Source organism: Procambarus clarkii, chromosome 16 (assembly GCF_040958095.1).
Source record: "Procambarus clarkii isolate CNS0578487 chromosome 16, FALCON_Pclarkii_2.0, whole genome shotgun sequence".
Classification (NCBI taxonomy): domain Eukaryota; kingdom Metazoa; phylum Arthropoda; class Malacostraca; order Decapoda; family Cambaridae; genus Procambarus; species Procambarus clarkii.
Window position 1 is genome coordinate 35563990 of NC_091165.1, and position 72089 is coordinate 35636078.

General features: G+C 43.8%; 3 protein-coding genes and 1 pseudogene across 4 annotated transcripts in view; 2 read left to right on the forward strand and 2 right to left on the reverse strand.

Annotated features, from left to right (window-relative positions):
• LOC138365330 (peptide transporter family 1-like) overlaps positions 1–10294 on the reverse strand; it is an 11512-nt gene extending 1218 nt beyond the window's left edge. The window contains exons 1-4 of the mRNA XM_069325625.1: positions 10082–10294; positions 4498–4718; positions 3835–4001; positions 225–1027 (exon numbers count right to left, since the gene is read on the reverse strand). Coding sequence (XP_069181726.1) covers positions 225–1027; positions 3835–4001; positions 4498–4718; positions 10082–10294 — 1404 coding nt within the window. The remainder of the gene's footprint in view (positions 1–224; positions 1028–3834; positions 4002–4497; positions 4719–10081) is intronic.
• Positions 10295–18694: 8400 nt separating this feature from the next.
• Positions 18695–30046, reverse strand: LOC138365206 (peptide transporter family 1-like). Of its 2 annotated transcripts, none has more exons than XM_069325439.1 (6): positions 30014–30046; positions 28673–28943; positions 25047–25267; positions 24397–24563; positions 20792–21594; positions 18695–19996 (listed from the first exon to the last, which is right to left on the reverse strand). In XM_069325439.1, the coding sequence occupies exons 2-6, from the start codon at positions 28922–28924 to the stop codon at positions 19391–19393; spliced, it is 2049 nt and encodes a 682-aa protein (XP_069181540.1). In that variant the 5' UTR covers positions 28925–28943; positions 30014–30046; the 3' UTR covers positions 18695–19390. The 2 variants fall into 2 exon arrangements, with proteins under 2 accessions (XP_069181540.1, XP_069181541.1); XM_069325440.1 differs by having other exon boundaries at positions 20792–21590; positions 24393–24563.
• A 1812-nt stretch (positions 30047–31858) lies between these two features.
• On the forward strand, positions 31859–43581 carry LOC138365207 (peptide transporter family 1-like). Its single transcript, XM_069325441.1, has 6 exons — positions 31859–31944; positions 33016–33286; positions 36691–36911; positions 37395–37561; positions 40384–41186; positions 41982–43581. The coding sequence occupies exons 2-6, from the start codon at positions 33035–33037 to the stop codon at positions 42585–42587; spliced, it is 2049 nt and encodes a 682-aa protein (XP_069181542.1). The 5' UTR covers positions 31859–31944; positions 33016–33034; the 3' UTR covers positions 42588–43581.
• A 17029-nt stretch (positions 43582–60610) lies between these two features.
• On the forward strand, positions 60611–66952 carry LOC138365425 (peptide transporter family 1-like; annotated as a pseudogene).
• Positions 66953–72089: the final 5137 nt, after the last annotated feature.

Below are 72089 nucleotides of genomic sequence, written 5' to 3' on the forward strand. Positions count from 1 at the left end.
GCATGGAACTGTGTTGTGAAGCATTATACTCGCCCGTTGTTGTGTTTTATTAATGTATTTTACAGTTGACTTGACATCATGGTGACACTTTATGATACACTTTCCAGTTGCTAGTTACTTGAAATGATTAGTGCTGAATCTTTAGTAAAGTCTGCTCTCATTGTTAGCATTTAACTTTTTAAAGCTATGAAACTGAGAGGAAATGATTGGGTGGGGAGACTCACTTTGGTGTCGGCATCTTCGTCTTTGATGTACTCGAGTGTGGGAGGGAGAGCCAGCACGCCAGTGGAGGTGACAAGGAGTGTTGTCTCATGGGCACCCAGCACCCTCACTCTCACCTGCCTCATGTCTGGGGCGAGGCAGGAGGCTGTCACCTTGGCCTCCACCTCATCACTATATGTGACAGTCAAGCTAGGCAGAACCACCTGGCCTCCGCTCTCCACACTCAGCTGACCGGTCTTGACGAAGGGCACCTCCACCACCATCTGGCAAGGCAGTGCGTTGTAAACGTGGATTCTCGCCTGCTCTGGAGGAATGAAAGTCTGTTCCACGCTCATGTTCACCAGTGCGTAGACCAGGAAGGCGGTGATGGTGAAGCACATCCCCGCGATCATCCGGGATGTGGTCTTGGTGAGGACGCCAACGCGGGCCAACAAGGGGTAGACCACAAAATCAAAGAACGGAATGAGAGCTAAAACGAGCAGTGAGTTGGCAGTGGAAGACATATCTGGCGGGATCCTATAGCTGCCCACCATACCGTCGAGACGTTTAGCCAGGAATATCATACTAGTGAAGGTCTGGTAGAAGAGAGCCCAGAAGAGCGGGAAGGTGCAGAACAGCAGAAGAACACGCAAGGTCACCTTCACGTCCAGCAGCAACTGAGCATCAAATTTGTCCTGAGCACGGTCAAGCCAGTGCTGCACAGGCTTTCGGTTCTTATCCCAGATCTTGCGAACCGCGTATGCAACGCAGCGAACTGTTTTTAAGATCATTGTGTCTGGGGGCCCCTCCTTGTACTGCGACCTACCTGTAATATTACAAATACATAACAGATAATAGAGATGATGTGAGAGAATTAAAACACACAGAAATAACATTAAAGTGATGTATATCAATGAGAAAATCCACTAGGGTCACGAACCTACGACCTTGGCATTACCGCGAATACTCCACCACTAGACCATCGCTGATTTGTAAAAGTCATACAACCGGATTTCTACTGAATTCACAGAAAGTCTGGAGGCCCCTACTGAAGTCAGTCCAAATTTTACGTATAACCCACAATTTAATTTATTTTAAATATTAGGGGGAAAGCGCCAAGCCATTACGACTATATAGCACTGGGAAAGGGTCAGGATAAGGATTTGGTGATTGAACGCCGACCTGCATGAAGCAAGACCGTCGCTCTTCCGTCCAGCTCAGGTGGTCGGACAGGGGGGGGGGGGGGAGAGGAATGGTGCCCAACGACTTGGACGGTCGGGGCTTGAACGCCGACCTGCATGAAGCGAGACCGTCGCCCTACCTTAGATTTAGATTTAGATTTTTTATTCAGGTAAATCTACATACATTGAAGATAAGTTACAAACATTTAAAGATAGAGCTAGTACATACAATACCTAAAGCCACTAATACGCATAGCGTTTCGGACAAGGTGTGTGTGAGGGGGGGGGGGGGGAACACTTAGACTAAAACTTAATAATAATTGAGCTTAAAGTATAAATTGTGTTGAAAAAAGGAGTAAAAATAACTGGGGGGGGGGGGGGAAATAATGCAGAAAATAGCAATTAATCAAGTTGGTCAACAAACAGCATTGTTTAAAATAGGAAAGATGGGTTGACATTTAGGAGTAAGGTAAGTTACATGGCGTTTATTATGTAAGTTTTAAACTGGTTGAGAGAGGTACAGACTTTGACATGATTGGGCCATGACCCTTGACCTTCCAGTCAAAGTGGCTGGGGTATAACCCACAAGCACTCAGGTGGAATGGCAGAGTGGTGCCACACCTTACGCCTCAACTTCAGAAACACACAACGTGTTCCTGTGTTTTTTACGTAAAACTTGGACTGGCTTCAATAGGGGCCTCCAGACTTCCTGTGATTTCAGTAGAAATCCGGTTGTATGACTTTTACAAGTTACGGTGGTCAATTGTAGTGTATGCGGCTTGGCCATGATAAGGTCGTAAGTTCGTGTCCTCCTCGTTGCCCTAGTGGAATTTCCCATTTTCTGAGAGAATTAATGCCACAGCTGATTTAATGGTGTACATTGTGTGAACTACAGTAGGGAAATCAGCTTGTGAATGCAAGAGTATACGCATTACTGTTGTATACAATACGCATGCAGAACCACATATGCATGGATCTAAAATCATTATGTATGGACTTGAGTCTATCATTTTGGGTCTCTGATGAGCCTACATTACCATCAGGCCATTGCTATCACGAGGGTCGTTGTGCATTAAAACTGTAACTTGCTTAGCTAAATGAATTGTGGGGTTCAGTCCCTGAACCCATTATGTGCCTCTGTAACCCTTTCCACTACTGCCCACAAGATGGGTATAGGGTGCATAACAAATGAAATAAAGTAACTAACTGTCCAGTTACGATAATTAGGCCTAATTAAACACCCTTGTCTTAGAAGCAATCAATAGTCAAGGAGTTGGCCATTGTATTTGGTGTTCAGTATGACTTTTCTGTCTACGCACGGTGAGAGCGAAGGTAAGGAGACCCATCTTGAATTTCCCAACGACCGCCATGTCTCAAGCCTACAAGCTAGGGGGGACATGGATAAGGATAAGGCTACAGGCTAGGGACAAGCCTACGAAAGGGCAAGTGGGACAATCACGTAGGCGCAAATCTACGTGATTGTGGGAGGCATCAGTGCCTCTTCCTCAATGGTCAAATTCATAGATCTGACAGCTGGTTCCCCATGAATGCTTGTGGGGTCCCATAAAAGCCCCGCAAAGCATCCCTTCTGCCCCTAAAGTTTGTCTAAGCCAGACGTGTGAGGTCTTACTAGATGAGCCAACTAATGGTGCACTACCTGAGCTGTCAAGTGGAGACACTGGGGAGAGTATTGCACAATTATATATCAAGAGACAGTCTACAAGTCTCGTTGATGAAATAAAGATTATCATATGTATACGAATTATCTTCAAGAATATATATACCCGTCTTAAGTTTTTAAGAAGAATGTTCTAAACTCTGTTTTCCTAATGAAGAAACATGAGTGAGTACTGTTGTATGGGACAAAACATAAATTGATTGATTGATGAAGATTAAGCCACCCAAGAGGTTGCATGGGTATGAATAGCCCGTAACAAAACATAGGAAAAGGAAGGAGATTAAAGGCATAGTGGGACACACCGTTGGACTAATTACCTGCTCGCTCGCCTTCTACACTTTACAGGCTTCTCTGACTGCCTCTAATATGCTACGGTGTCATCTGGGACTAATATGCTACGGTGTCATCTGGGACTAATATGCTACAGTGTCATCTGGGACTAATATGCTACGGTGTCATCCGGGACTAATATGCTACGGTGTCATCTGGGACTAATATGCTACGGTGTCATCTGGGACTAATATGCTACGGTGTCATCTGGGACTAATATGCTATGGTGACATCTGGGACTAATATGCTACGGTGTCATCTGGGACTAATATGCTACGGTGTCATCTGGAACTAATTTGCAGCATTACACACATATGTTTGTGGCTTTACAGAAACGTTTTATTTAGTCACAAAATTTGTAATAAAATAGTCCATGGTGCCATCTTGAAAATACATCAATAAATAATAAAAATTGTTTAAAGATTATTATCCTAGTGGACTGACCAGCAGCGAAGATGACGGTGGAGACAACCATGAGGCCGGCCATTATAATGTAGGAGAGGAAGTAGCAGTCATCACCGAAGCACTGGACAGAGTCTCGTATTTGAGCTGTTATGAATAGCCCGACGAAGGCGCCAGCGTTGATCATCCAGTAGAAGGCGTAAAAGAACCTGCAACAGAAATGACAAGTTGAGAGAATACTAAGATGACAACTTACCAGTTTTCTGGTTTATGTGCAAAAAAACGAATTAATAACTCCATCTAACACGTCATCAAGAGCAGGATTGTTTTTTCTTTCATAACTACTTGACCATTTCAACAAAATTACAAAGTATTATTGAAGCAAACTAAAATGTACACGTCTTATACACAGATTTCGCTAAATATGACCATGGAATAGGAGCCATGATCCTTCTTCCATAGTTTTCCATCATAAAGCATTAAGTCCTTGTGAACGCTTTCCTCTGCGAGTCTGTTCGGGAACTTGGCTGCAACTTTTTAATTGCACTTCCTACCGTGTATAGCAAGGACAAATATCAGCCACACCACAAACCCATCTAACTCCTTTACAAAACCCACCAACCTGTGAACTCCCTCTTCCCAGCCTTCCACACCCATCAATATCCCCAATTCACCTCCTGATGAACCTCTCCCACTTTAACATACCTCTTCTGTTGATCCCGTTGTTCTGGGACTTTGAACTGGTCGGCCCCGAGGGAGGAATACACAGCTTTCATGAGCCCTGTGCAGATGCCCAGCGCCAGCATGCCCAAGACTCCTGTAAATTTGGCGGCGCTGAAGGAGGCCATGATGGGAGTGACCGAAGAAAGGGTAAAGATGACGGCGCCCACTGTGTACCCGCAGCACATCAGGAACACTGTGCGAGCCTGTATGAGGAAGGTGACAGAGACTAAGAGGTGTTGAAGAGGTACGGGGAGTATTATAGTGTGAGGTTGCTTGAGTGAGAGTGAAGTTCAGCTTAGAAGATATATACAGATAACAGGACCTTCACTAAGTCAACTTAGTGAAACAGAAGTTAACTTTTGCTTTTATCTCAAGACCGGATAAGACGCGTTCCGCGAGCGCTTTGTCCTGGATTCGTATCTTGTCCGGGGAAGATTTACTTGGCGTCAATCCTTATTAACTGTAGCCTCTCTTTACCCACCAATAAAATGGGAACCTGGTTATTAAACGATTTGGCGGGTCGTATTCCGGGGAACACAGGATTATGGACTTGTACGAAACGCTACGCGTGATAGTGGCTCTACAATAAATAATGTAAGAACTCTTGTATAAATAAATAATAATAATAAAAAACTAATGTTTGATGTTCATTACACATGATACATACAATCAACACGCATACACACCTGGGTGAATGTTTTCACTGTGCGTACCTTCACTAGTGGCAGGTCCTAGTTATGCTTGTCTGCAGTGACAATCTTCACTATACACACATAGTTCTCCCGAGCTGTGGCCCTCACAGCTCACGACCATCACTATACAACATTCACAATTCTCATTATACACAATCCTCACTACATGCAAACAGGCGAAGATCATCAGTATATATACTGAATACAATGAATCATATGTACACGATCTTCACGCAAAGTATATTATGGTAAGGATCCACAATACACACGATCTTCACCTGGGGTCTCTGACCAGGAGACCTGGTCAGAGACCGGACCGCGGGGACCTTAACTCCCGGAATCATCGCAAGGAAAGGTAGTAGTAGTAGTAGTAGGCATCTATCAGTCTCAAGAGACTATGGCGTTACGTTCTGGTTGTCGGTCTGGAGTGGCCTCTCCAGGGCGCAAAGGCAGAGTAGGTTGATACAGGGGAGAAGCTGTCACCCATGCAGCAGGTCCCCCTCTCCGCGGCACCGAAAGTCTCCAATGGAAAGGCAAACGCTAATACGATTGATTCCAGCGTCGTCGCAGGAACTGTCAGAATGAAGTTGAAGGCAACAACGAACTGCTCCAGAGGCTCCAGCTCCGGAGTTTAAGGTAAGGTAGTAGGCATCCATCAGTCTCAGTACACTATGGACTTGCGCACTGGCGTCGGCCTGGTCTGGAGTGGCCTCACCAGGGCACATAGCCAGGGTAAGTTGATTAGGGGGAGAAGCTGTTACCCAGGCAGCAGGTCTCTCCACGGCGCTGAAAGTCTCCAATGGAAAGGCATACACCAATACGATTGGTTCCAGCGCCGTCAATCCTACGTCAGACCTACCCCCAGATAGGTCTGGGATAAACATACGAGGCTATACACACAATCCTCATTATACATGACCTTCCCCTTGGCTACGCCTGGCCAACTTCGTCAGTATACACGCCGACCACGAAAACAGGTTCGTATTGATATATAAGATGCAATTTGCTACCTTAATTCTACCTTGATTAAAGACCAAACACGTACACTTGTTTTTCTTGCCTGCCTTTCTCCTTATAATTCTGAGCGCGCTCCCTGATGCCGTCATTCCTTACCCCTACCTGATGTATACCTTGATAATCCCGGCTGTTGTTTATTGACAGTTACCCCGACTGCTCTTTACGGCAATCTTTTGGTGCTCTCACAACCATGGCTGGCAATGTTTATTGGTATGCCCAGATCCTGGTTCCCCATATCATGGTAACCCGGGTCCTGACATTCCTGCTCATGCACCCCTTACACAAACACTCACAGAAACCTCCTTCCATCGCAGTAGCACCAATTTCCCTCTCCCATCAATTGCAACCCACCAACCACCAATTGCCACCCATTTAGCATCAACTACCACCTATACCGCTTCCTACATTTCTCCTTGGAACTCAGTCACTCTCGTCTGCCATCTTCCCTTCACCAGCCCCCAAGCCAAACAATTTCCTCTCCACCAAAGTGAAACCCCCAGCTCAATGCCACACAGACATCCAACACCCTGTTCCCTTTCACATCCCAAATGTACCTTCCTATGATACCTACCCTACCTACGAACTCAACTGAACATAACCAAACCTACCCTAACCTAACCTAAGCCCCATACTCAGACTGGAAACTAACTGCCCAGAGGACAGGACACCAGTGCAAACTCTGAAGATCTGGTAGACCAATGTTGATGGACTATCAAATAAAGCAGATGAACTCAAAGAAAGGACTGAGGATGGAAACTCTGATGGAGACCAAACTAACTGCTATGATTAGTACTGAAATGCAATATTCCCAATGAAACACTAGGTAATGAGAGAGGAAAGACTTCAGAGAGAAGACAGGTGTGGCACTGTTGGTAAAAATAAACCGGATCTCTGAAGGGGTTTGTTTAGAGGTGGCAAACAACTACAAGAACTGCATCATGCGAATAATTTAATTGGATATTGAGAAAGAGGTTGTGGCTGTAATCTACAACCCTTCAAAGAACAACAGAAGACTGAGGTAAGAATACCAAAGGGTGGTAGCCCATACACTGAAAGTGAAACTTATATATAATAATAATAATAATAATCTTTATTTAGGTAAGGTACATACATAAAGAGATTTACAAAGTTTGTTGGCTTTATAGATAGAGCTAGTACATACAATGCCTAAAGCCACTATTACGCAAAGCGTTTCGGGCAGGAAAAACATTAATGACTACAGCTTAAAACTAATGGGTAAAAAGAAAAGATGTGATGAGTACATATAAAAAATAGAGGTAAAAGAGGGGGGAACATTGTTGAAAAAGCAGCACAAATACAATTACAAATTATTACAGAAAATTACATTCAAACAGCGTTGATTTGAAAAACAAAAAAACAAAAAATATACATGGGTTGACAACAGGGTGGTAAGGTGGGTTACATGGAATTTATTAGGTATAGCTTCGTTTTTAACTTAAACTGGTTGAGAGAGGTACAGTCTTTAACATGGTTGGGAAGGTCATTCCACATTCTGGGCCCCTTGATTTGTAGAGCATTTCTGGTTTGATTTAGTCGTACTCTAGGAATATCAAAACTGTATTTATTTCTGGTGTGGTGCTCATGGGTTCTGTTACAACCTTCTATGAAGCTTTTGAGATCAGGATTGGCATTATAGTTTAGCGTTTCATATATGTATAATACACATGAGAGAATGTGCAGTGACTTAATGTCTAACATATTCAGAGATTTGAGTAGGGGTACCGAGTGATGTCTGGGGCCAGAATTGGATATTGTCCTAATAGCAGCTTTGTGTTGAGTAATTAGAGGACGTAAGTGATTTTGGGTAGTAGAGCCCCAAGCACAAATACCATAGTTGAGATATGGATAGATAAGGGAGTAATAGAGAGTCACCAGGGCAGGGCGTGGTACATAATATCTGATCTTAGAAAGAATGCCCACAGTTTTTGAAACTTTTTTTGATATGTTTAGAATGTGTAGTATAGAATATAGTAACAGGAGACTTCATAGAGACTATATAGAATATAGTAACAGGAGACTTCAGTCATGGCCAAACTGACTGAGAAACAATGGGCCCAAAAGTAGGAGATAAGACAGAGTGCAAAGCTTGTAGAAGTGGTTGAGATAAAATTCTTAGTGTAATATGTCAGGAAGTAAACAAGAAGAGGTGGTGACAAACCAGCTACATTAGACCTGGTCTTCACACAGAGTGAGATGACATTAAAAACATTGGCCATAAAACGCCAATAAGCGACCACTATGTCTTAGTCTTTGAATACATAAGATCAGAGAATTCCTGGAGGGAATAAATGAGGAGACCTCAGAGGAAAATCAACACGACATGATGGACTACGTAACGAACAAACTCAAAGAAGCTGAAGAAAGATTTATACCACCACTAAGGGTTAAAGGAAGCACGACGAACATTACCCGATGGTTAAAGTGGCAGTGTTTGGGAAGTAAAGAAAAGGTAAGGTAATTACCAGGAGAAAGTGATAAGACAATATAACCTATATAGCACTTGGAAGGGGTCAGGATAAGGATTTGAGATGGGACGGGGGAGGGAATTGTGCCCAACCACTTAGACGGTCGGGGATTGACGCCGACCTGCATGAAGCGAGTCCGTCGCTCTACCGTCCACCACAAATGGTTGGGCTGGAAGTTGAGAAAATAAGCAAAAGAACGTGGAAGAAATATAGAGAACACAGAGCAGAAGGAAATCACAATGTATACACAGAGTCCAGAAATGATTACACAGAAACCAGAGAGAGGCAGAGAAACAGTATAAGAATGACTATGAATTCAGTGCTAAGTCCCAGCCAAAACTGTTGTGTAGCAACATCAAGAGGAAGATGACTGCGAACAACCAGGTTATCAGACTTGTAAAACATAAGGAAGTAATGCTACGAATGATGAGAAACTTAACATCAGTTTTTAAGAAGTATTCAAGCTGGAACCTGATTTTGCCACTACAGTTAAGAGTCCAAACCGAATGGGGACTTCCAGAGGAAAGCCTCACTGAAATTATAATGACGACCAGATGAAGTAAGGACGCAATTACAGTTTCTGAACGTGACGAAAGCTGTAAGACCAGACGAAATATTCCCATTGACTCTAAAAAGAGGCAACTGAAGCAATTGTGCAACACCCCCCCCCCTTGCTATAATATTAATTCTTTGTCAAAAACAGGAAAACATCCTGATTGCTGGAAGATACCTAATGTGGTACGACTCTGCATTCTATACTATAAAGGCAGAAACCGTTATACTATAGAACCTTATCACTGACGAGTATCCCCAGCCACTTACTAGAGAGACTGATCGGAAGCAGGTTAATCGAACATTTAAAACAGATAAATTTTGTCTCAAACCACCAGCACGGATTTTGTAAAGCTAAATCCTGCTTGACAAATTTGCTGCAGTTCTGCAGTAAGGAGACAGAAATGAAATAAGAGAGAGAAGGTTGGGTATACTGTATATTCTTTGATTATCAGAAAACATTTGATAATGTCCCATACAAGAGACGCCTTCATATCAATGTTTGCAGATGATGCAAAGTGAATGAGGAGAATCATTAGAGGGCGCGCAGAGGGACACAGGTGGAAACTTATTAACTAATTGAGTCACAAACACTAGAAAGAATTTTTTCAGTGTCCGGGTAGTTAGAAAATGGAATGCACTAGGCAGCAGTGTGGTGGAGGATGACTCCACACACAGTTTCAAATGTAGATATGATAAGAGCCCAACAGGCTCAGCAATCTTTACACCAGTTGATTGACGGTTGAGAGACGGACCAAAGAGCCAAAGCTCAATCCACGCAAGCACAACACGGGGAGTATACACACACACCCGACCCACCTTGCCCAGATAGACATCGGCCAGGATGGCGCTGGCAATGGGCGCGAGATAGACGAGGCCTTCCATGATGGCCGTGACCGTCGTGGCCGAGGAGGAGGTGAAACCCAACATCCGCTGCATGTAGAACACAGCACCGCCGAAGAGCCCGTAGTAGACGAGGCGCTCGAGCAGGTAGGACACCAGGATGACTATGGCCCCTCGAGGGTAGGCCATCATGACCGCCCTGCCAGACCTCCTTCCATACGCCATGACGCCTCTCTTACTTCACCTGTTTCAGTATAAACACAATTAAAAACCATAATGAAGGATGCCTGGATTTTTTCTTATTTTAAACATTGTGAGAGAAGCCTATGCTAAACTTGCATAATTTCAAAATAACTTTTAAATACATGGATGAAAGGGGATACTTTGCAAAAATTCACGAGATTTGTGAAACTGACATCGGAGTTCGCAGTAGTTGTATGGTGGCCATATCTAAAAAGATACATACACAAAATATAAAGGGTAAAAAGACAAGCCACCAAACGGCTTCCAGACCAAAAGCCCACAAGAGCTATGAGCTTGAGGCGCAAAACAGGCACAAGCCAGGAATGAGAAGGTAAAGAGATATAATCACAACATAAAATCCCCTCACAGGAATCGAAAAATTTACCAAAGTGGGATTATTAAAACTTGAGACTTCTGGAATAAGAGGCCACAGACTAAAGCTTAGAAAGCAACAGTGTCGAAAAGGTATGCAAAAGTTCTGCTTTGCGAACAGAGTTGTAGAAGGTTGCAACAATTTAAGGGATGCCTATACAACCTCAAGCTCATATGCAAAAATATCGACATGATAACAACGACCTCTGCACATTCAGAGATGACATGTTACTGTATAAAATACGAACAGTAATGGTGAGCTTACCAGAGTGAACAACTGTGGTGGGGAGGAGCTGCGGTACCCACCGTGTTCAGGTCCACACTGACCCCAGTAGCATCAGTAACAGCCAGCCGCCCAACAGTTGTGGTGGGGAGGCTGGCTGTTACTTTAACATAGATATTAATATCATCTACAGATTTGATGAAGTTTGTAATATCCTATTCTCTGTCATTCACGTATGTGACAGAAAACTATTCCAATCACCACATTTCTCCCGTCAGCTTAATAATAATAATCATAAAAATAATTTATATTGATAGAAAAACACATAAATTTTATACATGATACAGTTGAGAACTCGTTGGTAAACACTGTACATTATAAAAGTCACTAATACACAGTTTTGGGCACAATGTAAACCTGCCCATCCTCCTGTTTAGATAGTACCTCTCGTAATTATATGGACTGTCGTACATATATTGACGTAAAGGACAATTAGAGAGAATTTGGTACTAATACCTTTATTGAGCCTGGAAAAAATCAAGCTAAAACCAAACTTAAATATTCTTAGGACTAATATAGCACTTTGTTACTTGGTTGAAACAGGGGGAGGCCTTAAAGGCCTTGTTAGGCTTTAAATAGCGTGTATTAGGCCTAGGGTGGTTAGGTTTTATTAGCAAAATATATACAAAACCTTTCCCGATTTGTCCAAATTCAATAGTACCAAATTCTACTTTATAATTGTCCATTACGTCAATATATGTATGATGGTCCACATCGTTACTATTAGTATTATTAAAACAGTGGGTTTCGAGCGAGAAGGAGCACCATGTACTGTCTTCTCAGCATGGAACATTGAATATGGGGCAATAATCGCCGGAGGAGGCTGCTTCTTGCAGCTTTCTTTGACATCCAGAGTGCGTCTGACTCTGCATCACACACTGCTGTCCTTCAGGGCTTGGCTCGACTAGGACTCTCAGGTTCCGCAATAAGATGATTTCAAAACTATCTAGAGTGTCGTCTTTTGGAGTGGCGATGGGTGGTGTCGTCCCTTCGTCCTGCCCGGTCACCCATAGTGTTCCCCACGGAGCGATACTCACCCCACTCCCATTCTCCATCATTCTCTCTGATCTTCCAGTTTTCTGTAGTGCACAGGTTTTAGGTTAGGCAGATGACTTACAGGCTTGTGGAGATGGTGCCATTCTTCTGGAGGCGCAGTTTCCTGCGGCAGGCGGAGTATGCGCTCTCTGCAAATGTGATGGGGAAGAGGCTCTCAATCAGTCTGAAGAAGACTTGCAGGTGGACCTGGACCTGGACCTGCTTACAGGCTCAACTGGTGGTGACTATCGGGGGTCGTCGTCTCCCGGTCGCCACGGATCACAGGTGGCTAGGAGTGGTTGTTGATGGCCCTCGGCTATCGTAAAAGCGTCACGTAGCTTCCTTGGGGGAGGGGGGGGGCGGGCTCCTATCTGCACCACATCACCATCATGAAGCGGCGTTCCGGGATGGCATGGGGGGTTTCGCGGGTGTCCCTCTCTCTTAGTTCTCTATAAGGCCTTCCTATGTAGTAGGATCATGTATGAGATTAAAGGTTATGGTTCGGCGGCTCCATCGGTCATAGCGCAGCTTTATTCTTTCCAAAATGGTGCCCTTCGCTCTGCGCTTGGGGTTATGCCCTCCTTGCCTATGCCTCTCCATGCAAAGTCGGGAGTTTGGCCACTGCGATTTGGACGCCTTCTAGTCCTTTGTCGACGACTCCAACGGATAGTGCGTCTCCCAGCTGCACTTTTGCTTACTCGCTTGCAGTCCGATGAACACTTGTGGGATGTGCCGGCGGGACGTTTCAGGCGCCGTCATCTGGCTTTCGTAGTCTGAGCCTTTGACGCTTATTCAGAGTTTTCCGTTCCAGTCCCAGAACCCGTCCCTGGTTTGGTTATCAGTGTTTCGGTGAACGTTTTCATGCCTCCTTGCCGGAAGAAGGATTTAGAGGGTCTAGACCCTTCGATATTCCCTGACCTGCGTGCTTTATACCAAGGATACCTGAAGGTTTACACAGATGGGTCCCATGTTAATCAGTTGCCGACAACCTCGGCGGCTGCTTTCTACGCTCCTTTTTCCTTGTATCAGACATGGAAGTTTTCTCCTGATCATTCGTGCCTGGCTGGGGAACTTCGCAATTTTGCTCGTATTAAGACGCCTCCATCACGTTTCCGGGCCCTCATTGGTTGTCTTCTACGTGGACTGTCTTCCAGCCCTGTGTCTGATATCATTTCAGCGTGCGCCGGTCCACCATCATACGGTGGCACAGATCCGTGGGAAATTGCTGTCTTACTCAGGTTTCCCGGGTTGGTCAGTCTCTGCACTGGTTTCCATCTTATGCCGGGTTTCATGGCAATGAGAAGGTAGATGAAGTAGGGGATTGGTGTATGCTTACCATGCATGAAGTTACACAGGTACTTCTGGATCTAAAAAAGACTGTAACATCTTCAAGCAGCCTGCCTCACGGCTTGGGTGGAGGAGATGTTGACTGTCCTTATGTTTTCTCTGGGTTGCCTCCGATAGAGTGCCTCTCCCCGTCCTCAGGCCCGTCAACAGACGCATCTTCTTGACATGACCCTTACTCGCCTTCGGATAAGGTAAACCTCTCTGGGTGCGCATCTCCATCGTCTTTAAGTTGGTGGATTCCCCCTACTGTCAGTGATGTTCGAACCAGGAGGATACTGTGGAACATCTATTTCTCCATTGCCCACGGTTTCACAGTGCACGTCAGACTACAGTGCTGTCTGTAGGCTGCATATTCCTTGCCTCACGGTTCCCATTCTCCTTGATAGAGCGGCTGCAGAAGATGAGGACGTCCATTATGGCAACCTTCTCTATACCTTTCACTTTATTGGACACGTCTGTCAACAGTAGAGACTTTAGGGTTACCATCCCTCTCCGCACTTTTCTGGTATCGTGCAGCTGGGGCGCATCCGAGTCCTCGATCGTCATCGCCCCTATATCAACAACAACAGTACTATCAAAACAGGAGGATGGGCTGATGTAAACATAATTTGGATATTTATTTACATGTATAATTGGGTAATACTTAAAACTAAACAGAAAGTTAGTTTACCTATAGGAGTTGTTAAAGATATTTAGCAAATGATTTACAATTTGAAAGTGATATTTAGAAACTGTAGTATTTTATGACAAAATAACGGCAAAACACAGCACACAAATGCGCCTGTGCACGTGCACACGCAAATGATGCTCATGCAGCACTAAAAATGTGATTTGATTAAATATCTTTGACCTAAATAGTCACGAGCGTTTAGTTTTGTTCATTTATTATTGTTACGGCCCTATTGGGTCGCAACTGGGGTTCTTCTCTGATGTTATTAGAGTTTGGGTATCCGGCCCCAATTTAGTAGTGGCTTTCAAGGGGTGTGTTCCGTATCGCAAGTAAATTAAAGGGGAAGGGATACAAACGCACTAAATTAAATATATATTCACAACCACCAATAAATAAATATATAAACACTCGCTGGGGCTATAACTACACTTTCATGTACATTAACTGGTCTTCCTCTGAAGACGCAGGATGCTCTACGGTGCTCAAGACGAGTAGCCCTGGTTCTCTTCTTGTGGCCTCATGATGAATCCTTCGATTCCCTAGGCGAATCTACCCAGGCCACAGGCCAGCCAAATCACAGTCCCACTGGGTGCACCGTCGTGGAGGCCTTCAATCCAAATCCAACCACAAATCCGGGGGGGGGGGGGGGTGACTCACAGCTTCTGCAGCAAACACGTGAAGATACTATGGCTGCCTTGGGTAGACTGCCCATCGTCCAATCCAGCAGTCCCAGGTCGACTCTGTAATCAGACACGTCATCAGTACTAGGGACACCCTAGGGCACCTCATTTACAGGCTTAGACACAAACGCCCACCTATCCACTCCATAGATGGCGTTGCTGTCTAAGCGTCACCTCACCAGAGGTCAGCAACGGCTACGTTACGAGCTGATTAAGACGGGAAACCAGCCCCTGTGGCCGGTATATCCCGCCCTCGCTAGATGGCGTTGTCCATTTGGAGGGGGTTTCGGGAGCTGACTCACAGATGGCATGGACGTCACTGCTCCGTGCTACGACACTCGGCTCGGGTCCGTAACAATTATGCACCCCATACTCATCTTGTGGAAGGTATTGGAAAGGGTTACAGAGACACATAATGGGCTCAGGGACTGAACCCCACAATTCATTTAGCTAAGCAAGTTACAATCTTGATGAGCTAGTTACAAAATTCAGTATAAATCGTCACATCATAAATGGGTTTCAGATCGACCACAAATACAATTTATAAATTAAGCAACTGACATATGTGGAGAGCTAGTGTCACAATTGATATGTTTGACCTACACACCGCCCCCATCCAGTGGGTAGCGGTGGAGAGGTTACAATCACTTAGATACTACCTACTGTTTGCATACTGGGGATATTTGGCTAAAATTTCTGGTAGCAGATCATTTTAAATGAAATATTTACACATTGTTGGAACATTGGTTATAGAATTGTCCCTGAATTTATGTATCTTTTTGCACTCCATCACATAGTGACGGAGAGTGTCCGAATAATTTTGTTGACAGTTTACGTTTGGTCAGGTCTAAATCAGCCGACAATGAGAATTCCCAGAGATACTTGTAACAAAGTCAAAGCCGAGCAGTAGAAACATCTAGAAGTCTTCTGATTTTATTGGATGAACCAGAGATGTGTGGCTCCTCTTGCATGATAGTGTGATGATAGATGGAATAACTGGTGTCGGATTCACTTTGCCTCAGATCTACAAGATCTTGTTGAAGTTCTTGGTGTACTATTGCTCTCAGATTGCTCATTGACAATCCAAGGTTACACTCAACGTCTCCTTTAATCCTTTTGTACCAAGCTCTCTCTCTATCTATACTGTTTTTCAGATCCTTAAAAAGACAGCCGCATTTTTCTTGTTGCTGACTTGGCTAGTTGGGTTCATCCTTATTCATCATTAGACTGATGATTATTCATTGGCGTTGTTGTTTTAGATTCAGCTACTGGGAACAAAAAGTTCCAAGTACCACGGGCTATGGTGAGCCCGTAGTGGACTTGCCTGGCACAGGAGCGGGGCTGTATGTTCGGTGAAAGATTACTGTCATATCATTCACTATGCCCAAGACATAGCGAAAGATACGACAGTAATCACACGCACCGACGATCGTAGGAGGCTTCGTATACATAAGGAGGTGTTCATTCGGTAGCTGACACCAGTAATCAACATCCAGATGAATTCTATTTCGAGCATACAACTGTTCGATGGTCCTCCACTGATCCGGAGGGAACATGTAAGACCTAGCGGACAGCTAAAAGCCGGAGTCAGGCAACAATCACCTCACCCTACCCTTCGCCACTCCCTACGATTAAGGGGCTTAATTTTGGTGAATCGTAGAGTGGGGTGTATCCACATTAATAAATGTCTAGATTTCTTCTTGTACGTCACAGAGCAGGGCACCGCTCCAGTGCCAGGTAAGTCCGCTACGGGCTGACCATAGCCCGTGCTACTTGCCCCACTCCAGTGCCAGGTAAGTCCGCTACGGGCTCACCATAGCCCGTGCTACTTGCCCCACTCCAGTGCCAAGTAAGTCCACTACGGGCTCCCCATAGCTCGTGCTTCTTGGAACTAGTTCTGAGTAGCTGAATCTATAACAACAACAACAAACATCTTGTAAGGCTGTCTGTTACAAATTTGCTTACTGTTATGGGGGGTATAGAGTATTAAGGAGAAGGGCCAACAGCTAGAATCAGGATGTATCAAAATTAGTGGAGATCAGATAGGCCCGGCCGGCCCCCAATAAGAACATAAACAATATTAATTTAGTGGCTTCACGAAAATGTCAGCCTAGAAATTGATCATTGATCCCATACACAGGAAGAATGGATACTCATTTAAAAACTAACTTATTTATTAAACCCTCTTAACAACCCCCATATACATTAACAACAATAACAATAACTACTTTACCACACTATCTTATGTCCACATAAGCAGGATACAAGGTTTTACAATTAGGACAAGCTAGGGTAAAGTCTACTTGTAAAGAACTCTAAAGCTTAAAGCAGCTTGGGGTAGTGAGCCCCACGTGGTACCCTATCACAACACAAACACTTAGGGATGCCCAAAACACTGGCTTATACTACACAATCACTATACAAGTCACATAAGCCTATCTAGTAGCACGGTTACATAGGAGGATACTTATTTTAGCTGTTGTGGGAGCTTAAGGTAAGGTAAAGGAGGAAGGAGGAGGAGAATGAAGGCAGAGCCCCACAGGAAGATGTTGTCACACCACAGCCAGACCAGAGAAGAGCGCACCCCAGGCGTTCCGTCTCCGAGCTCCCCAGTTGTTGTTGTTGTTGTTGCCGGGAAGATAACCTAACTGATCGTGCAGCTACAAACAATACAAGTCTTCACCGGCCTTCGTTACTTTACTAGTTCTAAGAATAGTTGATAATTAGTTCAATGATATAATTAATCCACAACAAGCTCAAGAGTCTGAATGCTCTGTGAGAAACAAGATTCGTCTTACGTCTGGCAAGGAAGATAGGAACAAACGCGCATCAGCAATTCTGTCAAATAATGAAACGTAAATTATTTAGAGCTCAATTTGACCTCTGGTTTCAAACTAAGGAACCCAGGGTCGTAACAGTGTCACAGTAACAAGGTTATCGCAAATAACCAAACTCGATTACGCGTTCACCATAGCCTGTGCTACATGGACATTTCGTTCTAAGTAGCTAAATGTAAAACAACAACAATCTTGTAAGCTCAGTATAGCTCAAAAATAACGCTCAAGAGTCATATTTCCGATAGGCATCGTATTTTGAAAACTGGGAGTAGATTTGTGAAAAATCTGACCAATCGCCGTTTGAACTAATTTCCATATTTTCGGTATAAAAAGTAGCAATATAAAACTCCAAATTCGTGTAATCAATCTGAATTCTGCTCAGAAATAATGCTCAATAGTAATATTTCCGTATTTAAAAAAAAACTGCAAGGGGATTTGGGCAAAACCTAACCAATAGCAATTTTTACTAATTTGCATATTTTCGGTGTAAAAAGTCGTAATCTAAAACTCCAAATACTTGCAATCACCTTGAATTCCTATCAGAAATAGCGCTCAATGGTCATATTTCTTATGAATATAGGTAGTATGTAGGCCGGGCTACATGTGCAGAGCCCGGCCTTCCATCACAGTCCGACACGGGGGGCCAGGTCGCTCACCCCACGAGTCTGGGATGTTAAAAGAGGGTCAGATGTCGTCATATAAATGAACGGGTAATAATTTTATCCACGAATAAGCCCCCATACCCACCATGGAGCCACAGTTAGAGCATAGGACACCCGAAAAGTCTTTTTGGCACCCCCCCCCCCCCAAGACGATAAGACACCCGAAAAGACGATCTGCATCCTCCATGGGTGCATGAAACATAAAACATAAGTAAGAGGAAAAAGCATCTAGCACAATTTGTGAAGACGGCAGTAGGAGCATAAGGCTTCAACATGACAGAGGACTGTCCCATGGAGCATCACACTCCGACAGCCGCCCACGAAGGCCCCCTCACGACGGCAACGGGCTGTAAAGGGACAGGGACAGAAAGGACGAGATCCATGATTCTATCCCGAATCGTCTCTACTTGTCTCATATTTTTTTACTTTAGAAGAAAGTTGAAAAATTAACTCTCCAAAATTCCTTTTACAATTTAATCAAAACACTAAGAGGTGAGTTTCGTTGATGCTTGTCAACATTATCAAAAACAAAAGCAGGTTACAAGTTACATGTGATTGATTGATTGATGAAGATTAAGCCGTCCAAGAGGTGGAACAGGTATGAGTAAGTTATAAGCGTTATTGTTTTAGATTCAGCTACTCACAACAAAAAGTTCCAAGCAGCCAGGTTATGGTGAGCCCGTTGTACTCACCTGGTACAGGAGACGTGCAAGTTACAAGTGTTATTTGTTGCTGTTTTAGATTCAGCTACTTACGTGCCCAATAAATACGAATTTTGCAAATTAACTGAGAATTCGACGTTCATAAGTGACAATTAGACAATCCTGCCGGGGACGCCATACCTGCGAGCGTCGTCACAGGAAATACGACTACACAGACCGTTCATTTTTTTATATACAAGATATTTTACATTTTTGTAAAGCCACTAGCACGCATAGCGTTTCGGGCAAGTCCTTAATCCTAAATTTTTTCCCCGGAATACAACCCGCCAAATCCTTTAACAATCAGGTACCCATTCACTGCTGGTTAAAGAAGCTACAGATAAGGATTGGCGCCCAGTCAATCCTCTCCAGCCAGAATACGAAACAGGCCAAAGCGTTCGCGAAGCACTCGCCGAGTGCGGAGACGGCTATGAAAACAAGATTGTCGTGAGAGGCTAATTGTTGATGGGCTCACAGACAGGATTCACTTGTGTATGTCTCCATACCGGGGTCCTCAGGCGAGATTTCTTGTTTCTCCTAATCAGCACGATGAAGATTATTGTGTTGACGGACATGAGACAAGCATAGAAGAAGGCTTCGTGAGAGGGTCGGTGCTTGAAGGCCCCCGTGGCAGAGCTCAGGCTCGTTAGTCCTGCAAAGAGCCACAAGCCGACAGTAATTGTGAAGAGATTGGCTGCCTGCAGTGAAGACTTCATGGCCATCGGGGCCTGCGAGTAAGCAAAGTCCATGCCAGAGACTGAGAAGAGGACCTCGCCGATGGTGATGAGGACGTACTGGGGAAGGAGCCACAACATGTGGACGTTTGCAGGGGCCGTCATGGGAAAGAGGAAGACGTCGGTGGTGGTGATGACGATGTCGTACACACCGTCCTGGTACACAGCAGCCTCTCCAACTTCCACCTCTTCCACCATCACCTTGTACTCCTGGGGACTGATGCGCTGGAACTCCGTCTTTCCCTCCAAGAGCTGGAAGTTGTGGAGGATGGTGTCGTACGTGAGCGTCACGTTGAGCTCGTTGTGCGCAGGCGCCAACACTCGCACCTGTCAGGGCGAACCAACACAACTGAACAACACCAGGAAATCAGGCCCTAAATTTTACGGATTATTTATTTCTAAGGCACCATCAAATAATATTAACAATAACAATGATAATATCAGTAATGAGAAAATCACTTCAGCAGTGGGGATCGAAGCAACATCTTGGTGAATGTCAAACACGCGCTAGGCCCCCCATAACATGCTACAAAAGATATTCATCCAGACACTACTTTGTTCTCTAAGGATTTTGTTGCTAATGAAATTGTCTTAAGATGAAGTGGCATCTTTAGACGATGTAGCATCTTAAGATAAACCAGCATCTTAAGATGCTGGACCAATCCCTGCTCGGCTCCAGTGATTTTATCATTGATAAATCACGCTGTTGTGATTGCCTTGTGACTATCAACAATAATAGTAACAAAACTAATTAAAAACTCTTATTTATTAGTCAAAAGCATTCAAAAACTTATTTAATAAATTTTTGAGGATGGAGAAAGTTGTCAAATATCTCAGATTATGAAAATGTTTCAATATTTGTAAAAGTAAAAATAATTGCTAGGATATTATCATTCTCTGCCTGAACTGTGTTGTGAAGCATTATACTCGCCCGTTGTTGTGTTTTATTAATGTATTTTACAGTTGACTTGACGTTATGGTGACACTTTATGAGACACTTTCCAGTTGCTAGTTACTTGAATTGATTAGTGCTGAATTTTTAGTAAAGTCTGCTCTCATTGTTAGCATTTAACTTTTTAAAGCTATGAAACTGAGAGGAAATGATTGGGGGCGGGGACTCACTTTGGTGTCGGCATCTTCGTCCTTGATGTACTCGAGTGTGGGAGGGAGAGCCAGCACGCCAGTGGAGGTGACAAGGAGTGTTGTCTCATGGGCATCCAGCACCCTCACTCTCACCTGCCTCATGTCTGGGGAGAGGCAGGAGGCTGTCACCTTGGCCTCCACCTCATCACCATGTGTGACAGTCAAGCTAGGCAGAACCACCTGGCCTCCGCTCTCCACACTCAGCTGACCGGTCTTGACGAAGGGCACCTCCACCACCATCTGGCAAGGCAGTGCGTTGTAAACGTGGATTCTCGCCTGCTCTGGAGGAATGAAAGTCTGTTCCACGCTCATGTTCACCAGTGCGTAGACCAGGAAGGCGATGATGGTGAAGCACATCCCCGCGATCATCCGGGATGTGGTCTTGGTGAGGACGCCAACGCGGGCCAACAAGGGGTAGACCACAAAATCAAAGAGCGGAATGAGAGCTAAAACGAGCAGTGAGTTGGCAGTGGAAGACATATCTGGCGGGATCCTATAGCTGCCCACCATACCGTCGAGACGTTTAGCCAGGAATATCATACTAGTGAAGGTCTGGTAGAAGAGAACCCAAAAGAGCGGGAAGGTGCAGAACAGCAGAAGGACACGCAAGGTCACCTTCACGTCCAGCAGCAACTGAACATCATATTTGTCCTGAGCACGGTCAAGCCAGTGCTGCACAGGCTTTCGGTTCTTATCCCAGGTCTTGCGAACCGCGTATGCAACGCAGCGAACTGTTTTTAGCATCATTGTGTCTGGGGGCCCCTCCTTGTACTGCGACCTACCTGTAATATAACAAATACATAACAGATAATAGAGATGATGTGAGAGAATTAAAACACACAGAAATCACATTGAAGTGATGTATATCAATGAGAAAATCCACTAGGGTCACGAACCTACGACCTTGGCATTACCAAGCCGAATACTCCACCACTAGACCATCGCTGATTTGTAAAAGTCATACAACCGGATTTCTACTGAATTCACAGAAAGTCTGGAGGCCCCTACTGAAGCCAGTCCAAATTTTACGTATAACCCACAATTTAATTTATTTTAATTATTAGGGGGAAAGCGCCAAGCCATTACGACTATATAGCACTGGGAAAGGGTCAGGATAAGGATTTGGGATGGGACGGGTAAAAGGAATGGTGCCCAACCACTTGGACGGTTGGTGATTGAACGCCGACCTGCATGAAGCGAGACCGTCGCCCTACCTTAGATTTAGATTTAGATTTTTTATTCAAGTAAATCTACATACATTGAAGATAAGTTACAAACATTTAAAGATAGAGCTAGTACATACAATACCTAAAGCCACTAATAAGCATAGCGTTTCGGACAAGGTGGGTGTGTGAGGGGGGCGGGAAACACTTAGACTAAAACTTAATAATAATTGAGCTTAAAGTATAAATTGTGTTGAAAAAAGGAGTAAAAATAAGTGGGGGGGGGGGGGGGGGGGACATGGCAGAAAATAGCAATTATACAAGTTGGTCAACAAACAGCATTGTTTAAAATAGTAGACATGGGTTGACATTTAGGAGTAAGGTAGGTTACATGGCGTTTATTATGTAAGTTTTAAACTGGTTGAGAGAAGTACAGACTTTGACATGATTGGGCCATGACCCTTGACCTTCCAGTCAAAGTGGCTGGGTATAACCCACAAGCACTCAGGTGGAATGGCAGAGTGGTGCCACACCTTGCGCCTCAACTTCAGAAACACAGTGTGTTCCAGTGTTTTTTACGTAAAACTTGGACTGGCTTCAGTAGGGGCCTCCAGACTTCCTGTGATTTCAGCAGAAATCTGGTTGAATGACTTTTACAAGTTACGGTGGTCTATTGGTAGTGTATGCGGCTTGGCCATGATAAGGTCGTAAGTCGTGTCCTCTTCATTGCCCTAGCGGAATTTCCCATTTTCTGAGAGAATTAATGCCACAGCTGATTTAATGGTGTACATTGTGTGAACTACAGTAGGGAAATCAGCTTGTGAATGCAAGAGTATACGCATTACGGTTGTATACAATACGCATGCAGAACCACATATGCATGGATCTAAAATCATTATGTATGGACTTGGGTCTATCATGTTGGTCTCTGATGAGCCTACATTACCATCAGGCCATTGCTATCACGAGGGTCGTTGTGCATTAAAACTGTAAATTGCTTAGCTAATGAATTGTGGGGTTCAGTCCCTGAACCCATTATGTGCCTCTGTAACCCTTTCCACTACTGCCCACAAGATGGGTATAGGGTGCATAATAAATGAAATAAACTAACTAACTGTCCAGTTATGATTAAATAGACCGAATTAAACATCCTTGCCTTAGAAGCAAACAATAGCCAAGGAGTTGGCCATTGTATTTGGTGTGCAGTATGACTTTTCTGTCTACGCACGGTGAGAGCGAAGGTAAGGAGACCCATCTTGAATTTCCCAACGACCGCCATGTCCATAGCCTACAAGCTAGGGGAGACATGGATAAGGATAAGTCTACAGGCTAGGGACAAGCCTACGAAAAGGCAAGTGTGACAATCACGTAGGCACGTAGGCGCAAATCTATGTGATTGTGGGAGGCATCAGTGCCTCTTCCTCAATGGTCAAATTCATAGATCTGACAGCTGGTTCCCCATGAATGCTTGTGAGGTCCCAAAGAAGCCCGCCAAAGCATCCCATCTGCCCCTAAAGTTTGCCTAAGCCAGACGTGTGAGGTCTTACTAGATGAGCCAACTAATAGTGCACTACCTGAGCTGTCAAGTGGAGACACTGGGGAGAGTATTGCACAATTATATATTAAGAGACAGTCTACAAATCTCATTGATGAAATAAAGATTATCATATGTATGCGAATTATTTTCAAGAATATTTATACCCGTCTTAAATTTTTAAGAAGAATGTTCTAAACTCTGTTTTCCTAATGAACAAACATGAGTGAGTACTGTTGTATGGGACAAAACATAAATTGATTGATTGATGAATATTAAGCCACCCAAGAGGTTGCATAGGTATGAATAGCCCGTAACAAAACATAGGAAAAGGAAGGAGATTAAAGGCATAGTGGGACACACCGTTGGACTAATTACCTGCTCGTTCGCCTCCTACACTTTACAGCCTTCTCTGACTGCGTCTAATATGCTACGGTGACATCTGGGACTAATATGCTACGGTGTCATCTGGGACTATTATGCTACGGTGTCATCTGGGACTATTATGCTACGGTGTCATCTGGGACTAATATGCTATGGTGTCATCTGGGACTAATATGCTACGGTGACATCTGGGACTAATATGCTACGGTGTCATCTGGGACTAATATGCTACGGTGTCATCTGGGACTAATATGCTACGGTGTCATCTGGGACTAATATGCTACGGTGTCATCTGGGACTAATATGCTACGGTGTCATCTGGGACTAATATGCTACGGTGTCATCTGGGACTAATTTGCAGCATTACACACATATGTTTGTGGCTTTACAAAAACGTTTTATTAAGTCACAAAATTTGTATTAAAATAGTCCATGGTGCCATCTTGAAAATACATCAACAAATAATAAAAATTGTTTAAATATTATTATCCTAGAGGACTGACCAGCAGCGAAGATGACGGTGGAGACAACCATGAGGCCGGCCATTATAATGTAGGAGAGGAAGTAGCAGTCATCACCGAAGCACTGGACAGAGTCTCGTATTTGAGCTGTTATGAATAGCCCGACGAAGGCGCCAGCGTTGATCATCCAGTAGAAGGCGTAAAAGAACCTGCAACAGAAATGACAAGTTGAGAGAATGCTAAGATGACAACTTACCAGTTTTCTGGTTTATGTGCAAAAAACGAATTAATAACTCCATCTAGCACGTCATCGAGAGCAGGAATGTTTTGTCTTTCCTAACTACTTGACCATTTCAAAGTATTATTGAAGCAAACTAAAATGCACACGTCTTATACACAGTTTTCGCTAAATATGACCATGGAATAGGAGCCATGATCACTTCTTCTATAGTTTTCCATCATCAAGCATTAAGTCCTTGTTAACGCTTTCCTCTGCGAGTCTGTTCGGGAACTTGGCTGCAACTTTTTAATTGCACCTCCTACCGTGTATAGCAAAGACAAATATCAGCCACACCACAGACCCCTTTAACTCCTTTACAAAACCCACCAACCTGTGAACTCCCTCTTCCCAGCCTTCCACACCCATCAATATCCCCAATTCACCCTGATGAACCTCCCTGACTTTAACATACCTCTTCTGTTGCTCCCGTTGTTCTGGGACTTTGAACTGGTCGGCCCCGAGGGAGGAGTACACAGCTTTCATGAGCCCTGTGCAGATGCCCAGCGCCAGCATGCCCAAGACTCCTGTGAACTTGGCAGCGCTGAAGGAGGCCATGATGGGAGTGACCGAAGAAAGGGTAAAGATGACGGCGCCCACTGTGTACCCGCAGCACATCAGGAACACTGTGCGAGCCTGTATGAGGAAGGTGACAGAGACTAAGAGGTGTTGAAGAGGTACGGGGAGTATTATAGTGTGAGGTTGCTTGAGCGAGAGTGAAGTTCAGCTTAGAAGATATATACAGATAACAGGACCTTCACTAAGTCAACTTAGTGAAACAGAAGTTAACTTTTGCTTTTATCTCAAGACCGGATAAGACGCGTTCCGTGAGCGCTTTGTCCTGGATTCGTATCTTGTCCGGGGAAGATTTACTTGGCGTCAATCCTTATTAACTGTAGCCTCTCTTTACCCACCAATAAAATGGGAACCTGGTTGTTAAACGATTTGGCGGGTCGTATTCCGGGGAACATAGGATTATGGACTTGTCCGAAACGCTACGCGTGATAGTGGCTGTACAATAAATAATGTAAGAACTCTTGTATAAATAAATAATAATAATAAAAAAACTAATGTTTGATGTTCATTACACATGATACATACAATCAACACGCATACACACCTGGGTGAATGTTTTCACTGTGCGTACCTACCTGTGCGTAGTAGGCCTGGTCGACGACCGGGTCGCGGGGACGCTAAGCCCCGGAAGCACCTCAAGGTAATCTTCATTAGTGGCAGGTCCTAGTTATGCTTTTCTGCAGTGACAATCTTCACTACACCCACATAGTTCTCCCGAGCTGTGACCCTCACAACTCACGACCATCACTATACAACATTCACAATTCTCATTATACACAATCCTCACTACATGCAAACAGGCGAAGATCATTAGTATATATACTGAATACAATGAATCACGATCTTCACGCAAAGTATATTATGGTAAGGACCCACAATACACACGATCTTCACCTGGGGTCTCTGACCAGGAGACCTGGTCAGAGACCGGACCGCGGGGACCTTAACTCCCGGAATCATCGCAAGGAAAGGTAGTAGTAGTAGGCATCTATCAGTCTCAAGAGACTATGGCGTTGCGCTCTGGTTGTCGGTCTGGAGTGGCCTCTCCAGGGCGCAAAGGCAGAGTAGGTTGATACAGGGGAGAAGCTGTCACCCATGCAGCAGGTCCCCCTCTCCGCGGCACCGAAAGTCTCCAATGGAAAGGCAAACGCTAATACGATTGATTCCAGCGTCGTCCCAGGAACTGTCAGAAAGAAGTTGAAGGCAACAACGAACTGCTCCAGAGGCTCCAGCTCCGGAGTTTAAGGTAAGGTAGTAGGCATCCATCAGTCTCAGTACATATGGACTTGCGCACTGGCGTTGGCCTGGTCTGGAGTGGCCTCACCAGGGCGCAAAGCCAGGGTAAGTTGATTAGGGGGAGAAGCTGTTACCCAGGCAGCAGGTCTCTCCACGGCGCTGAAAGTCTCCAATGGAAAGGCATACACCAATACGACTGGTTCCAGCGCCGTCAATCCTACGTCAGACCTACCCCAGATAGGTCTGGGGTAAACATACGAGGCTATACACACAATCCTCATTATACATGACCTTCCCCTTGGCTATTCCTGGCCAACTTCGTCAGTATACACGCCGACCACGAAAACAGGTTCGTATTGATATATAAGAAGCAATTTGCTACCTTAATTCTACCTTGATTAAAGACCAAACACGTACACTTGTTTGTCTTGCCTGCCTTTCTCCTTATAATTCTGAGCGCGCTCCCTGATGCCGTCATTCCTTACCCCTACCTGATGTATACCTTGATAATCCCGGCTGTTGTTTATTGACAGTTACCCCGACTGCTCTTTACGGCAATCTTTTGGTGCTCTCACAACCATGGCTGGCAATGTTTATTGGTATGCTCAGATCCTGGTTCCCCATATCATGGTAACCCGGGTCCTGACTTTCCTGCTCATGCACCCCTTACACAAACACTCACAGAAACCTCCTTCCATCGCAGTAGCACCAATTTCACTCTCCCATCAATTGCAACCCACCAACCACCAATTGCCACCCATTTAGCATCAACTACCACCTATACCGCTTCCTACATTTCTCCTTGGAACTCAGTCACTCTCGTCTGCCATCTTCCCTTCACCAGCCCCCAAGCCAAACAATTTCCACTCCACCAAAGTGAAACCCCCAGCTCAATGCCACACAGACATCCAACACCCTGTTCCCTTTCGACGGGGGAGGGAATTGTGCCCAACCACTTAGACGGTCGGGGATTGACGCCGACCTGCATGAAGCGAGTCCGTCGCTCTACCGTCCACCACAAATGGTTGGGCTGGAAGTTGAGAAAATAAGCAAAAGAACGTGGAAGAAATATAGAGAACACAGAGCAGAAGGAAATCACAATGTATACACAGAGTCCAGAAATGATTACACAGAAACCAGAGAGAGGCAGAGAAACAGTATAAGAATGACATGAATTCAGTGCTAAGTCCCAGCCAAAACTGTTGTGTAGCAACATCAAGAGGAAGATGACTGCGAACAACCAGGTTATCAGACTTGTAAAACATAAGGAAGTAATGCTACGAATGATGAGAATCTTAACATCAGCTTTTAAGAAGAATTCAAGCTGGAACCTGATTTTGCCACTACAGTTAAGAGTCCAAACCGAATGGGGACTTCCATAGGAAAGCCTCACTGAAATTATAATGACGACCAGATGAAGTAAGGACGCAATTACAGTTTCTGAACGTGACGAAAGCTGTAAGACCAGACGAAATATTCCCATTGACTCTAAAAAGAGGCAACTGAAGCAATTGTGCAACCCCCCCCCCTTGCTATAATATTAATTCCTTGTCAAAAACAGGAAAACATCCTGATTGCTGGAAGATACCTAATGTGGTACGACTCTGCATTCTATACTATAAAGGCAGAAACTGTTATACTATAGAACCTTATCACTGACGAGTATCCCCAGCCACTTACTAGAGAGACTGATCGGAAGCAGGTTAATCGAATATTTAAAACAGATAAATTTTGTCTCAAAACACCAGCACGGATTTTGTAAAGCAAAATCCTGCTTGACAAATTTACTGCAGTTTTGCAGTAAGAAGACAGAAATGAAATAAGAGAGAGAAGGATGGGTAGACAGTATATTCTTTGACTATCAGATAACATTTGATAATGTCCCATTCAAAAGACGCCTTCATATCAATGTTTGCAGATGATGCAAAGTGAATGAGAAGAGTCATTAGGGGGCGCGCAAGGGGACACAGGTGGAAACTTATTAACTAATTGAGTCACAGACACTAGAAAGAATTTTTTCAGTGTTCGGGTAGTTAGAAAATGGAATGCACTAGGCAGCAGTGTGGTGGAGGATGACTCCACACACAGTTTCAAATGGAGATATGATAAGAGCCCAACAGGCTCAGCAATCTTTACACCAGTTGATTGACGGTTGAGAGACGGACCAAAGAGCCAAAGCTCAATCCACGCAAGCACAACAAGGGGAGTATACACACACACCCGACCCACCTTGCCCAGATAGACATCGGCCAGGATGGCGCCGGCAATGGGGGCGAGGTAGACGAGGCCTTCCATGATGGCCTTGACCGTCGTGGCCGAGGAGGAGGTGAAGCCCAACATCCGTTGCATGTAGAACACAGCACCACCGAAGAGCCCGTAGTAGACGAGGCGCTCGAGCAGGTAGGACACCAGGATGACTATGGCCCCTCGAGGGTAGGCCATCATGACTGCCCCGCCAGACCTCCTTCTTCCGTACGCCATGACGCCTCTCTTACTTCACCTGTTTCAGTATAAACACAATTAAAAACCATAATGAAGGATGCCTGGATTTTTTCTTATTTTAAACATTGTGAGAGAAGCCTATGCTAAACTTGCATAATTTCAAAATAAATTTTAAATACATGGATGAAAGGAGATACTTTACAAAATTTGACGAGATTTGTGAAACTGACATCGGAGTTCGCAGTAGTTGTATGGTGGCCATATCTAAAAAGATACATACACAAAATATAAAGGGTAAAAAGACAAGCCACCAAACGGCTTCCAGACCAAAAGCCCACAAGAGCTATGAGCTTGAGGTGCAAAACAAGCACAAGCGAGGAAAGAGAAGGTAAAGAGATATAATCACAACATAAAACCCCTCACAGGAATCGAAAAATTTACCAAAGTGGGATTATTAAAACTTGAGACTTCTGGAATAAGAGGCCACAGCCTAAAGCTTAGAAAGCAACAGTGTCGAAAAGGTATGCAAAAGTTCTGCTTTGCGAACAGAGTTGTAAAAGGTTGCAACAATTTAAGGGATGTCGGTAGATGCCAAAATTATCAGCGGGTTCTGTCATATGACAAAGATGAAGGGGAAGACGGGACACCACGAGCGTAGCTCACATCCTGCAACTACACTTAGATAATTATAAACTCACACACACATAATGTAATTGCAGGTACCTCTTGATCTTGGTAGCATAATACAAATTTTATCACCACCTAAAAGATGGCTTATTTAGTAAAATTCAGTTTTTTTCAGTCATGAGTAGTCATTATGAATTATATAATACTGTCAACATTCCTTATTTTTTTCGATCAACTTTTCCCAGAATTTCATTACTTGAACAGACGCGTGGATTTACTTCATGTACACAGAACATGAAGTAAACCTTGATGAATAATATGGTAACGTTGTTTGTAGGCAACGTCACCCCTCCTAACGTAACCCCACAACCATTCCTGGAACTGTCTACCCCACACAACCTCAAGCTCATATGCAAAAATATCGACATGATAACACCGACCTCTGCACATTCAGAGATGACATTTTACTGTATAAAATACGAACAGTAATGGTGAGCTTACCAGAGTGAACAACTGTGGTGGGGAGGAGCTGCGGTACCCACCGTGTTCAGGTCCCCACTGACCCCAGTAGCATCAGTAACAGCCAGCCGCCCAACAGTTGTGGCGGGGAGGCTGGCTGTTACTTTAACATAGATCTTAATGTCATCTACAGATTTGATGATGAAGTTTGTAATATCCTATTCTCTGTCATTCACTTATGTGACAGAAAACAGTATTCCACTCTCCACATTTCTCCCGTCAGATTAATAATAATAATAATCCTAATAATAATTTATATTTATAGAATAATACATAAATTTGATCAAAGATGCAGTTGAGAACTCGTAGGTAAACACTGTACATTATAAAAGTCACTAATACACAGTTTTGGGCACAATGTAAACCTGCCCATCCTCCTGTTTAGATAGTACCTCTCGTAATTATATGGACTGTCGTACATATATTGACGTAAAGGACAATTAGAGAGAATTTGGTACTAATACCTTTATTGAGCCTGGAAAAAATCAAGCTAAAACCAAACTTAAATATTCTTAGGACTAATATAGCACTTTGTTACTTGGTTGAAACAGGGGGAGGCCTTAAAGGCCTTGTTAGGCCTTAAATAGCGTGTATTAGGCCTAGGGTGGTTAGGTTTTATTAGCAAAATATATACAAAACCTTTCCCGATTTTTCCAAATTCAATAGTACCAAATTCTACTTTATAATTGTCCATTACGTCAATATATGTATGATGGTCCACATCGTTACTATTAGTATTATTAAAACAGTGGGTTTCGAGCGGGAAGGAGCACCATGGACTGTCTTCTCAGCATGGAACATTGAATAATCAACCCATCCTCCGAATTGACAGTACGATTTAATACTAAGTGTAATAAGTACACTTTCTAACTGTCATAACCAGTGCATAATTGCACTTATGGGGCTGTTACATTTACCCAACTCCCTCCCCCGATTTAATTCCCCTCGTTTTCTGTTAAGACACACAGAATTTTAGGATGAAATTTTCAATTTCAAGTTGCAATACACAAGTTTTAAATATCAAGAATTTTTTTTTCTGGTTTATTAAACAATATAGATTTTATACAAAATTTTAAAATATCCTGCATTATTCAATGTTCCATGCTGAGAAGACAGTCCATGGTGCTCCTTCCCGCTCGAAACCCACTGTTTTAATAATACTAATAGTAACGATGTGGACCATCATACATATATTGACGTAATAGACAATTATAAAGTAGAATTTGGTACTATTGAATTTGGAAAAATCGGGAAAGGTTTTGTATATATTTTGCTAATAAAACCTAACCACCCTAGGCCTAATACACGCTATTTAAGGCCTAACAAGGCCTTTAAGGCCTCCCCCTGTTTCAACCAAGTAACAAAGTGCTATATTAGTCCTAAGAATATTTAAGTTTGGTTTTAGCTTGATTTTTTCCAGGCTCAATAAAGGTATTAGTACCAAATTCTCTCTAATTGTCCTTTACGTCAATATATGTACGACAGTCCATATAATTACGAGAGGTACTATCTAAACAGGAGGATGGGCAGGTTTACATTGTGCCCAAAACTGTGTATTAGTGACTTTTATAATGTACATTGTTTACCTACGAGTTCTCAACTGCATCTTTGATCAAATTTATGTATTATTCTATAAATATAAATTATTATTAGGATTATTATTATTATTAATCTGACGGGAGAAATGTGGAGAGTGGAATACTGTTTTCTGTCACATAAGTGAATGACAGAGAATAGGATATTACAAACTTCATCATCAAATCTGTAGATGACATTAAGATCTATGTTAAAGTAACAGCCAGCCTCCCCGCCACAACTGTTGGGCGGCTGGCTGTTACTGATGCTACTGGGGTCAGTGTGGACCTGAACACGGTGGGTACCGCAGCTCCTCCCCACCACAGTTGTTCACTCTGGTAAGCTCACCATTGCTGTTCGTATTTTATACAGTAAAATGTCATCTCTGAATGTGCAGAGGTCGGTGTTATCATGTCGATATTTTTGCATATGAGCTTGAGGTTGTGTGGGGTAGACAGTTCCAGGAATGGTTGTGGGGTTACGTTAGGAGGGGTGACGTTGCCTACAAACAACATTACCATATTATTCATCAAGGTTTACTTCATGTTCTGTGTACATGAAGTAAATCCACGCGTCTGTTCAAGTAATGAAATTCTGGGAAAAGTTGATCGAAAAAAATAAGGAATGTTGACAGTATTATATAATTCATAATGACTACTCATGACTGAAAAAAAACTGAATTTTACTAAATAAGCCATCTTTTAGGTGGTGATAAAATTTGTATTATGCTACCAAGATCAAGAGGTACCTGCAATTACATTATGTGTGTGTGAGTTTATAATTATCTAAGTGTAGTTGCAGGATGTGAGCTACGCTCGTGGTGTCCCGTCTTCCCCTTCATCTTTGTCATATGACAGAACCCGCTGATAATTTTGGCATCTACCGACATCCCTTAAATTGTTGCAACCTTTTACAACTCTGTTCGCAAAGCAGAACTTTTGCATACCTTTTCGACACTGTTGCTTTCTAAGCTTTAGGCTGTGGCCTCTTATTCCAGAAGTCTCAAGTTTTAATAATCCCACTTTGGTAAATTTTTCGATTCCTGTGAGGGGTTTTATGTTGTGATTATATCTCTTTACCTTCTCTTTCCTCGCTTGTGCTTGTTTTGCACCTCAAGCTCATAGCTCTTGTGGGCTTTTGGTCTGGAAGCCGTTTGGTGGCTTGTCTTTTTACCCTTTATATTTTGTGTATGTATCTTTTTAGATATGGCCACCATACAACTACTGCGAACTCCGATGTCAGTTTCACAAATCTCGTCAAATTTTGTAAAGTATCTCCTTTCATCCATGTATTTAAAATTTATTTTGAAATTATGCAAGTTTAGCATAGGCTTCTCTCACAATGTTTAAAATAAGAAAAAATCCAGGCATCCTTCATTATGGTTTTTAATTGTGTTTATACTGAAACAGGTGAAGTAAGAGAGGCGTCATGGCGTACGGAAGAAGGAGGTCTGGCGGGGCAGTCATGATGGCCTACCCTCGAGGGGCCATAGTCATCCTGGTGTCCTACCTGCTCGAGCGCCTCGTCTACTACGGGCTCTTCGGCGGTGCTGTGTTCTACATGCAGCGGATGTTGGGCTTCACCTCCTCCTCGGCCACGACGGTCAAGGCCATCATGGAAGGCCTCGTCTACCTCGCCCCCATTGCCGGCGCCATCCTGGCCGATGTCTATCTGGGCAAGGTGGGTCGGGTGTGTGTGTATACTCCCCTTGTTGTGCTTGCGTGGATTGAGCTTTGGCTCTTTGGTCCGTCTCTCAACCGTCAATCAACTGGTGTAAAGATTGCTGAGCCTGTTGGGCTCTTATCATATCTCCATTTGAAACTGTGTGTGGAGTCATCCTCCACCACACTGCTGCCTAGTGCATTCCATTTTCTAACTACCCGAACACTGAAAAAATTCTTTCTAGTGTCTGTGACTCAATTAGTTAATAAGTTTCCACCTGTGTCCCCTTGCGCGCCCCCTAATGACTCTTCTCATTCACTTTGCATCATCTGCAAACATTGATATGAAGGCGTCTTTTGAATGGGACATTATCAAATGTTATCTGATAGTCAAAGAATATGCTGTCTACCCATCCTTCTCTCTCTTATTTCATTTCTGTCTTCTTACTGCAAAACTGCAGTAAATTTGTCAAGCAGGATTTTGCTTTACAAAATCCGTGCTGGTGTTTTGAGACAAAATTTATCTGTTTTAAATGTTCGATTAACCTGCTTCCGATCAGTCTCTCTAGTAAGTGGCTGGGGATACTCGTCAGTGATAAGGTTCTATAGTATAACAGTTTCTGCCTTTATAGTACAGAATGCAGAGTCGTACCACATTAGGTATCTTCCAGCAATCAGGATGTTTTCCTGTTTTTGACAAGGAATTAATATTATAGCAAGGGGGGGGGTTGCACAATTGCTTCAGTTGCCTCTTTTTAGAGTCAATGGGAATATTTCGTCTGGTCTTACAGCTTTCGTCACGTTCAGAAACTGTAATTGCGTCCTTACTTCATCTGGTCGTCATTATAATTTCAGTGAGGCTTTCCTATGGAAGTCCCCATTCGGTTTGGACTCTTAACTGTAGTGGCAAAATCAGGTTCCAGCTTGAATTCTTCTTAAAAGCTGATGTTAAGTTTCTCATCATTCGTAGCATTACTTCCTTATGTTTTACAAGTCTGATAACCTGGTTGTTCGCAGTCATCTTCCTCTTGATGTTGCTACACAACAGTTTTGGCTGGGACTTAGCACTGAATTCATGTCATTCTTATACTGTTTCTCTGCCTCTCTCTGGTTTCTGTGTAATCATTTCTGGACTCTGTGTATACATTGTGATTTCCTTCTGCTCTGTGTTCTCTATATTTCTTCCACGTTCTTTTGCTTATTTTCTCAACTTCCAGCCCAACCATTTGTGGTGGACGGTAGAGCGACGGACTCGCTTCATGCAGGTCGGCGTCAATCCCCGACCGTCTAAGTGGTTGGGCACAATTCCCTCCCCCGTCGAAAGGGAACAGGGTGTTGGATGTCTGTGTGGCATTGAGCTGGGGGTTTCACTTTGGTGGAGTGGAAATTGTTTGGCTTGGGGGCTGGTGAAGGGAAGATGGCAGACGAGAGTGACTGAGTTCCAAGGAGAAATGTAGGAAGCGGTATAGGTGGTAGTTGATGCTAAATGGGTGGCAATTGGTGGTTGGTGGGTTGCAATTGATGGGAGAGTGAAATTGGTGCTACTGCGATGGAAGGAGGTTTCTGTGAGTGTTTGTGTAAGGGGTGCATGAGCAGGAAAGTCAGGACCCGGGTTACCATGATATGGGGAACCAGGATCTGAGCATACCAATAAACATTGCCAGCCATGGTTGTGAGAGCACCAAAAGATTGCCGTAAAGAGCAGTCGGGGTAACTGTCAATAAACAACAGCCGGGATTATCAAGGTATACATCAGGTAGGGGTAAGGAATGACGGCATCAGGGAGCGCGCTCAGAATTATAAGGAGAAAGGCAGGCAAGACAAACAAGTGTACGTGTTTGGTCTTTAATCAAGGTAGAATTAAGGTAGCAAATTGCTTCTTATATATCAATACGAACCTGTTTTCGTGGTCGGCGTGTATACTGACGAAGTTGGCCAGGAATAGCCAAGGGGAAGGTCATGTATAATGAGGATTGTGTGTATAGCCTCGTATGTTTACCCCAGACCTATCTGGGGTAGGTCTGACGTAGGATTGACGGCGCTGGAACCAGTCGTATTGGTGTATGCCTTTCCATTGGAGACTTTCAGCGCCGTGGAGAGACCTGCTGCCTGGGTAACAGCTTCTCCCCCTAATCAACTTACCCTGGCTTTGCGCCCTGGTGAGGCCACTCCAGACCAGGCCAACGCCAGTGCGCAAGTCCATATGAACTGAGACTGATGGATGCCTACTACCTTACCTTAAACTCCGGAGCTGGAGCCTCTGGAGCAGTTCGTTGTTGCCTTCAACTTCTTTCTGACAGTTCCTGGGACGACACTGGAATCAATCGTATTAGCGTTTGCCTTTCCATTGGAGACTTTCGGTGCCGCGGAGAGGGGGACCTGCTGCATGGGTGACAGCTTCTCCCCTGTATCAACCTACTCTGCCTTTGCGCCCTGGAGAGGCCACTCCAGACCGACAACCAGAGCGTAACGCCATAGTCTCTTGAGACTGATAGATGCCTACTACTACTACCTTTCCTTGCGATGATTCCGGGAGTTAAGGTCCCCGCGGTCCGGTCTCTGACCAGGTCTCCTGGTCAGAGACCCCAGGTGAAGATCGTGTGTATTGTGGATCCTTACCATAATATACTTTGCGTGAAGATCGTGATTCATTGTATTCAGTATATATACTAATGATCTTCGCCTGTTTGCATGTAGTGAGGATTGTGTATAATGAGAATTGTGAATGTTGTATAGTGATGGTCGTGAGTTGTGAGGGTCACAGCTCGGGAGAACTATGTGGGTGTAGTGAAGATTGTCACTGCAGACAAGCATAACTAGGACCTGCCACTAGTGAAGATTACCTTGAGGTGCTTCCGGGGCTTAGCGTCCCCGCGACCCGGTCGTCGACCAGGCCTACTACGCACAGGTAGGTACGCATAGTGAAAACATTCACCCAGGTGTGTATGCGTGTTGATTGTATGTATCATGTGTAATGAACATCAAACATTAGTTTTTTTATTATTATTATTTATTTATACAAGAGTTCTTACATTATTTATTGTAGAGCCACTATCAGGCGTAGCGTTTCGGACAAGTCCATAATCCTGTGTTCCCCGGAATACGACCCGCCAAATCGTTTAATAACCAGGTTCCCATTTTATTGGTGGGTAAAGAGAGGCTACAGTTAATAAGGATTGACGCCAAGTAAATCTTCCCCGGACAAGATAAGAATCCAGGACAAAGCGCTCACGGAACGCGTCTTATCCGGTCTTGAGATAAAAGCAAAAGTTAACTTCTGTTTCACTAAGTTGACTTAGTGAAGGTCCTGTTATCTGTATATATCTTCTAAGCTGAACTTCACTCTCGCTCAAGCAACCTCACACTATAATACTCCCCGTACCTCTTCAACACCTCTTAGTCTCTGTCACCTTCCTCATACAGGCTCGCACAGTGTTCCTGATGTGCTGCGGGTACACAGTGGGCGCCGTCATCTTTACCCTTTCTTCGGTCACTCCCATCATGGCCTCCTTCAGCGCTGCCAAGTTCACAGGAGTCTTGGGCATGCTGGCGCTGGGCATCTGCACAGGGCTCATGAAAGCTGTGTACTCCTCCCTCGGGGCCGACCAGTTCAAAGTCCCAGAACAACGGGAGCAACAGAAGAGGTATGTTAAAGTCAGGGAGGTTCATCAGGGTGAATTGGGGATATTGATGGGTGTGGAAGGCTGGGAAGAGGGAGTTCACAGGTTGGTGGGTTTTGTAAAGGAGTTAAAGGGGTCTGTGGTGTGGCTGATATTTGTCTTTGCTATACACGGTAGGAGGTGCAATTAAAAAGTTGCAGCCAAGTTCCCGAACAGACTCGCAGAGGAAAGCGTTAACAAGGACTTAATGCTTGATGATGGAAAACTATAGAAGAAGTGATCATGGCTCCTATTCCAAGGTCATATTTAGCGAAATCTGTGTATAAGACGTGTGCATTTTAGTTTGCTTCAATAATACTTTGAAATGGTCAAGTAGTTAGGAAAGACAAAACATTCCTGCTCTCGATGACGTGCTAGATGGAGTTATTAATTCGTTTTTTGCACATAAACCAGAAAACTGGTAAGTTGTCATCTTAGCATTCTCTCAACTTGTCATTTCTGTTGCAGGTTCTTTTACGCCTTCTACTGGATGATCAACGCTGGCGCCTTCGTCGGGCTATTCATAACAGCTCAAATACGAGACTCTGTCCAGTGCTTCGGTGATGACTGCTACTTCCTCTCCTACATTATAATGGCCGGCCTCATGGTTGTCTCCACCGTCATCTTCGCTGCTGGTCAGTCCTCTAGGATAATAATATTTAAACAATTTTTATTATTTGTTGATGTATTTTCAAGATGGCACCATGGACTATTTTAATACAAATTTTGTGACTTAATAAAACGTTTTTGTAAAGCCACAAACATATGTGTGTAATGCTGCAAATTAGTCCCAGATGACACCGTAGCATATTAGTCCCAGATGACACCGTAGCATATTAGTCCCAGATGACACCGTAGCATATTAGTCCCAGATGACACCGTAGCATATTAGTCCCAGATGACACCGTAGCATATTAGTCCCAGATGACACCGTAGCATATTAGTCCCAGATGACACCGTAGCATATTAGTCCCAGATGTCACCGTAGCATATTAGTCCCAGATGACACCGTAGCATATTAGTCCCAGATGACACCGTAGCATAATAGTCCCAGATGACACCGTAGCATAATAGTCCCAGATGACACCGTAGCATATTAGTCCCAGATGTCACCGTAGCATATTAGACGCAGTCAGAGAAGGCTGTAAAGTGTAGGAGGCGAACGAGCAGGTAATTAGTCCAACGGTGTGTCCCACTATGCCTTTAATCTCCTTCCTTTTCCTATGTTTTGTTACGGGCTATTCATACCTATGCAACCTCTTGGGTGGCTTAATATTCATCAATCAATCAATTTATGTTTTGTCCCATACAACAGTACTCACTCATGTTTGTTCATTAGGAAAACAGAGTTTAGAACATTCTTCTTAAAAATTTAAGACGGGTATAAATATTCTTGAAAATAATTCGCATACATATGATAATCTTTATTTCATCAACGAGACTTGTAGACTGTCTCTTAATATATAATTGTGCAATACTCTCCCCAGTGTCTCCACTTGACAGCTCAGGTAGTGCACTATTAGTTGGCTCATCTAGTAAGACCTCACACGTCTGGCTTAGGCAAACTTTAGGGGCAGAAGGGATGCTTTGGCGGGCTTTTATGGGACCCCACAAGCATTCATGGGGATCCAGCTGTCAGATCTATGAATTTGACCATTGAGGAAGAGGCACTGATGCCTCCCACAATCACATAGATTTGCGCCTACGTGCCTACGTGATTGTCACACTTGCCTTTTCGTAGGCTTGTCCCTAGCCTGTAGACTTATCCTTATCCATGTCTCCTCTAGCTTGTAGACTATGGACATGGCGGTCGTTGGGAAATTCAAGATGGGTCTCCTTACCTTCGCTCTCACCGTGCGTAGACAGAAAAGTCATACTGCACACCAAATACAATGGCCAACTCCTTGGCTATTGTTTGCTTCTAAGGCAAGGATGTTTAATTCGGTCTAGTTAATCATAACTGGACAGTTAGTTAGTTTATTTCATTTATTATGCACCCTATACCCATCTTGTGGGCAGTAGTGGAAAGGGTTACAGAGGCACATAATGGGTTCAGGGACTGAACCCCACAATTCATTAGCTAAGCAATTTACAGTTTTAATGCACAACAACCCTGGTGATAGTAATGGCCTGATGGTAATGTAGGCTCATCAGAGACCAACATGATAGACCCAAGTCCATACATAATGATTTTAGATCCATGCATATGTGGTTCTGCATGCGTATTGTGTACAACCGTAATGCGTATACTCTTGCATTCACAAGCTGATTTCCCTACTGTAGTTCACACAATGTACACCATTAAGTCAGCTGTGGCATTAATTCTCTCAGAAAATGGGAAATTCCACTAGGGCAATGAAGAGGACACGAACTTACGACCTTATCATGGCCAAGCCGCATACACTACCAATAGACCACCGTAACTTGTAAAAGTCATTCAACCAGATTTCTGCTGAAATCACAGGAAGTCTGGAGGCCCCTACTGAAGCCAGTCCAAGTTTTACGTAAAAAACACTGGAACACACTGTGTTTCTGAAGTTGAGGCGTAAGGTGTGGCACCACTCTGCCATTCCACCTGAGTGCTTGTGGGTTATACCCCAGCCACTTTGACTGGAAGGTCAAGGGTCATGGCCCAATCATGTCAAAGTCTGTACTTCTCTCAACCAGTTTAAAACTTACATAATAAACGCCATGTAACCTACCTTACTCCTAAATGTCAACCCATGTCTACTATTTTAAACAATGCTGTTTGTTGACCAACTTGTATAATTGCTATTTTCTGCCATGTCCCCCCCCCCCACTTATTTTTACTCCTTTTTTCAACACAATTTATACTTTAAGCTCAATTATTATTAAGTTTTAGTCTAAGTGTTTCCCCCCCCCCTCACACACACACCTTGTCCGAAACGCTATGCTTATTAGTGGCTTTAGGTATTGTATGTACTAGCTCTATCTTTAAATGTTTGTAACTTATCTTCAATGTATGTAGATTTACTTGAATAAAAAATCTAAATCTAAATCTAAGGTAGGGCGACGGTCTCGCTTCATGCAGGTCGGCGTTCAATCACCAACCGTCCAAGTGGTTGGGCACCATTCCTTTTACCCGTCCCATCCCAAATCCTTATCCTGACCCTTTCCCAGTGCTATATAGTCGTAATGGCTTGGCGCTTTCCCCCTAATAATTAAAATAAATTAAATTGTGGGTTATACGTAAAATTTGGACTGGCTTCAGTAGGGGCCTCCAGACTTTCTGTGAATTCAGTAGAAATCCGGTTGTATGACTTTTACAAATCAGCGATGGTCTAGTGGTGGAGTATTCGGCTTGGTAATGCCAAGGTCGTAGGTTCGTGACCCTAGTGGATTTTCTCATTGATATACATCACTTCAATGTGATTTCTGTGTGTTTTAATTCTCTCACATCATCTCTATTATCTGTTATGTATTTGTTATATTACAGGTAGGTCGCAGTACAAGGAGGGGCCCCCAGACACAATGATGCTAAAAACAGTTCGCTGCGTTGCATACGCGGTTCGCAAGACCTGGGATAAGAACCGAAAGCCTGTGCAGCACTGGCTTGACCGTGCTCAGGACAAATATGATGTTCAGTTGCTGCTGGACGTGAAGGTGACCTTGCGTGTCCTTCTGCTGTTCTGCACCTTCCCGCTCTTTTGGGTTCTCTTCTACCAGACCTTCACTAGTATGATATTCCTGGCTAAACGTCTCGACGGTATGGTGGGCAGCTATAGGATCCCGCCAGATATGTCTTCCACTGCCAACTCACTGCTCGTTTTAGCTCTCATTCCGCTCTTTGATTTTGTGGTCTACCCCTTGTTGGCCCGCGTTGGCGTCCTCACCAAGACCACATCCCGGATGATCGCGGGGATGTGCTTCACCATCATCGCCTTCCTGGTCTACGCACTGGTGAACATGAGCGTGGAACAGACTTTCATTCCTCCAGAGCAGGCGAGAATCCACGTTTACAACGCACTGCCTTGCCAGATGGTGGTGGAGGTGCCCTTCGTCAAGACCGGTCAGCTGAGTGTGGAGAGCGGAGGCCAGGTGGTTCTGCCTAGCTTGACTGTCACACATGGTGATGAGGTGGAGGCCAAGGTGACAGCCTCCTGCCTCTCCCCAGACATGAGGCAGGTGAGAGTGAGGGTGCTGGATGCCCATGAGACAACACTCCTTGTCACCTCCACTGGCGTGCTGGCTCTCCCTCCCACACTCGAGTACATCAAGGACGAAGATGCCGACACCAAAGTGAGTCCCCGCCCCCAATCATTTCCTCTCAGTTTCATAGCTTTAAAAAGTTAAATGCTAACAATGAGAGCAGACTTTACTAAAAATTCAGCACTAATCAATTCAAGTAACTAGCAACTGGAAAGTGTCTCATAAAGTGTCACCATAACGTCAAGTCAACTGTAAAATACATTAATAAAACACAACAACGGGCGAGTATAATGCTTCACAACACAGTTCAGGCAGAGAATGATAATATCCTAGCAATTATTTTTACTTTTACAAATATTGAAACATTTTCATAATCTGAGATATTTGACAACTTTCTCCATCCTCAAAAATTTATTAAATAAGTTTTTGAATGCTTTTGACTAATAAATAAGAGTTTTTAATTAGTTTTGTTACTATTATTGTTGATAGTCACAAGGCAATCACAACAGCGTGATTTATCAATGATAAAATCACTGGAGCCGAGCAGGGATTGGTCCAGCATCTTAAGATGCTGGTTTATCTTAAGATGCTACATCGTCTAAAGATGCCACTTCATCTTAAGACAATTTCATTAGCAACAAAATCCTTAGAGAACAAAGTAGTGTCTGGATGAATATCTTTTGTAGCATGTTATGGGGGGCCTAGCGCGTGTTTGACATTCACCAAGATGTTGCTTCGATCCCCACTGCTGAAGTGATTTTCTCATTACTGATATTATCATTGTTATTGTTAATATTATTTGATGGTGCCTTAGAAATAAATAATCCGTAAAATTTAGGGCCTGATTTCCTGGTGTTGTTCAGTTGTGTTGGTTCGCCCTGACAGGTGCGAGTGTTGGCGCCTGCGCACAACGAGCTCAACGTGACGCTCACGTACGACACCATCCTCCACAACTTCCAGCTCTTGGAGGGAAAGACGGAGTTCCAGCGCATCAGTCCCCAGGAGTACAAGGTGATGGTGGAAGAGGTGGAAGTTGGAGAGGCTGCTGTGTACCAGGACGGTGTGTACGACATCGTCATCACCACCACCGACGTCTTCCTCTTTCCCATGACGGCCCCTGCAAACGTCCACATGTTGTGGCTCCTTCCCCAGTACGTCCTCATCACCATCGGCGAGGTCCTCTTCTCAGTCTCTGGCATGGACTTTGCTTACTCGCAGGCCCCGATGGCCATGAAGTCTTCACTGCAGGCAGCCAATCTCTTCACAATTACTGTCGGCTTGTGGCTCTTTGCAGGACTAACGAGCCTGAGCTCTGCCACGGGGGCCTTCAAGCACCGACCCTCTCACGAAGCCTTCTTCTATGCTTGTCTCATGTCCGTCAACACAATAATCTTCATCGTGCTGATTAGGAGAAACAAGAAATCTCGCCTGAGGACCCCGGTATGGAGACATACACAAGTGAATCCTGTCTGTGAGCCCATCAACAATTAGCCTCTCACGACAATCTTGTTTTCATAGCCGTCTCCGCACTCGGCGAGTGCTTCGCGAACGCTTTGGCCTGTTTCGTATTCTGGCTGGAGAGGATTGACTGGGCGCCAATCCTTATCTGTAGCTTCTTTAACCAGCAGTGAATGGGTACCTGATTGTTAAAGGATTTGGCGGGTTGTATTCCGGGGAAAAAAATTTAGGATTAAGGACTTGCCCGAAACGCTATGCGTGCTAGTGGCTTTACAAAAATGTAAAATATCTTGTATATAAAAAATGAACGGTCTGTGTAGTCGTATTTCCTGTGACGACGCTCGCAGGTATGGCGTCCCCGGCAGGATTGTCTAATTGTCACTTATGAACGTCGAATTCTCAGTTAATTTGCAAAATTCGTATTTATTGGGCACGTAAGTAGCTGAATCTAAAACAGCAACAAATAACACTTGTAACTTGCACGTCTCCTGTACCAGGTGAGTACAACGGGCTCACCATAACCTGGCTGCTTGGAACTTTTTGTTGTGAGTAGCTGAATCTAAAACAATAACGTTTATAACTTACTCATACCTGTTCCACCTCTTGGACGGCTTAATCTTCATCAATCAATCAATCACATGTAACTTGTAACCTGCTTTTGTTTTTGATAATGTTGACAAGCATCAACGAAACTCACCTCTTAGTGTTTTGATTAAATTGTAAAAGGAATTTTGGAGAGTTAATTTTTCAACTTTCTTCTAAAGTAAAAAAATATGAGACAAGTAGAGACGATTCGGGATAGAATCATGGATCTCGTCCTTTCTGTCCCTGTCCCTTTACAGCCCGTTGCCGTCGTGAGGGGGCCTTCGTGGGCGGCTGTCGGAGTGTGATGCTCCATGGGACAGTCCTCTGTCATGTTGAAGCCTTATGCTCCTACTGCCGTCTTCACAAATTGTGCTAGATGCTTTTTCCTCTTACTTATGTTTTATGTTTCATGCACCCATGGAGGATGCAGATCGTCTTTTCGGGTGTCTTATCGTCTTGGGGGGGGGGGGGGTGCCAAAAAGACTTTTCGGGTGTCCTATGCTCTAACTGTGGCTCCATGGTGGGTATGGGGGCTTATTCGTGGATAAAATTATTACCCGTTCATTTATATGACGACATCTGACCCTCTTTTAACATCCCAGACTCGTGGGGTGAGCGACCTGGCCCCCCGTGTCGGACTGTGATGGAAGGCCGGGCTCTGCACATGTAGCCCGGCCTACATACTACCTATATTCATAAGAAATATGACCCTTGAGCGCTATTTCTGATAGGAATTCAAGGTGATTGCAAGTATTTGGAGTTTTAGATTACGACTTTTTACACCGAAAATATGCAAATTAGTAAAAATTGCTATTTGTTAGGTTTTGCCCAAATCCCCTGCAGTTTCTTTTTTAAATACGGAAATATTACTATTGAGCATTATTTCTGAGCAGAATTCAGATTGATTACACGAATTTGGAGTTTTATATTGCTACTTTTTATACCGAAAATATGGAAATTAGTTCAAACGGCGATTGGTCAGATTTTTCACAAATCTACTCCCAGTTTTCAAAATACGATGCCTATCGGAAATATGACTCTTGAGCGTTATTTTTGAGCTATACTGAGCTTACAAGATTGTTGTTGTTTTACATTTAGCTACTTAGAACGAAATGTCCATGTAGCACAGGCTATGGTGAACGCGTAATCGAGTTTGGTTATTTGCGATAACCTTGTTACTGTGACACTGTTACGACCCTGGGTTCCTTAGTTTGAAACCAGAGGTCAAATTGAGCTCTAAATAATTTACGTTTCATTATTTGACAGAATTGCTGATGCGCGTTTGTTCCTATCTTCCTTGCCAGACGTAAGACGAATCTTGTTTCTCACAGAGCATTCAGACTCTTGAGCTTGTTGTGGATTAATTATATCATTGAACTAATTATCAACTATTCTTAGAACTAGTAAAGTAACGAAGGCCGGTGAAGACTTGTATTGTTTGTAGCTGCACGATCAGTTAGGTTATCTTCCCGGCAACAACAACAACAACAACTGGGGAGCTCGGAGACGGAACGCCTGGGGTGCGCTCTTCTCTGGTCTGGCTGTGGTGTGACAACATCTTCCTGTGGGGCTCTGCCTTCATTCTCCTCCTCCTTCCCCCTTTACCTTACCTTAAGCTCCCACAACAGCTAAAATAAGTATCCTCCTATGTAACCGTGCTACTAGATAGGCTTATGTGACTTGTATAGTGATTGTGTAGTATAAGCCAGTGTTTTGGGCATCCCTAAGTGTTTGTGTTGTGATAGGGTACCACGTGGGGCTCACTACCCCAAGCTGCTTTAAGCTTTAGAGTTCTTTACAAGTAGACTTTACCCTAGCTTGTCCTAATTGTAAAACCTTGTATCCTGCTTATGTGGACATAAGATAGTGTGGTAAAGTAGTTATTGTTATTGTTGTTAATGTATATGGGGGTTGGTAAGAGGGTTTAATAAATAAGTTAGTTTTTAAATGAGTATCCATTCTTCCTGTGTATGGGATCAATGATCAATTTCTAGGCTGACATTTTCGTGAAGCCACTAAATTAATATTGTTTATGTTCTTATTGGGGGCCGGCCGGGCCTATCTGATCTCCACTAATTTTGATACATCCTGATTCTAGCTGTTGGCCCTTCTCCTTAATACTCTATACCCCCCATAATAGTAAGCAAATTTGTAACAGACAGCCTTACAAGATGTTTGTTGTTGTTGTTATAGATTCAGCTACTCAGAACTAGTTCCAAGAAGCACGAGCTATGGGGAGCCCGTAGTGGACTTACTTGGCACTGGAGTGGGGCAAGTAGCACGGGCTATGGTGAGCCCGTAACTTACCTGGCACAGGAGCGGGGCAAGTAGCACGGGCTATGGTGAGCCCGTAGCGGACTTACCTGGCACTGGAGTGGGGCAAGTAGCACGGGCTATGGTCAGCCCGTAGCGGACTTACCTGGCACTGGAGCGGTGCCCTGCTCTGTGACGTACAAGAAGAAATCTAGACATTTATTAATGTGGATACACCCCACTCTACGATTCACCAAAATTAAGCCCCTTAATCGTAGGGAGTGGCGAAGGGTAGGGTGAGGTGATTGTTGCCTGACTCCGGCTTTTAGCTGTCCGCTAGGTCTTACATCTTCCCTCCGGATCAGTGGAGGACCATCGAACAGTTGTATGCTCGAAGTAGAATTCATCTGGATGTTGATTACTGGTGTCAGCTACCGAATGAACACCTCCTTATGTATACGAAGCCTCCTACGATCGTCGGTGCGTGTGATTACTGTCGTATCTTTCGCTATGTCTTGGGCATAGTGAATGATATGACAGTAATCTTTCACCGAACATACAGCCCCGCTCCTGTGCCAGGTAAGTCCACTACGGGCTCACCATAGCCCGTGGTACTTGGAAGTTTTTGTTCTGAGTGGCTGAATCTAAAATAACAACACCAATGAATAATCATCAGTCTAATGATGAATAAGGATGAACCCAACTAGCCAAGTCAGCAACAGGAAAAATGCGGCTGTCTTTTTAAGGATCTGAAAAACAGTATAGATAGAGAGAGAGAGCTTGGTACAAAAGGATTAAAGGAGACGTTGAGTGTAACCTTGGATTGTCAATGAGCAATCTGAGAGCAATAGTACACCAAGAACTTCAACAAGATCTTGTAGATCTGAGGCAAAGTGAATCCGACACCAGTAATTCCATCTATCATCACACTATTATGCAAGAGGAGCCACACATCTCTGGTTCATCCAATAAAATCAGAAGACTTCTAGATGTTACTACTGCTCGGCTTTGACTTTGTTACAAGTATCTCTGGGAATTCTCATTGTCGGCTGATTAATTTAGACCTGACCAAACGTAAACTGTCAACAAAATTATTCGGACACTCTCCGTCACTATGTGATGGAGTGCAAAAAGATACATAAATTCAGGGACAATTCTATAACCAATGTTCCAACAATGTGTAAATATTTCATTGAAAATGATCTGCTACCAGAAATTTTAGCCAAATATCCCCAGTATGCAAACAGTAGGTAGTATCTAAGTGATTGTAACCTCTCCACCGCTACCCACTGGATGGGGGCGGTGTGTAGGTCAAACATATCAATTGTGACACTAGCTCTCCACATATGTCAGTTGCTTAATTTATAAATTGTATTTATGGTCGATCTGAAACCCATTTATGATGTGACGATTTATACTGAATTTTGTAACTAGCTCATCAAGATTGTAACTTGCTTAGCTAAATGAATTGTGGGGTTCAGTCCCTGAGCCCATTATGTGCCTCTGTAACCCTTTCCAATACCTTCCACAAGATGAGTATGGGGTGCATAATTGTTACGGACCCGAGCCGAGTGTCGTAGTACGGAGCAGTGACGTCCATGCCATCTGTGAGTCAGCTCCCGAAACCCCCTCCAAATGGACGACGCCATCTAGCGAGGGTGGGATATACCGGCCACAGGGGCTGGTTTCCCGTCTTAATCAGCTCGTAACGTAGCCGTTGCTGACCTCTGGCGAGGTGACGCTTAGACAGCAACGCCATCTATGGAGTGGATAGGTGGGCGTTTGTGTCTAAGCCTGTAAGTGAGGTGCCCTAGGGTGTCCCTAGTACTGATGACGTGTCTGATTACAGAGTCGACCTGGGACTGCTGGATTGGACGATGGGCAGTCTACCTAAGGCAGCCATAGTATCTCCACGTGGTTGCTGCAGAAGCTGTGAGTCACCCCCCCCCCCCCCGGATTTGTGGTTGGATTTGGATTGAAGGCCTCCACGACGGTGCACCCAGTGGGACTGTGATTTGGCTGGCTTGTGGCCTGGGTAGATTCGCCTAGGGAATCGAAGGATTCATCATGAGGCCACAAGAAGAGAACCAGGGCTACTCGTCTTGAGCACCGTAGAGCATCCTGCGTCTTCAGAGGAAGACCAGTTAATATACATAAGTGTAGTTATAGCCCCAGCGAGTGTTTATATATTTATTTATTGGTGGTGGTGAATATATATTTAATTTAGTGCGTTTGTATCCCTTCCCCTTTAATTTACTTGCGATACGGAACACACCCCTTGAAAGCCACTACTAAATTGGGGCCGGATACCCAAACTCTAATAACATCAGAGAAGAACCCCAGTTCCGACCCAATAGGGCCGTAACAATAATAAATGAACAAAACTAAACGCTCGTGACTATTTAGGTCAAAGATATTTAATCAAATCACATTTTTTGTGCTGCATGAGCATCATTTGCGTGTGCACGTGCACAGGCGCATTTGTGTGCTGTGTTTTGCCGTTATTTTGTCATAAAATACTAGTTTCTAAATATCACTTTCAAATTGTAAATCATTTGCTAAATATCCTTAACAACTCCTATAGGTAAACTAACTTTCTGTTTAGTTTTAAGTATTACCCAATTATACATGTAAATAAATATCCAAATTATGTTTACATCAGCCCATCCTCCTGTTTTGATAGTACTGTTGTTGTTGATATAGGGGCGATGACGATCGAGGACTCGGATGCGCCCCAGCTGCACGATACCAGAAAAGTGCGGAGAGGGATGGTAACCCTAAAGTCTCTACTGTTGACAGACGTGTCCAATAAAGTGAAAGGTATAGAGAAGGTTGCCATAATGGACGTCCTCATCTTCTGCAGCCGCTCTATCAAGGAGAATGGGAACCGTGAGGCAAGGAATATGCAGCCTACAGACAGCACTGTAGTCTGACGTGCACTGTGAAACCGTGGGCAATGGAGAAATAGATGTTCCACACTATCCTCCTGGTTCGAACATCACTGACAGTAGGGGGAATCCACCAACTTAAAGACGATGGAGATGCGCACCCAGAGAGGTTTACCTTATCCGAAGGCGAGTAAGGGTCATGTCAGGAAGATGCGTCTGTTCACGGGCCTGAGGACGGGGAGAGGCACTCTATCGGAGGCAACCCAGAGAAAACATAAGGACAGTCAACATCTCCACCCAAGCCGTGAGGCAGGCTGCTTGAAGATGTTACAGAGTCTTTTTTAGATCCAGAAGTACCTGTGTAACTTTATGGTGAGCATACACCAATCCCCTACTTCATCTACCTTCTCATTGCCATGAAACCCGGCATAAGATGGAAACCAGTGCAAAGACTGACCAACCCGGGAAACCTGAGTAAGACAGCAATTTCCCACGGATCTGTGCCACCGTATGATGGTGGACCGGCGCACGCTGAAATGATATCAGACACAGGGCTGGAAGACAGTCCACGTAGAAGACAACCAATGAGGGCCCGGAAACGTGATGGAGGCGTCTTAATACGAGCAAAATTGCGAAGTTCCCCAGCCAGGCACGAATGATCAGGAGAAAACTTCCATGTCTGATACAAGGAAAAAGGAGCGTAGAAAGCAGCCGCCGAGGTTGTCGGCAACTGATTAACATGGGACCCATCTGTGTAAACCTTCAGGTATCCTTGGTATAAAGCACGCAGGTCAGGGAATATCGAAGGGTCTAGACCCTCTAAATCCTTCTTCCGGCAAGGAGGCATGAAAACGTTCACCGAAACACTGATAACCAAACCAGGGACGGGTTCTGGGACTGGAACGGAAAACTCTGAATAAGCGTCAAAGGCTCAGACTACGAAAGCCAGATGACGGCGCCTGAAACGTCCCGCCGGCACATCCCACAAGTGTTCATCGGACTGCAAGCGAGTAAGCAAAAGTGCAGCTGGGAGACGCACTATCCGTTGGAGTCGTCGACAAAGGACTAGAAGCCGTCCAAATCGCAGTGGCCAAACTCCCGACTTTGCATGGAGAGGCATAGGCAAGAAGGGCATAACCCCAAGCGCAGAGCGAAGGGCACCATTTTGGAAAGAATAAAGCTGCGCTAAGACCGATGGAGCCGGTGAACCATAAACTTTAATCTCATACATGATCCTGCTACATAGGAAGGCCTTATAGAGAACTAAGAGAGAGGGACACCCGCGAAACCCCCCATGCCATCCCGGAACGCCGCTTCATGATGGTGATGTGGTGCAGATAGGAGCCCGCCCCCCCCCTCCCCCAAGGAAGCTACGTGACGCTTTTACGATAGCCGAGGGCCTTCAACAACCACTCCTAGCCACCTGTGATCCTTGGCGACCGGGAGACGACGACCCCCGATAGTCACCACCAGTTGAGCCTGTAAGCAGGTCCAGGTCCAGGTCCACCTGCAAGTCTTCTTTAGACTGATTGAGAGCCTCTTCCCCATCACATTTGCAGAGAGCGCATACTCCGCCTGCTGCAGGAAACTGCGCCTCCAGAAGAATGGCACCATCTCCACAAGCCTATAAGTCATCTGCCTAACCTAAAACCTGTGCACAACAGAAAACTGGAAGATCAGAGAGAATGATGGAGAATGGGAGTGGGGTGAGTATCGCTCTGTGGGGAACACTATGGGTGACCGGGCAGGACGAAGGGACGACACCACCCATCGCCACTCCAAAAGACGACACTCTAGATAGTTTTGAAATCATCTTATTGCGGAACCTGAGAGTCCTAGTCGAGCCAAGCCCTGAAGGACAGCAGTGTGTGATGCAGAGTCAGACGCACTCTGGATGTCAAAGAAAGCTGCAAGAAGCAGCCTCCTCCGGCGATTATTGCCCATTATTCAATGTTCCATGCTGAGAAGACAGTCCATGGTGCTCCTTCCCGCTCGAAACCCACTGTTTTAATAATACTAATAGTAACGATGTGGACCATCATACATATATTGACGTAATGGACAATTATAAAGTAGAATTTGGTACTATTGAATTTGGACAAATCGGGAAAGGTTTTGTATATATTTTGCTAATAAAACCTAACCACCCTAGGCCTAATACACGCTATTTAAAGCCTAACAAGGCCTTTAAGGCCTCCCCCTGTTTCAACCAAGTAACAAAGTGCTATATTAGTCCTAAGAATATTTAAGTTTGGTTTTAGCTTGATTTTTTCCAGGCTCAATAAAGGTATTAGTACCAAATTCTCTCTAATTGTCCTTTACGTCAATATATGTACGACAGTCCATATAATTACGAGAGGTACTATCTAAACAGGAGGGTGGGCAGGTTTACATTGTGCCCAAAACTGTGTATTAGTGACTTTTATAATGTACAGTGTTTACCAACGAGTTCTCAACTGTATCATGTATAAAATTTATGTGTTTTTCTATCAATATAAATTATTTTTATGATTATTATTATTAAGCTGACGGGAGAAATGTGGTGAGTGGAATAGTTTTCTGTCACATACGTGAATGACAGAGAATAGGATATTACAAACTTCATCATCAAATCTGTAGATGATATTAATATCTATGTTAAAGTAACAGCCAGCCTCCCCACCACAACTGTTGGGCGGCTGGCTGTTACTGATGCTACTGGGGTCAGTGTGGACCTGAACACGGTGGGTACCGCAGCTCCTCCCCACCACAGTTGTTCACTCTGGTAAGCTCACCATTACTGCTCGTATTTTATACAGTAACATGTCATCTCTGAATGTGCAGAGGTCGTTGTTATCATGTTGATATTTTTGCATATGAGCTTGAGGTTGTATAGGCATCCCTTAAATTGTTGCAACCTTCTACAACTCTGTTCGCAAAAGAGAACTTTTGCATACCTTTTCGACACTGTTGCTTTCTAAGCTTTAGTCTGTGGCCTCTTATTCCAGAAGTCTCAAGTTTTAATAATCCCACTTTGGTAAATTTTTCGATTCCTGTGAGGGGATTTTATGTTGTGATTATATCTATTTACCTTCTCATTCCTGGCTTGTGCCTGTTTTGCGCCTCAAGCTCATAGCTCTTGTGGGCTTTTGGTCTGGAAGCCGTTTGGTGGCTTGTCTTTTTACCCTTTATATTTTGTGTATGTATCTTTTTAGATATGGCCACTATACAACTACTGCGAACTCCGATGTCAGTTTCACAAATCTCGTGAATTTTTGCAAAGTATCCCCTTTCATCCATGTATTTAAAAGTTATTTTGAAATTATGCAAGTTTAGCATAGGCTTCTCTCACAATGTTTAAAATAAGAAAAAATCCAGGCATCCTTCATTATGGTTTTTAATTGTGTTTATACTGAAACAGGTGAAGTAAGAGAGGCGTCATGGCGTATGGAAGGAGGTCTGGCAGGGCGGTCATGATGGCCTACCCTCGAGGGGCCATAGTCATCCTGGTGTCCTACCTGCTCGAGCGCCTCGTCTACTACGGGCTCTTCGGCGGTGCTGTGTTCTACATGCAGCGGATGTTGGGTTTCACCTCCTCCTTGGCCACGACGGTCACGGCCATCATGGAAGGCCTCGTCTATCTCGCGCCCATTGCCGGCGCCATCCTGGCCGATGTCTATCTGGGCAAGGTGGGTCGGGTGTGTGTGTATACTCCCCGTGTTGTGCTTGCGTGGATTGAGCTTTGGCTCTTTGGCCCGTCTCTCAACCGTCAATCAACTGGTGTAAAGATTGCTGAGCCTGTTGGGCTCTTATCATATCTACATTTGAAACTGTGTGTGGAGTCATCCTCCACCACACTGCTGCCTAGTGCATTCCATTTTCTAACTACCCGGACACTGAAAAAATTCTTTCTAGTGTTTGTGACTCAATTAGTTAATAAGTTTCCACCTGTGTCCCTCTGCGCGCCCCCTAATGATTCTCCTCATTCACTTTGCATCACCTGCAAACATTGATATGAAGGCGTCTCTTGTATGGGACATTATCAAATGTTTTCTGATAATCAAAGAATATACAGTATACCCAACCTTCTCTCTCTTATTTCATTTCTGTCTCCTTACTGCAGAACTGCAGCAAATTTGTCAAGCAGGATTTAGCTTTACAAAATCCGTGCTGGTGGTTTGAGACAAAATTTATCTGTTTTAAATGTTCGATTAACCTGCTTCCGATCAGTCTCTCTAGTAAGTGGCTGGGGATACTCGTCAGTGAAAAGGTTCTATAGTATAACGGTTTCTGCCTTTATAGTATAGAATGCAGAGTCGTACCACATTAGGTATCTTCCAGCAATCAGGATGTTTTCCTGTTTTTGACAAAGAATTAATATTATAGCAAGGGGGGGGTGCTGCACAATTGCTTCAGTTGCCTCTTTTTAGAGTCAATGGGAATATTTCGTCTGGTCTTACAGCTTTCGTCACGTTCAGAAACTGTAATTGCGTCCTTACTTCATCTGGTCGTCATTATAATTTCAGTGAGGCTTTCCTGTGGAAGTCCCCATTCGGTTTGGACTCTTAACTGTAGTGGCAAAATCAGGTTCCAGCTTGAATACTTCTTAAAAACTGATGTTAAGTTTCTCATCATTCGTAGCATTACTTCCTTATGTTTTACAAGTCTGATAACCTGGTTGTTCGCAGTCATCTTCCTCTTGATGTTGCTACACAACAGTTTTGGCTGGGACTTAGCACTGAATTCATAGTCATTCTTATACTGTTTCTCTGCCTCTCTCTGGTTTCTGTGTAATCATTTCTGGACTCTGTGTATACATTGTGATTTCCTTCTGCTCTGTGTTCTCTATATTTCTTCCACGTTCTTTTGCTTATTTTCTCAACTTCCAGCCCAACCATTTGTGGTGGACGGTAGAGCGACGGACTCGCTTCATGCAGGTCGGCGTCAATCCCCGACCGTCTAAGTGGTTGGGCACAATTCCCTCCCCCGTCCCATCTCAAATCCTTATCCTGACCCCTTCCAAGTGCTATATAGGTTATATTGTCTTATCACTTTCTCCTGGTAATTACCTTACCTTTTCTTTACTTCCCAAACACTGCCACTTTAACCATCGGGTAATGTTCGTCGTGCTTCCTTTAACCCTTAGTGGTGGTATAAATCTTTCTTCAGCTTCTTTGAGTTTGTTCGTTACGTAGTCCATCATGTCGTGTTGATTTTCCTCTGAGGTCTCCTCATTTATTCCCTCCAGGAATTCTCTGATCTTATGTATTCAAAGACTAAGACATAGTGGTCGCTTATTGGCGTTTTATGGCCAATGTTTTTAATGTCATCTCACTCTGTGTGAAGACCAGGTCTAATGTAGCTGGTTTGTCACCACCTCTTCTTGTTTACTTCCTGACATATTACACTAAGAATTTTATCTCAACCACTTCTACAAGCTTTGCACTCTGTCTTATCTCCTAATTTTGGGCCCATTGTTGTGGGAACCGACCTGTGAGATTTATATTTATTTAATTTATATGAATTTATATTTACGTTAATTTATATACTTCGATAGCAATTTGTATAATAATGAGTGGACTGTATTTCTGCGATAATCTCAATCTCACAAATCGATCCTCTACACATTAGGGGGGTTTATATTTATATATATGCAGCCAATCAAACTACAGTAATAGCTACATACATTGATGAGGTTCCTTATCTTATAGTACAGCAGGTTAGTCCACCAGGTATAACTAGGGTGTAGACACCAAATTATCCTCTTTGAGGTAGCTTCCATATCACCCAGTAACTGGTGCACAAAATCTTGCATCCTCGTCTTGACCTGTCAAAAGTGCGCTAGCTGTGAAGCCAGATACCTATATATGACAAGTATATCAGAGAAAACAGTACATGGAACATGAAGACCTGGCTTAATTACCTTTAGTTTGAGGCGATTTCGCGATCTAACCGGGTCACCCTATATCCTGACATTAATGGCCATAAATGAATGATAAACGGGTTTCGGATAGACTTAACTTGAATTTGTAGACAGCGTGTTGACAATGGTACACCTTTGGCTTCCATAACACTACGTCCAAGTAAATTTAACAGGAGCCGAATTTGCTCCCGTGTGAGCCTCTGGTCTCAATATAAACAAAACAATGGCTGTTTAACACTCCATCCTATTGACGTTACTGGCCGACATTGTCCAGAATGATAGGAGCCGTTTGCTCCACACGTCTCGGAGGTGACACAACAATGGCTGCCTCCTTCCTCACTCTGACGCCTGGCCTACTTGTCCAGATGTCAGAAAGTGATAGAAGGGTCACATTTACTCTACTTTAATATTGATAATTAAGTTAATTTATATAAGATGTTTTTATGATGGTAAAGTCCAAAGACTAATGTATTTAAGAACAATTCCCAGCAGAATAGCTGGTGAATTATAATAGTATGTGGTGATGATATCCCATTTTCTATAGACGGTAATTCCACTACAAGTTACGTTTTCTATGGGTAACTTGTTGGTAATACAGTTATTATCTGTATGATTATTAAATGCTGTCGGATTTTCCGACATAATTCCCCAGGGGCTGCTCACGGGTCGAAGTCCTAATTAGAACAGACGAACACCGATACTCCTCCATCGAATTATTACATTAATTTGATGTTAGTAGTTAGTAATCACACGTTTGTGTGTCTGTTCGTACAGGACGGATGTCCCGTACTAGAGTTGCAGGGGTTAGAAGTCTAATGCGATTTCATTTCCCTGTCAACTCTTGAAAGGCTAATATTCAAGCCTTATTACATATTATTTAACCCAGAAGACTGGATGTGATCAAGTACTACAGTCAAGTATGATTCAGGGACTGCAGTGAGATCAGTGACATTAGATATAACTTGAAGTTTCTTCAGGTAACTGGTCACTGATATATAAACACTGAGGCCCATGGAATACATCTTGATTAAATAATAAATGTATCAAATCAGTCATCAGATTTATTGGGGTTTAATTTAGTTAATTGATTCAGAAGATTGAATAGCTCATCATTAAAGTAAAGTATGGTTCTGAGACTGCAGTGGGTTCAGTGACATTGGTCGCAGTGACTTGTAGCTGTTTTAGGCTACTGTTCACTGATTTGCCACTGAGGCCTCAAGAACTCATCTTCAGCTTCAAATGATGATACTAACATCAACCTCTGTTACTATAGTCAGCTGTAATCTCCTTAGTATAATGCTACTGGAGAAATATAATCAGCTGACAAATTTAGGTTTCTACTGGTATCGTTTATCTGCAGGCATAGGTCTCCTCAGGCTTGATACTGGGCCTGAGAGTAATTTACCTCCTGCAGAGTTTAACATGGTTATACCCTGATATTTAGTAGGGCTACCGATGAATTGACGGTAGTAGCCTGTCCCCACAAGGACAGCCATTTGGCATTTGATTTGCTCAAATTTACCTGCAGCTGCTTGATAATAGCTTTCCAGGTCAGCATAATCAACTTGAGATTGTTGTGACAAATCTTCACATTTCTTGATCTGTCTTGTTAAGTGGCCTTTAAGACCTGCAAGGGTTCTTTTCATTCTCCCTGCATTATCCATACTGGCTAGTTGGTGAAGCCTTGTGGGGCTTGTACTTGGGCTGCTCATAATACTGAACAAGCTCTAATGGTAGCCTAGGGTAAATTCTGAACTCACTAGGCAATAATCCTACCTCTACTAGAGGTTAGCACTTAAAATTAATACACATTATATATATATACATACACACTAATGATTTGAGTGATAAACCAGTGTCACTGGAAGTACCTTTAGGTTAGCTCTTCTATATCACCCTAGGATGGTAGAGACACTAATTAATCACTCAAAGGTGTAATGATCATAAGTAATTTATTATATATACAACTCAACTTGAGTTGATAAAAATTACACCCAAAATAGGGTCTGGACCATTCATTAATGGTGTTAGGTTGTTCAATATAGTACAACTGACTATTGTAATAATGGGACTAGGATGAACAATAATAGTTCAACTAGTCATATCCTACCCTGTTGTGGGTTGGCAATTAGTAAATATTATACTGTGATCACTAGTGCAATATATATTAAATAATTCTCTATTTTGGAGAAATAATATACACAATTATTGATAATAGCCTCTTAATTAGCCTCTATGAAACTTCTAATATTATCAAGAAGTATTAAATATTATTAGTGACCTCGCGAAATACAGTCCACAAAATTCGTAGATAATCTCTCGCGAAATGTAACACCACGAAATCCGTGAACAATCTCGCGAAGACACAGTCACTAATATGGCTGGATTCTATATTAGCGCTGTCATTTCACGAAATAACACGCCACCAAATATCTGTGGGTGTGCATGAAACCGCTGACTAAGGCTGATCTGAACTGAGCGGGGCTCGTGAGCTCCCACGAGGCGCTGTCTTTGACTGGCTTTGTTTAAATAACACTGCACTAGTATATTTAATGAATCCACTGGTTAACTGGTTCATCCGGTACTAAGATGACCAAATGTGGGTTCAAAGGATCAAATAATCCGTCATCCGGTTCGAAGATGACCAATTAATGTGGGAACCGACCTGTGAGATTTATATTTATTTAATTTATATGAATTTATATTTACGTTAATTTATATACTTCGATAGCAATTTGTATAATAATGAGTGGACTGTATTTCTGCGATAATCTCAATCTCACAAATCGATCCTCTACACATTAGGGGGGTTTATATTTATATATATGCAGCCAATCAAACTACAGTAATAGCTACATACATTGATGAGGTTCCTTATCTTATAGTACAGCAGGTTAGTCCACCAGGTATAACTAGGGTGTAGACACCAAATTATCCTCTTTGAGGTAGCTTCCATATCACCCAGTAACTGGTGCACAAAATCTTGCATCCTCGTCTTGACCTGTCAAAAGTGCGCTAGCTGTGAAGCCAGATACCTATATATGACAAGTATATCAGAGAAAACAGTACATGGAACATGAAGACCTGGCTTAATTACCTTTAGTTTGAGGCGATTTCGCGATCTAACCGGGTCACCCTATATCCTGACATTAATGGCCATAAATGAATGATAAACGGGTTTCGGATAGACTTAACTTGAATTTGTAGACAGCGTGTTGACAATGGTACACCTTTGGCTTCCATAACACTACGTCCAAGTAAATTTAACAGGAGCCGAATTTGCTCCCGTGTGAGCCTCTGGTCTCAATATAAACAAAACAATGGCTGTTTAACACTCCATCCTATTGACGTTACTGGCCGACATTGTCCAGAATGATAGGAGCCGTTTGCTCCACACGTCTCGGAGGTGACACAACAATGGCTGCCTCCTTCCTCACTCTGACGCCTGGCCTACTTGTCCAGATGTCAGAAAGTGATAGAAGGGTCACATTTACTCTACTTTAATATTGATAATTAAGTTAATTTATATAAGATGTTTTTATGATGGTAAAGTCCAAAGACTAATGTATTTAAGAACAATTCCCAGCAGAATAGCTGGTGAATTATAATAGTATGTGGTGATGATATCCCGTTTTCTATAGACGGTAATTCCACTACAAGTTACGTTTTCTATGGGTAACTTGTTGGTAATACAGTTATTATCTGTATGATTATTAAATGCTGTCGGATTTTCCGACAATTGTTTCTCAGTCAGTTTGGCCATGACTGAAGTCTCCTGTTACTATATATAAGTTTCACTTTCAGTCTATGGGCTACCACCCTTTGGTATTCTTACCTCAGTCTTCTGTTGTTCTTTGAAGGGTTGTAGATTACAGCCACAACCTCTTTCTCAATATCCAATTAAATTATTCGCATGATGCAGTTCTTGTAGTTGTTTGCCACCTCTAAACAAACCCCTTCAGAGATCCAGTTTATTTTTACCAACAGTGCCACACCTGTCTTCTCTCTGAAGTCTTTCCTCTCTCATTACCTAGTGTTTCATTGGAAATATTGCATTTCAGTACTAATCATAGCAGTTAGTTTGGTCTCCATCAGAGTTTGCATCCTCAGTCCTTTCTTTGAGTTCATCTGCTTTATTTGATAGTCCATCAACATTGGTCTACCAGATCTTCAGAGTTTGCACTGGTGTCCTGTCCTCTGGGCAGTTAGTTTCCAGTCTGAGTATGGGGCTTAGGTTAGGTTAGGGTAGGTTTGGTTATGTTCAGTTGAGTTCGTAGGTAGGGTAGGTATCATAGGAAGGTACATTTGGGATGTGAAAGGGAACAGGGTGTTGGATGTCTGTGTGGCATTGAGCTGGGGGTTTCACTTTGGTGGAGTGGAAATTGTTTGGCTTGGGGGCTGGTGAAGGGAAGATGGCAGACGAGAGTGACTGAGTTCCAAGGAGAAATGTAGGAAGCGGTATAGGTGGTAGTTGATGCTAAATGGGTGGCAATTGGTGGTTGGTAGGTTGCAATTGATGGGAGAGGGAAATTGGTGCTACTGCGATGGAAGGAGGTTTCTGTGAGTGTTTGTGTAAGGGGTGCATGAGCAGGAATGTCAGGACCCGGGTTACCATGATATGGGGAACCAGGATCTGGGCATACCAATAAACATTGCCAGCCATGGTTGTGAGAGCACCAAAAGATTGCCGTAAAGAGCAGTCGGGGTAACTGTCAATAAACAACAGCCGGGATTATCAAGGTATACATCAGGTAGGGGTAAGGAATGACGGCATCAGGGAGCGCGCTCAGAATTATAAGGAGAAAGGCGGGCAAGACAAACAAGTGTACGTGTTTGGTCTTTAATCAAGGTAGAATTAAGGTAGCAAATTGCATCTTATATATCAATACGAACCTGTTTTCGTGGTCGGCGTGTATACTGACGAAGTTGGCCAGGCGTAGCCAAGGGGAAGGTCATGTATAATGAGGATTGTGTGTATAGCCTCGTATGTTTATCCCAGACCTATCTGGGGGTAGGTCTGACGTAGGATTGACGGCGCTGGAACCAATCGTATTGGTGTATGCCTTTCCATTGGAGACTTTCAGCGCCGTGGAGAGATCTGCTGCCTGGGTAACAGCTTCTTCCCCTAATCAACTTACCCTGGCTATGTGCCCTGGTGAGGCCACTCCAGACCAGGCCGACGCCAGTGCGCAAGTCCATAGTGTACTGAGACTGATGGATGCCTACTACCTTACCTTAAACTCCGGAGCTGGAGCCTCTGGAGCAGTTCGTTGTTGCCTTCAACTTCATGCTGACAGTTCCTGCGACGACGCTGGAATCAATCGTATTAGCGTTTGCCTTTCCATTGGAGACTTTCGGTGCCGCGGAGAGGGGGACCTGCTGCATGGGTGACAGCTTCTCCCCTGTATCAACCTACTCTGCCTTTGCGCCCTGGAGAGGCCACTCCAGACCGACAACCAGAACGTAACGCCATAGTCTCTTGAGACTGATAGATGCCTACTACTACTACTACTACCTTTCCTTGCGATGATTCCGGGAGTTAAGGTCCCCGCGGTCCGGTCTCTGACCAGGTCTCCTGGTCAGAGACCCCAGGTGAAGATCGTGTGTATTGTGGATCCTTACCATAATATACTTTGCGTGAAGATCGTGATTCATTGTATTCAGTATATATACTAATGATCTTCGCCTCTTTGCATGTAGTGAGGATTGTGTATAATGAGAATTGTGAATGTTGTATAGTGATGGTCGTGAGTTGTGAGGGTCACAGCTCGGGAGAACTATGTGGGTGTAGTGAAGATTGTCACTGCAGACAAGCATAACTAGGACCTGCCACTAGTGAAGGTTACCTTGAGGTGCTTCCGGGGCTTAGCATCCCCGCGACCCGGTCGTCGACCAGGCCTCCTACGCACAGGTAGGTACGCACAGTGAAAACATTCACCCAGGTGTGTATGCGTGTTGATTGTATGTATCATGTGTAATGAACATCAAACATTAGTTTTTTATTATTATTATTTATTTATACAAGAGTTCTTACATTATTTATTGTAGAGCCACTATCAGGCGTAGCGTTTCGGACAAGTCCATAATCCTGTGTTCCCCGGAATACGACCCGCCAAATCGTTTAATAACCAGGTTCCCATTTTATTGGTGGGTAAAGAGAGGCTACAGTTAATAAGGATTGACGCCAAGTAAATCTTCCCCGGACAAGATACGAATCCAGGACAAAGCGCTCGCGGAACGCGTCTTATCCGGTCTTGAGATAAAAGCAAAAGTTAACTTCTGTTTCACTAAGTTGACTTAGTGAAGGTCCTGTTATCTGTATATATCTTCTAAGCTGAACTTCACTCTCGCTCAAGCAACCTCACACTATAATACTCCCCGTACCTCTTCAACACCTCTTAGTCTCTGTCACCTTCCTCATACAGGCTCGCACAGTGTTCCTGATGTGCTGCGGGTACACAGTGGGCGCCGTCATCTTTACCCTTTCTTCGGTCACTCCCATCATGGCCTCCTTCAGCGCTGCCAAGTTCACAGGGGTCTTGGGCATGCTGGCGCTGGGCATCTGCACAGGGCTCATGAAAGCTGTGTATTCCTCCCTCGGGGCCGACCAGTTCAAAGTCCCAGAACAACGGGAGCAACAGAAGAGGTATGTTAAAGTGGGAGAGGTTCATCAGGAGGTGAATTGGGGATATTGATGGGTGAGGGAAGGCTGGGAAGAGGGAGTTCACAGGTTGGTGGGTTTTGTAAAGGAGTTAGATGGGTTTGTGGTGTGGCTGATATTTGTCCTTGCTATACACGGTAGGAAGTGCAATTAAAAAGTTGCAGCCAAGTTCCCGAACAGACTCGCAGAGGAAAGCGTTCACAAGGACTTCATGCTTTATGATGGAAAACTATGGAAGAAGGATCATGGCTCCTATTCCATGGTCATATTTAGCGAAATCTGTGTATAAGACGTGTACATTTTAGTTTGCTTCAATAATACTTTGTAATTTTGTTGAAATGGTCAAGTAGTTAGGAAAGAAAAAACAATCCTGCTCTTGATGACGTGTTAGATGGAGTTATTAATTCGTTTCTTTGCACATAAACCAGATAACTGGTAAGTTGTCATCTTAGCATTCTCTCAACTTGTTATTTCTGTTGCAGGTTCTTTTACGCCTTCTACTGGATGGTTAACGCTGGCGCCTTCGTCGGGCTATTCATAACAGCTCAAATACGAGACTCTGTCCAGTGCTTCGGCGATGACTGCTACTTCCTCTCCTACATTATAATGGCCGGCCTCATGGTTGTCTCCACCGTCATCTTCGCTGCTGGTCAGTCCTCTAGGATAATAATCTTTAAACAATTTTTATTATTTATTGATGTATTTTCAAGATGGCACCATGGACTATTTTAATACAAATTTTGTGACTAAATAAAACGTTTTTGTAAAGCCACAAACATATGTGTGTAATGCTGCAAATTAGTCCCAGATGACACCGTAGCATATTAGTCCCAGATGACACCGTAGCATATTAGTCCCAGATGTCACCATAGCATATTAGTCCCAGATGACACCGTAGCATATTAGTCCCAGATGACACCGTAGCATATTAGTCCCAGATGACACCGTAGCATATTAGTCCCAGATGACACCGTAGCATATTAGTCCCGGATGACACCGTAGCATATTAGTCCCAGATGACACCATAGCATATTAGTCCCAGATGACACCGTAGCATATTAGTCCCAGATGTCACCGTAGCATATTAGACGCAGCCAGAGAAGCCTGTAAAGTGTAGAAGGCGAGCGAGCAGGTAATTAGTCCAACGGTGTGTCCCACTATGCCTTTAATCTCTTTCCTTTTCCTATGTTTTGTTACGGGCTATTCATACCCATGCAACCTCTTGGGTGGCTTAATCTTCATCAATCAATCAATTTATGTTTTGTCTCATACAGCAGTACTCACTCATGTTTGTTCATTAGGAAAACAGAGTTTAGAACATTCTTCTTAAAAACTTAAGACGGGTATATATATTCTTGAAGATAATTCGCATACATATGATAATCTTTATTTCATCAACGAGACTTGTAGACTGTCTCTTGATATATAATTGTGCAATATTCTCCCCAGTGTCTCCGCTTGACAGCTCAGGTAGTGCACCATTAGTTGGCTCATCTAGTAAGACCTCACACGTCTGGCTTAGAAAACTTTAGGGGCAGAAGGGATGCTTTGGCGGGCTTTTATGGGACCCCACAAGCATTCATGGGGAACCAGCCGTCAGATCTATGAATTTGACCATTGAGGAAGAGGCACTGATGCCTCCCACAATCACGTAGATTTGCGCCTACGTGATTGTCACACTTGCCTTTTCGTAGGCTTGTCCCTAGCCTGTAGCCTTATCCTTATCCATGTCCTCCCCCCTAGCTTGTAGGCTATGGACATGGCGGTCGTTGGGAAATTCAAGATGGGGTCTCCTTACCTTCGCTCTCACCGTGCGTAGACAGAAAATTCATACTGAACACCAAATACAATGGCCAACTCCTTGGCTATTGATTGCTTCTAAGATAAGGATGTTTAATTCGGCCTAATTAATCATAACTGGACAGTTAGTTAGTTTATTTCATTTGTTATGCACCCTATACCCATCTTGTGGGCAGTAGTGGAAAGGGTTACAGAGGCACATAATGGGTTCAGGGATTGAACCCCACAATTCAATAAGCTAAGCAAGTTACAGTTTTAATGCACAACAACCCTGGTGATAGCAATGGCCTGATGGTAATGTAGGCTCATCAGAGACCAACATGATAGACCCAAGTCCATACATAATGATTTTAGATCCATGCATATGTGGTTCTGCATGCATATTGTGTACAACCGTAATATGTATACTCTTGCATTCACAAGCTGATTTCCCTACAGTAGTTCACACAATGTACACCATTAAGTCAGCTGTGGCATTAATTCTCTCAGAAAATGGGAAATTCCACTAGGGCAATGAAGAGGACACGAACTTACGACCTTAGCATGGCCAAGCCGCATACACTACCAATTGACCACCGTAACTTGTAAAAGTCATACAACCGGATTTCTGCTGAAATCACAGGAAGTCTGGAGGCCCCTATTGAAGCCAGTCCAAGTTTTACGTAAAAAACACAGGAACACGTTGTGTGTTTCTGAAGTTGAGGCGTAAGGTGTGGCACCACTCTGCCATTCCATCTGAGTGCTTGTGGGTCACTTTGACTGGAAGGTCAAGGGTCATGGCCCAATCATGTCAAAGTCTGTACCTGCTGTTTGTTGACCAACTTGCATAATTGCTATTTTCTGCCATGTCACCCCCCCCCCCCACCCACTTATTTTTTACTCCTTTTTTCAACACAATTTATACTTTAAGCTCAATTACTATTAAGTTTTAGTCTAAGTGTTCCCCCCCCCCCCACACCTTGTCCGAAACGCTATGCGTATTAGTGGCTTTAGGTATTGTATGTACTAGCTCTATCTTTAAATCCAATATTATGTTTGTAACTTTTTTTCTTTTCTTTTTTTTTGAGATATATACAAGAGTTGTTACATTCTTGTACAGCCACTAGTACGCGTAGCGTTTCGGGCAAGTCCTTAATCCTATGGTCCCTGGAATACGATCCCCGCCGCGAAGAATCGTTTTTTCATCCAAGTACACATTTTACTGTTGCGTTAAACAGAGGCTCCAGTTAAGGAATTGCGCCCAGTAAATCCTCCCCGGCCAGGATACGAACCCATGACATAGCGCTCGCGGAACGCCAGGCGAGTGTCTTACCACTACACCACGGAGACTTTATCTTCAATGTATCTTCAATCAATTCAATGTATTCAATCTTATCTTCAATGTATGTAGATTTACCTGAATAAAAAATCTAAATTTAAATCTAAGGTAGGGCGACGGTCTCGCTCCATGCATGTCGGCGTTCAAGCCCCGACCGTCCAAGTGGTTGGGCACCATTCCTTTTCCCCGTCCCATCCCAAATCCTTATCCTGACTCTTTCCCAGTGCTATATAGTCGTAATGTCTTGGCGCTTTCCCGACAATTCCCTTCCCTTCCCCCCCCCCTACCCTGTCCCATCTCAAATCCTTATCCTGATCATTTAATTCCAAGTGCTATAAAGTCGTAGTGGCTTGGCGCTTTCCCCCTGATAATTAAAATAAATTAAATTGTGGGTTATACGTAAAATTTGGACTGACTTCAGTAGGGGCCTCCAGACTTTCTGTGATTTCAGTAGAAATCCGGTTGTATGACTTTTACAAATCAGCGATGGTCTAGTGGTGGAGTATTCGGCTTGGTAATGCCAAGGTCGTAGGTTCGTGACCCTAGTGGATTTTCTCATTGATATACATCACTTTAATGTGATTTCTGTGTTTTAATTCTCTAACATTATCTCTATTAGCTGTTATGTATTTGTAATATTACAGGTCGGTCGCAGTACAAGGAGGGGCCCCCAGACACAATGATGTTAAAAACAGTTCGCTGCGTTGCATACGCGGTCACTAAGACCTGGGATAAGGACCGAAAGCCCGTGCAGCACTGGCTTGACCGTGCTCAGGACAAATTTGATGTTCAGTTGCTGCTGGACGTGAAGGTGACCTTGCGTGTCCTTCTGCTGTTCTGCACCTTCCCGCTCTTTTGGGTTCTCTTCTACCAGACCTTCACTAGTATGATATTCCTGGCTAAACGTCTCGACGGTATGGTGGGCAGCTATAGGATCCCGCCAGATATGTCTTCCACTGCCAACTCACTGCTCGTTTTAGCTCTCATTCCTCTCTTTGATTTTGTGGTCTACCCCTTGTTGGCCCGCGTTGGCGTCCTCACCAAGACCACATCCCGGATGATCGCGGGGATGTGCTTCACCATCATCGCCTTCCTGGTCTACGCACTGGTGAACATGAGCGTGGAACAGACTTTCATTCCTCCAGAGCAGGCGAGAATCCACGTTTACAACGCACTGCCTTGCCAGATGGTGGTGGAGGTGCCCTTCGTCAAGACCGGTCAGCTGAGTGTGGAGAGCGGAGGCCAGGTGGTTCTGCCTAGCTTGACTGTCACACATGGTGATGAGGTGGAGGCCAAGGTGACACCCCCTGCCTCGCCCCGGACATGAGGCAGGTGAGAGTGAGGGTGCTGGGTGCCCATGAAACAACACTCCTTGTCACCTCCACTGGCGTGCTGGCTCTCCCTCCCACACTCGAGTACATCAAGGACGAAGATGCCGACACCAAAGTGAGTCTCCGTACCCAATCATTTCCGCTCCTTGGGTTTCTTGGGTGTAAAAAGGCTAAATGCTAAAAATGAGAGCAGACTTTACTAAAGATTCAGCACTAATCATTTCAAGTAACTAGCTGCTGGAAAGTGTCTCATAAAGTGTCACCATGACGCCAAGTCAACTGTAAAATACATTAATAAAACACAACAACGGGCGAGTATTCACAACACAGTTCAGGCAGAGAATGATAATATCCTCGCAATTATTTTTACTTTTACAAATATTGAAACATTTTCATAATATGAGATTTTTACAACTTTCTCCATCCTCATAAATTCATTAAACAAGTTTTTGAATGCTTTTAACTAATAAATAAGAGCCATTTATTACAGGTCTATTAAGTAGTTTTTATGAGTTTTGTTACTATTATTATTGATAGTCACAAGGCAATCACAACAGCGTGATTTATCAATGATAAAATCACTGGAGCCGAGCAGGGATTGGTCCAGCATCTTAAGCTGCTGGTTCGTCTTAAAATGCTGCTTCGTCTAAAGATGCCACTTCATCTTAAGACAATTTCCTGAGCAACAAAATCCTTAGAGAACAAAGTAGCGTCTGGATGAATATCTTTTGTAGCATGTTATGGGGGGGCCTAGCGCGCGTTTGACATTCAAAAAGATGTTGCTTCGATCCCCACTGCTGAAGTGATTTTCTCATTACTGATATTATCATTGTTATTGTTAATATTATTTGATGGTGCCTTAGAAATAAATATTCTGTAAAATTTTGGGCCTGATTTCCTGGTGTTGTTCAGTTGTGTTGGTTCGCCCTGACAGGTGCGGGTGTTGGCGCCTGCGCACAACGAGCTCAACGTGACGCTCACGTACGACACCATCCTCCACAACTTCCAGCTCCTGGAGGGAAAGACGGAGTTCCAGCGCATCAGTCCCCAGGAGTACAAGGTGATGGTGGAAGAGGTGGAAGTTGGAGAGGCTGCAGTGTACCAGGACGGTGTGTACGACATCGTCATCACCACCACCGACGTCTTCCTCTTCCCCATGACGGCCCCTGCAAACGTCCACATGTTGTGGCTCCTTCCCCAGTACGTCCTCATCACCATCGGCGAGGTCCTCTTCTCAGTCTCTGGCATGGACTTTGCTTACTCGCAGGCCCCGATGGCCATGAAGTCTTCACTGCAGGCAGCCAATCTCTTCACAATTACTGTCGGCTTGTGGCTCTTTGCAGGACTAACGAGCCTGAGCTCTGCCACGGGGGCCTTCAAGCACCGACCCTCTCACGAAGCCTTCTTCTATGCTTGTCTCATGTCCGTCAACACAATAATCTTCATCGTGCTGATTAGGAGAAACAAGAAATCTCGCCTGAGGAACCCCGTTATGGAGACAAACACAAGTGAATCCTCTCAGTGAGCCCATCAACAGTTAGCCTCTCACGACAATCTTGTTTTCATAGCCGTCTCCGTGGCGTAGTGGTAAAGCACTCGGCGGGCGCTTTGCGAACGCTTTGGCCTGTTTCGTATTCTGGCCTGGGAGGATTGACTGAGCGCCAATCCTTATCTGTAGCCTCTTTAACCAGCAGTGAATGGGTACCAGTTTGTTAAAGGATTTGGCGGGTCGTATTCCGGGGGAAAAAAATAGGATTAAGGACTTGCCCGAAACGCTATGCGTGCTAGTGGCTTTACAAAAATGTAAAATATCTTGTATATAAAAAAATGAACACTCTGTGTAGTTGTACTTCCTGTGACGACGCTCGCAGGTATGGCGTCCCCGGCAGGATTGTCTGATTGTCACTTATGAACGTCGAATTCTCAGTTAATTTTCAAAATTTGTATTTACTGGGCAGGTAAGTAGCTGAATCTAAAACAATAACACTTATAACTTACTCATACCTGTTCCACCTCTTGGATGGCTTAATCTTCATCAATCAATCAATCACATGTAACTTGTAACCTGCTTTTGCTTTTGATAATGTTGACAAGAGTCAACGAAACTCACCTCTTAGTGCTTTGATTAAATTGTAAAAGGAATTTTGGAGAGTTAATTTTTCAACTTTCTTCTAAAGTAAAAAAATATGAGACAAGTAGAGACGATTCGGGATAGAATCATGGATCTCGTCCTTTTTGTCCCTGTCCCTTTACAGCCCGTTGCCGTCGTGAGGGGGCCTTCGTGGGCGGCTGTCAGAGTGTGATGCTCCATGGGACAGTCCTCTGTCATGTTGAAGCCTTATGCTCCTACTGCCGTCTTCACAAATTGTGCTAGATGCTTTTTCCTCTTCCTTATGTTTCATGTTTCATGCACCCATGGGGGGTGCAGATCGTCTTCTCGGGTGTCCTATCGTCTTGTCGGGGGGGGGGGGGGGGGGGGTGCAAAAAAGACTTGTCGGGTGTCCTATGCTCTAACTGTGGCTCCATGGTGGGTATGGGGGCTTATTCGTGGATAAAATTATTACCCGTTCATTTATATGACGACATCTGACCCTCTTTTAACATCCCAGACTCGTGGGGTGAGCGACCTGGCCCCACGAGTCGGACTGTGATGGAAGGCCGGGCTCTGCACATGTAGCCTGGCCTACATATTACCTATATTCATAAGAAATATGACCCTTGAGCGCTATTTCTGAGAAGAATTCAAGGTGATTGCAAGTATTTGGAGTTTTAGATTACGACTTTTTATACCGAAAATATGCAAATTAGTGAAAATTGCTATTGGTTAGGTTTTGCCCAAATCCCCTTGCAGTTTTTTTTAAATACGGAAATATTATTATTGAGCATTATTTCTGAGCAGAATTCAGGGTGATTACACGTATTTGGAGTTTTATATTGCTACTTTTTATACCGAAAATATGGAAATTAGTTCAAACGGCGATTGGTCAGATTTTTCAAAATCTACTCCCAGTTTTCAAAATACGATGCCTATCGGAAATATGACTCTTGAGCGTTATTTTTTAGCTATACTGAGCTTACAAGATTGTTGTTGTTGTTTTAGATTTAGTTACTTAGAACGAAATGTCCATGTAGCATGGGTTATGGTGAGCCCGTAATCGAGTTTGGTTATTCGCGATAACCTTGTTACTGTGACACTGTTATGACCCTGGATTCCTTAGTTGGAAACCAGAGGTCAAATTGAGTTCTAAATAATTTACGTTTCATTATTTGATAAGATTGCTGATGCACATTTGTTCCTATCTTCCTTGCCAGACGTAAATCGAATCTTGTTTCTCACAGAGCATTCAGACTCTTAAGCTTGTTGTGGATTAATTATATCAGTGAATTAATTATCAACTATTCTCAGAACTAGTAAAGTAACGAAGGCCGGTGAAGACTTGTATTGTTTGTAGCTGCACGATCAGTTAGGTTATCTTCTCGGCAACAACAACAACAACTGAGGATCTCAGAGACGGGGCGCCTGGGGTGCGCTCTTCTCGGGTCTGGCTGTGGTGTGACAACATCTTCCTGTGGGGCTCTGCCTTCATTCTCCTCCTCCTTCCCCCTTTACCTTACCTTAAGCTTCCACAACAGCTAAGATAAGTATCCTCCTATGTAACCGTGCTACTAGATAGGCTTATGTGACTTGTATAGTGATTGTGTAGTATAAGCCAGTGTTTTGGGCGTCCCTAAGTGTTTGTATTGCGACAGGGTACCACGTGAGGCTCACTACCCCAAGCTGCTTTAAGCTTTAGAGTTCTTTACAAGTAGACTTTACCCTAGCTTGTCCTAATTGTAAAACCTTGTATTTTGCTTATGTGGACCAAGGCTTTTAACGTAAGATAGTGTGGCAAAGTAGTTATTGTTATTGTTGTTAATGTATATTGGGGGTTGTTAAGAGGGTTTAATAAATATGTTTTTAAAGGAGTATCCATTCTTCCTGTGTAGGGGATCAATGATCAATTTCTAGGCTGACATATTTTCGTGAAGCCACTAAATTAATATTGTTTATGTTCTTATTGGGGGCCGGCCGGGCCTATCTGATCTCCACTAATTTTGATACATCCTGATTCTAGCTGTTGGCCCTTCTCCTTAATACTCTATACCCCCCATAACAGTAAGCAAATTTATTACAGACACCCTTACAAGATGTTTGTTGTTGTTATAGATTCAGCTACTCAGAACTAGTTCCAACAAGCACGAGCTATGGGGAGCCCGTAACTTACCTGGCACAGGAGCGGGGCAGGTAGCATGAGCTATGGAATTGACAGGGTTGAAAAGGATAAACTGTTCAATATGGGTGGTACGCAAACAAGGGGACACCGGTGGAAACTGAGTACCCAAATGAGCCACAGGGACGTTAGAAATAACTTTTTCAGTGTTAGAGTAGTTAATGGAGGGAATGCATTAGGCAGTGATGTGGTGGAGGCTGACTCCATACACAGTTTCAAATGTAGATAGGATAGAGCACAGTAGGCTCAGGAATCTGTATACCAGTTGATCGACAGTTGAGAGGCTGGACAAAAGAGCTAATGGTGAGCCCGTAGTGGACTTACCTGGCACAGGTGCGTGTCATGTTCACAGAAAATGGTACCATCCGTTTTCTATGTGCGGCGGCTGAGACGGGAGAGAGGGAGGTAAACAAGAGCGTACAGGACGCCCGCCAAGCTTGGTAGCTACTAGTCATGTAATCATATTAAGTATTAAAGTCAGTAACCAAGCAATGACTTTACATCAACCCTACAACCAAGACTTCCTCAGTAACACACAAACACCACATTGGCGACGAGGATGAACTGTGAACGCAGGTATTTGTTCAGTTTCAAACACAAGGGAGAAGCATGCTGCCTGGAGGAGGAAGAGAAGCTGTGAGCGCCATACCCGATGCTGTATGCTAACCGATGCTGTGTGCTAACCAATGCTGTGTGCTAAACGATGCTGTGTGCTAACCGATGCTGTGTACTACCCAAGCTGTGTGCTACCCAAGTTGTGCTGAAGAAACTGTGTACTGAGGAATCTGCCGACGTTGTGTACGAAACGACGCTTTGATGTGTACAAAACCTGATGTTTTGGTTACGAAACGACGCTTCGTGCTACAAAATTCATCACACTGAGCTGACTGCTGTACCGACTGCTGTACCAACTGCTGCACCAACTGCTGTACCAACTGCTGTACCAACTGCTGCTGTACCAACTGCTGTGCTGCTGCTGTGAGTAGGAACAACACATGTACACAAGGGCTAGGTAAGAAGCCAGTTGCTGCTATATTGTGCACTGTTGTGAACTTTTGCATTAAAATGCTTGTGTGCTTTGCAAAATTAAAGTAATTACAGTGAATTCTTGACTAACATATTCAGTGCAGTAAGTGTTTAATATTCTGAGGAACATTTAAGTGATAAGTTTACATTTATTCAGTAAAAAATGGCAAATATACCTCAGTTTCCTGCATTTGATCCTGACTGTGACCAGACAAACCTGTCACAGAGGTGGGTCAAATGGCTTAAAAAGTTTGAAAATTTGTTGATAGTTTCTGACATCAAAAGTGCTGAAAGAAAGCGTGCCTTTCTACTTCATTATGCAGGTGATAGAGTTTGTGACATCTTTGACACACTGAAAGACACTGGTGGTGCCAAAGATTATGACACTGCCAAAGCCAAACTAACATAGCATTTCAAACCAAGGCAAAATACTGCAATGGAAATTATGCATTTCAGGAGAGCAAAACAACTCTCTAATGAAACTGTGGATCAATACCACACACGTCTGCAGGGTTTAGCAGCCCATTGTGAGTTTGCTGATGTTGACAAAGAAATCAAACAGCAAATAATTGAAACATGCACATCTACACGTCTCCGTCGAAGAGCTCTAGAACTTGTTGATGATGATAGTTCTCTTACCAAGATACTGGATATGGCTCGTCGAATGGAAGATGCTGCACGTGATGCTCGTGTCATGGAGTGCAGTGCCAATAACGGTTCTGCCACTGTTACTAACAGTGATGAGGTACGTAAGGTTCAGGGAGGACACCGTGATCAAAGAAGATATCATGGCAAACCTAACAGTAAATTTAGCCGAGAACCACGTCACAACTGGGGTCAAGGAACAAGGCTCAAGCAGTCACAACGACCCACATCAGAGGGTGTCAACAATAAATGTTACAATTGTGGAGGAGACTACCCACACCAAGATAATGTTTGTCCTGCTCAAGGTAAGAAGTGCTATGAGTGTGGAAAACTAGGTCATTTTGGTGCTATGTGTCGTTCTGCACTAAAGAAACCACAGTCAATGAATAAAAACACTGTACGAGGATCAGGTCATAGGGGTCGAGGTGGTAAACACAATATTGCACCTCAAATCAAGAATGTTAACAATGTACAAGACAACATTTCATTACAACCAGTCTCAGATGACAGTGAATGTGATTATACTTATGGAGTACAAGCAATCACAGAATGGAATGATCTTCCAAACAACCCAGAGACATGTGTATACATTGCTGGTATTTGTCTCAAAGTTCTCATTGACACTGGATCAAACATTGATACCATTGCTGAGTGCCACTATGAAAAATTTAAAAAACAGTTCCCAAAGCTTGAAAATTATAATGGCAAAGCCACTGCCTATGCTTCAAAGGTAGCCTTGCCAGTGATTGGAACTTTCACTGCAGAGATTAAGTCAAAGAATGCAATGCTCATTACTACATTCCATGTTGTTAGGAATGCAAAGGAGTCTTTACTCAGTTACAAGACTTCAACCAA

Coding starts and splice junctions, on each gene's coding strand:
- LOC138365206 (XM_069325439.1), bottom strand. CDS start 28,924: ATGGCGTACGGAAGAAGGAGGTCTGGCGGGGCAGTCATGATGGCCTAC. Junction 24,564..25,046: donor CAACGGGAGCAACAGAAGAG/GTATGTTAAAGT, acceptor TTTCTGTTGCAG/GTTCTTTTACGCCTTCTACT. Junction 21,595..24,396: donor CACCGTCATCTTCGCTGCTG/GTCAGTCCTCTA, acceptor GTTATATTACAG/GTAGGTCGCAGTACAAGGAG.
- LOC138365207 (XM_069325441.1), top strand. CDS start 33,035: ATGGCGTACGGAAGAAGGAGGTCTGGCGGGGCAGTCATGATGGCCTAC. Junction 37,562..40,383: donor CACCGTCATCTTCGCTGCTG/GTCAGTCCTCTA, acceptor GTTATATTACAG/GTAGGTCGCAGTACAAGGAG. Junction 41,187..41,981: donor ACGAAGATGCCGACACCAAA/GTGAGTCCCCGC, acceptor TCGCCCTGACAG/GTGCGAGTGTTGGCGCCTGC.